Source organism: Tripterygium wilfordii, chromosome 17 (genome assembly GCF_013401445.1).
Source record: "Tripterygium wilfordii isolate XIE 37 chromosome 17, ASM1340144v1, whole genome shotgun sequence".
Taxonomy (NCBI): domain Eukaryota; kingdom Viridiplantae; phylum Streptophyta; class Magnoliopsida; order Celastrales; family Celastraceae; genus Tripterygium; species Tripterygium wilfordii.
This window is the reverse complement of record NC_052248.1, coordinates 10,747,377-10,816,664: the sequence shown is the minus strand read 5'-3', so window position 1 is coordinate 10,816,664 and position 69,288 is coordinate 10,747,377. Positions and strand designations below refer to the sequence as shown.

The following is a 69,288-nucleotide window of genomic DNA, read 5'->3' as shown; positions in this document are numbered from 1 at the left end:
AAGGTACCATTACCACACCGGAAGCCCTTGGAAACTGCTTCTTCCAAGCAATCTACAAATGCATTCTCCTCAAGGTTAGTCCAAGTCCTTCGCTCCCTCTTGGTCCTCCCCTTCCGTTGCATGCTACTTCCCTTATCCATGCCTAACAATTCCAAATCAGTTGATACAACATGTTTATCTAGCCCAAGAAACTTTTTTTGCATATATTTAACCGAATCCACCAAATTCTATACATAAACCCAAACTGCACTTTTTGGGCAATTCCACAAGCACTTAAATATATATGGCTTGACATAGGGGCAGTAAGAAACATAAGTTCAGTAGTAACATGTTACTGGCAAGTGGTACCAAGTAAAAAAACAACAATTATGTGAGTACATTGTCCCTGAAATATAAAACCAATGAACTTATTAAAACCACAACAGAGGAATGTCCATGACAAGCAGCAGACACAAGCAAGTGTCGCAAAAAAGAGAGATAAAATAACAAGGTTCCCAGGTTTTTAATTGAAGGCAACCGTAGGCAAGATTCTCCTAAGATATGCCTTTTTAACAACATTAACTATCAAGGATAAGATAGTGAAGCAGTTAATTCCACTAACCACGGATAAAAAATACAAAACAATTAACGAGGCTTTTCACATGAGGACTCCCTCATGCATGTTACATGAGAACTTTTAATCTCAACCCTTAAATGAATTCAAGGGTTGAAATTAAAAGTCATTTTAAAATCATTTTACCAAAATGCCCATGCCCCCAAGAGTTTGACAGGATCCAAAATGCCCATCACCTCGCATCTTCCCGATCTCCACCATCCCTGCACAGACGCCGACCTAGCCACGAAAATCGGAGAACACTAGTAGTTGGAGGGAAACGCCTTCTCTCTTTGCCGGATCTGCGTGTGGGAGAAGAGATAGTAGCGGCAGGCAAGACTATGATGCGTGGTTTGTTGTTTGTTGGAGTTAGTTAAGATGGCGATGTTGATGGTCTTCTAGTAAGTATCGAACCCAAAACAACAATTTCAACAATCCTCACTGGCATTGCCTTTTTGCTTTCTCAGATTTCTCACTTCTCCTTGATCCAATCGTCACCTCTACAAACTCGTTCTCACCAATCCCCCCAAAACCCATAAAATCTCTTCTAGTTTTCAGCTATTTTAGATTGAACTGTACATTGTTAGCTTTGAAATCGGAGAATCCCCGAAAGATATACAAAAAAACTACTGCGGGAGTCAAAAGCCTGAAGACTTGCGGGAGAAGAGAGAGAAAAGGGATAGAGAAGATAGAGAGGAGTGAGAAAGACAGAAGAAGAAAATATGGGCAGTTTGGTAAAATCATTTAAAATTTTGATTTTAATCTCAACCATTGAATGACTCTAATGGTTGAGATTAAAAGTTCTTATATAAAGTTATATGAGGGAGTCCTCATGTGATCAGCCTACAACAATTAACTTCATAATTATGCATATCTAAAGACAATAATGAGAAACTCAATTGAAGACAAGAACCCAACTTTTCACATGTGAAAAAACTTTCATAAAAACAAACATATAATCATTTCCCGCTACATAAATGGAATTACTCAAGAAAGTTTTCTTTTATGAGAATTGTAAAATTTTTCAGTAATACACATACAATCAGTCAGAACATCAACAGAGAAAATAAATCAAATACTCCACACATTATCAATATCATCAACATGGCAAATATACCTTTAGCAGAGGTGCCTTCGAGTAATTACAAGTCAATTCTACGAAGAAATATTAAGCAGGCATGTAAGCAGAATTCACTTGCATAAATAAACTTGACAATGCTAGATATCAAAACAAGGTTTATGAAAGATGGTCAAGAACAAAATTAGAAATTTAAAGGAGTCAATTTTCAATAGAAATCAACTAGCAAACAACAGACATCCAAGAAAAGGAAACTTACAACGGTTGAAATGGAGCAGAAAACATTACATTGGATACAATCAACCCATCAAAGTTGAACCAAGACACATCCAATTAACTCTAAGGAAGCAAACCAATTCACCATGAACTAGTGTTGATTCAAAAATAAACATCTAAGAAACAAAGCACATCCCACTAATTGTTCCCCCAAAATCAGGCTAAGTCTCTACTACAAGCTTCTCAAAGGGTTTAAACCTCCTCCTCATCCCACTAGTGACTGATCATAACTTACTACTCATCCAAATAGGCACTCAAAATCTGAGCTTAAATTTTCATAACGTCACCAACCCAAAACAGCTCTCATTAAATCATATCTTTTCCATACAGCAAAAAACAAAAAAGAAGGCGCACAATTGAAAAAAAAAAACAAAAAATAAAAGTAAGCACAAGTACATCTGTCTATCCAAACAATAACTGATATGGAAAATACCAACTGCATTGAACAGAAAAAATCACCCATTAGCACACATATCACCCATTTGAACATTCCAGACTGAACCCCTGAATAGAATTGCGGCAATAGGTACCTCCAAATTCACAGCAGGCACAAGGTCTAGACTGAAAGGCAACCCATTATTTTAACTAAACAAGTTAATTTGTCAAAATTCACCTCAAAAGTACCAAGGATTTGTAACTCATAATTCAGTGACAAAGGCCTGCTTCCATAAGCATCTCATGAATTAAGTACATAATACATCACTGTAATTATAAATTTAAACTCTACTTCGAGAACTCTATGATGCTTGCAGTCTCCATTTCTACACCTAATAAAAAATACCAAAAATTGGCAAAGTAGTAGTGTTTTGGGCGATTACAATACCTTTTTTTTCCAGAATCAATTCCCAACAAAGGCTGCTTAGGTAGCCCCAGGTCGATTATGAAGCCCTAAATCACACCAACATATCAGAAAGCAAACCAAATACAACACAGTCAACTACACTGCCAAGAAACGACATTGATCTTTCAATCTCCTCTCAATTTTACAAAGTTTTTCAAGAAAACTAGAAGGAAGAAGAGAGAAACAGACAAATCATAAAGAATCTACGCGAGGATGGAAGGCTGTGGCATTTAACCCTAAGTCCAAGCAAGACAGAACATACCTTGCCGGAGACTTCGTTAAGGTACTACGTCGAAGCCGCCGGTGGCTCGTAAGCGGCCGGATTTTTTTAACCTACCTTATCTATGCGTATCTGGCTGAGGAAGATAAAGTTCTATGCGGTCGAATCGCGTAAGATTTCCGACCGAATATGTTATCGTCACGGATAGCTTTAGTGCTTTACAAAACAAATCGGATAAGTGCATTATCCTGTCCAGTGCGATAAAGGTTCATTTTCATCTTATCTTTTCCCTTTAACCCAACATTTTGAGATTATATCTTTCCCAATTTCATGAGCCTGTTTGGTTTCATTTGGATGTAATAATTTAATCTGGTCCGTCCATAGGTTTTGCTTTGAGACCAGACAAGTAGTTTTGGTCGTTTCTTAAGTGCCACACTTAGGTGGTGGGTCTGAAATCGTGTTTGGGAGCTGGTGAAGCTAAAGGTGGGTTGGGTTTTGTGAGCCGAGGAGGGTCAAAAGCACACAATAGGTAAGAAAGCCCGGTTTCCGCATCCAAATATCATATAATCAATTAATCACAATATCAAGGGGAGCTTTAGTCATAATATTTTTAGTAAAAATCGGGATATGACTAAAGCTCTCCCAATATCAATGGAGACAAAACTTGATGCATTAAACTCAATGGGAGGCCCAAAAAAAAGGCTCAATGCGGAAAAGGGTTGCCACAAAAACACAAATGGGGAAGTTAAGAGACAGGGAAGATCACCTAATAAAAGTTTAGGATTTAGGGTTCATCCCACAATGAGTAGGAATTTAAAATAAAATTCCAGAACATTAATTGAGATATATGTTAAACAACAAGAAGATATGCTAAAATTTCAGCTCTTATAGTACAATAACAAGATTAGTGACAGAAAGTATGCGTGCCTTGCCAAGTGCGAGTCTAAAGGGGTTAGCTCGTGCCCAGACAAAAAGCTCTTCATTGCTTCTAGCCCAGTGCTTTGATCTCCAGTAGTATCTTAGTCATTGTTACCAGTTCCACGTATTATTGAGGAAGCTGTAACCCAACTAAGACATCAGTTTAAACTTTAAACTGCAACAGTGCCCGTCTGCATGGGATGAAAATCTTTGATGCCAATCTTTTCATACTTCATATATTCAAGTCTTCCCTTTTGTAATAATGCAGTTATTCAAGTTTTGTGTTTTGGTCGCACACTCTTCTTTTAGAGTGAACAATCAACTTGCAGGCTGTGAACCAGTCCACACACGGGGGTCATCATCAAGATCAATAATCTTAAGGTTGCGGATTTCTTGTAGATAGGTCAAGCCAGACCATATCCCTCTTACAAGTAATATGCTCAAGAACACTGCAGTTCCAAGGGTGCAAACAACCTAGATTTCACAAAATAGTAAATTGCATACCATTAGATAACATCCAAATGATATTCATGTTGAACTTTGTAGGCGTCAAACTTCCATTACAACATTAACGGAAAAAATCAGCATTGGCACAAGCCCAAAGCTCCTAATTCCATGTTCATAAAATTTAGGAGATACTGTATTACTATATTCGTGAATTAATAACACACATAAGCTCAACGCATTGCCTAGATAAATATCTAAGTTTGCCCAACCAGCTGTACGATACAGTAACATAGCTCTATAGTTGATAAACTTTATTCCGAAAGCAGTGGTGTGTCTAGCCCTAACGCTTGCAAGTTCTCGGCAATTTGAAGAAACCAGGGTTGATTTTCTAGAAAAGGTACCATCAAATGATTAAACAAGAAAAACTTGACTAACTATTCCTTCCTAAATTTCAACTTTAAATGTCAGAGTACAACTTCACTTTATACATGCATTTTCATGCCCTGTTGTGGCCAGAGCGCACATCTCAGTTATTTCCAAGTAACATCTCCACTAGATGCTATATTTTCCACTAGCAATAACAATTCCATTCACTTGGATTGTTCTTACTCGTCTCCATTTCCAGTGACTTGCGTCCATTTACATGAATCAATATGACTAGGGAATCCCCAGTAATGCTATTCTCTCCATAACCAAGCCATTACCCACTATTCCCAATCTAACTTTTCAAGCCTGCTGGAATTTAACTATTCACGGAATTCAAATCCATATCTAACTCAAAAAAACAGGAAAGAAGGATTACTTGGAAACAATATGAAATTAATTACAATATACTTTCCCCATACAGATACTTAAGGTTAAGGTTTGGATCAAGTGATTTTTTCATATACTCGAAAAAAAAAATATAGGTTTTGGCTCTCCATCATAATCTTAAAGTCAATTAGTATGTATTTGTATGATTTTGATGGCCTCTTCAAGACCACATTTTCAAGGCTCCATGACTGTCGAGGATCCTAATTGTTAGAATGGGCAAAAGACAGCAAGACTAGAATTTGCAAAACATAATGACAATGCAAAGTTCAACATACCTGAGCAGGATCATCCCGCATCTCATCATAGTTATATTAGGCCAAAGTAAATAGACGAAACTAACGTAAAGATGAATCCACGGGAATAAACTAAAATCTGGCCATTATGAAAGAGATAATACCCTAGTTCCCAGTTTCAGTTGGAACAAGCCAACAAAGAACCAATACAAAGGACACTAATAGCAATAGCCAATAGTAATACGTACTTTACAAAAATAAGTCAAGGGAACGGCAGTCAAGCTCACAAATCTCAAAAGAAGAAAACTACCCAAGGCTGATGCAGATAATTGACAGGAAAAGAAAATATATACTTTGATAAGTCAGAAGAGCCACATGTTGTGAAACTTGGGAACAGAAATTTTTTTAGTCATACACCACCAGTACATGACCAATGCACTTGAGAAGCAAAAAGACTAGAATACATTTGGGTAGGATCAGAAAAATGGCAAAAATGATTTATTACTATCCCCAGGAATAGCTAGCTAAGACAATGCCGTTACAGGTGCATGCTAATTGGAGATGCTTTGAACTATCTCAAGATGCACTTTGTCGGAACATACCAACCGTACAAACTTGTGTTCTATCAAGTCTCCTTGATGGGTTAATTGCCTCAGCCAACAAAAACTAAGATACTTTCTCAATTAACTAAGTTTTCCTGAACATACTTTAAATTATCTCAGAACACATTCACAGCTGTCTACCATCATAGATACAAACAGATTTGGTGGGCAATTCATTCATATCCAAAGATAATAACCCAATTAACTTGACAGATGATAGTAATGGAAAAATATTAAGCAAGGATGTATCAGTATTCAGTAGCCTCCCTAAGAAATGATAGTACCTCAAGAAATGCCTTCATAATCCACAAGGACGCCAGCACCAGAACTCCGTTGACAGAAAATCTCACCTACATCATAATTAAATAATAAAATTCAATTTCTATCAAATAAAACCAAATATATAACGAAATCAATGCGTCTTGGAAAATACAAATTACCAGTTTTGTAGAGATTGACAATGGCAGAACCGATCTAAGGGCTTTCCTTGCTTTCCTAGATATCTTCTTGAACATATTTTGAACGAACTTAACTAAGAGATCCAAACTCCTATCCTCTTCATCATCTTCGTCATCTTCTTCGACCTCATCGTCGTTATAATCAAACTCTGACGAGATCGAACGGCTCCAATTGCGCGGATCATTCAGGAGACTGTCCCCGCCGGAGATCCTTCCAGAAGCTCGGAGAGGAATGATACGGGACCTGATGATCTGGTCAGAGTGAGATTGAAGGACGAATCTTTGACGGGAACTGATATAGCCAGGGAAGGACAACGGAGGGGTAGGGGAGAGAGTGACAGTAAAGGACATGGCGGCGACCAGCAGACTGGTGGAGGAAGAGAGGGCCACGGAGTTCTTCAGGAACTTAACAAACAAGACGTCAAAACAAATGAGTTGGATGACTCGAAGCCTCTGGGTCCGGTGAAGACAGGCGGGGAAGTGATAGCAAAACGGACCAACGATGCCTTGATGGCATTACTCATGCCACGTCTATCAAGTTTCAATTAATAATTAGGGGTTAGTATCGCAAAAATCCCTCCACTTTACAAAACAATTTGATTGAGCTCTTCTATTATTTTTGGGTTATCCAAACCCCTCTACTATGAAGAATGAGACATGTTAGCCCTAATTTTTGCTGATGTGATGTGACAGTTAAGTATTGAGTTGTAATATTTGAAAGATGAGAACTATTTACACTCATCATTTAACTAAACACACATCATTCTAAATAACCCTCAATCAAAAACATAACCCTCAATAAAAAAAAAAACATAATATTTATGAGTACACCCCAGATTATGTTTTTTCTCAAAAAAATATAATTTGCATCCCATAATTTCAGCTATTGGATCTCATCAACGGTTGAGATTAGAGAAAATTAAAAAAACAAGAAAGTTAAAAAGATGATGTTGTTCATCTTCTTCACAGTAACCCTTGCCGGAAAAATTTGTGAACCATTGTTGTGTCCAATATCTTCATGGCTTCTCTTATTTGGAACTGGAACTGGAACATCACAAGAAGTAAAACTACGTTGGGTAATACCACTTTCAACCTGCACGAATACTAGGTGAAGCCCAAACTTCTTTACAATAAACCCGTTGCTTTCGTCCCTCCAAAGTGTTCATCAAAACGACCTACCAAAACCCACAGAATTCTCAAGAAGAAAGCGCTATGCCTGAGGATCTGTGATAAGTGTAAGAGCAAATTCTAATGGATTGTCGTCTCCGACGGAGGTGCAGTTGCTCGTCTCCTTCTACTGGTCCGCTGGATTCCGGTCATTGGAGAGTTTTAGGGTTTAGAAGAGGGCTTTGTGAACGTTTTGGGGAATTTGGGGCATAATGAGTAGGGTCAAGTAGGGGTGTCAATAGATAACAGTTTTTTTTTTTTTTTTTATGTTTGGGATAAGTATGAAAATGACCCATGTACTTTACTTTTTAGTTCAAAAAAGTCCCTGGATCAAAAAACTCCTCATACTTACAAGAATGATAAACGTTAATCCTTCTGTCAAGAATCAGTTAAAAAATGTTGATGTGGACTTTAATATCTTATGTGACTTTGATTTTTTTTTAAAAAAAAAATTATGTGTAAATGACACGTCACTTAAATCAAAATAGCTATTAAAATTAAAAGACCTTAAATTAAAAATCAAAAAAATCATTTCAAATTAAAAAACCCTAAATATTTTCTCTCACCCTCTCTCTCTTCTTCCTCCTCCAATCCTCCTCCCTCCATTCCCTGTGTCGCCCGCGAAATAAAACATCAACCTCAAATCTGCTACTAAATTTTACTTCACCAACACATTTTATACTTGATTCTTCCTTCCTCTTGTTTGAAGCTAATTCTAAACATCAACTTCAAATCCAAACCTCTAACCAATACCAAACAAAGATCATGAAATGCCAAGGTCTGTGAGGGAAGAGTGTAGAATCTCTTTCAAAATATTGCAGGCAGTAATTGAAGACCCCAAAATCTTCTGGGAGTTTAGATTTGATTTTGGGGGTTTCAATTTGGTGGATTTTAAGAACCATTTGATTTTGGGATTTTGATTTTATTTTGGGGGTTCAATTTGTGATGGTTTGGATAGAGGACTCATTTATTACTGTCTCATGACCTCGCGTAGCTATGTCGATTTGGGTTTCGATCTCTATGTTAACGTCTCCAGCGAGTTGAATCCCAGTAAGCTCGTGGTTGAGGACCATATTAGAGTCGATGGTGAGGACCATATCAACGCCATCACCTAGATTCGCCATAACGAGATTTCAAATTGGATCTTAAACCATGGACGGAGATGGAGCTTTTAGCTAAAGAAGATGAAATCTTATTTTCAGATTTTTTAATTAGTAATTCTCTAATATCTTTCAAAATCATAAGCTAAAATGACATCTGTCATGATGTAATTTTATTTTAGCCACATGTCATCATTTGATAGGTTATGTCCACATGTACACTATGTCATAAATAAAAAAAAAAATTACACTTTAACTGCCAAATCAACAAATTTTAACGGATTCTTAACAGAAGGGATAACGTTTATCATTCTTGTAAGTACGAGGACTTTTCTGTTCCAAAACAAAGTTGAGGGGCTTTTTTGAATCAGAAGGCAAAATACAGGGGTCATTTTCATACTTATCCCTTGATGTTTAATGGGGTATACTTTTAATTAAGTGTGAGGTGCAATTAGCGCTAATTTATTTGAATAATTTGTTATTTGCTGACTCGACAACCATGTATCTATGTCGCACCAGCAGTCTGTTGCAAGATCAGATATCCAAGCCTAGAAGAAAAAGTAATTTCATTTACACTGCCAGTCATAGTTTGCTCACTTTCTCATAATAATAAAGAAAACACTTTTAGGGCTTGCAACAACACGTCAAGATTTCATCCAGAACCAGTTTAAAACTGTAGAACGAGTAACTGGCTAATTGCCCCTATTCGAGTAAATTAAAAGAAGCAATTTTCTTGCCATTCTAATAAATGCTATGTTGTCTTGCTAGAATGGCCAGAAAGGAGATCAGTAAATTAAGAGTGTGTTTGGATTGAGGGATTTGGGGGGAAGGGAAGAGAAGGGAGGGGAGGGGGAGAGAAGGGAAGGGAGGGGAAGGGAGATTATTTTTCCCTCTCCCATGTTTGGATAGATAAAAAAAAGAAGGAAGGAAAATTTGTTTAATTTACTAATTTATCCTTATTTTTATGTTAAAATATTATGTACAAGGGTAAAATAGATATTTAACTTACAAATGACTTAATTAGTAATCCCTTCCCTCCAAATGACTCCATTTTGGAGAGAAAGAATTTTAACAAAAATTTAATGAAATCTTCCTTCCAAATCCCCTCAAATCCCTCCCCTTAATTTTTAATAAACTATCCAAACAAGGGAATTGGAAGGAAACTCTATTTCCCTTCTTTTCCCTTCCCTCCAAATCCCTCAATCCAAACACACTCTAAAAGATGATTAAAATAAGTTCATCATAGAATGGGGAGGAAAAAGGGGAGTTACGGTGCAGAACTGAACTAGAAAATGGAGCAATATCCCAGCATTTGAGTATCAGCATCAACCATATACACAAACAGCAAAAACCAGCTCCTGTGTGTGCTTTTCAAATGCAACCAAGTGGCTAATATTGAAAAGGAGCGGCCAAAGACGATGCAGTGCAAAATGAACACATCATAAATAGGGTTGTGGGATAATTGTGGAGGAAAGTAACAATTTGCAGACAATTCCCTCCCTTAGCTGTATAAAGTTATAAACAGTTCATGAGATCAAGGATTCAATATCACAAATTCAAGTTTGCAACTTGTTAAGTCGGCTTTCAAATGAAACAAGCATCCAGTGGTAAATGCTGCTCACTATTATGAACGACCAATAGAACGAATTTCATTCAAAATAAAATTCAAATGGCAAGCAATTAAAACAAAAGTTCTGTATGTTCAAATTAAACCACGTACGTGTATGATCTAATCAAACCAGGAGAAACTACACAAGTAAAGGCACTCAGCTCCAACTCTTGTTCAAAAAGGTAATGAATGTTAGTAACAATGGAAACAACATAAGAAAAAGGGAAGGAAAGAGCTAGACTTCATTAAGCTTGTTTTATGGAGATCCAACAACACCACTTTATACATGGCATGAATATTATAACTTGCTCAAATGATCATAAGAGGGGAGCAGGGCGAGGGATCACATTTCATTGCAGGAGCAGATTGATTCATTGCAATTAAAAGATTCTAAAACACAAAACTTCGAAGTTCTAACAAGTTCATATTTTATGCAAGCAAATAAAATTACAATATTGCTAATAATGCATGGTTCCCACGGTAGTGAGTTTGTAATTGAGAGTTCTCAAACATTCTTCTATTTTCCTTTTTGAGCATTTCACCAACAAAGCCTCCTGGCAGCATACTTACTCCTTACAGAATGAGCTTGCGGAGAAAATCTCAGATTACGACAATCGCACATCAATTAAAATACTAAAAATAATATATCACAACTGTTACACAACATATAACAATTGCAAAATAAACACACCTTAATGTCTTGGGGGGGGAAAAACACATCTTCATGAATGTAGGACATCAAAATTTTCCAGTGTCTACTAGAAGCTACTAATCATGGCAGTCGTAGGTTTAATTACTAGTCCACCCGTCCGATAGTCGCTCATTCAAAGTGGTGAAATCTTCCAAACTTGAATTCTGCTCAAAGGTACCTCTAACAAGACTGAAATTTTCACAATTCTATTATTATCCTCAGGAAAAACATCAGTCCAAAACTGCATTACAAGGTACTCAAGGGAGGGAAGGAAGCTATACATTCCCTCATAATGCACAAAAAGGAAACCAAAAGTGGCTTCCTTTTGCTTGTCTCAGTTGACAACTTTAAAAAGAAAAAAGGATTGCGGGAGGTGGTAGAGCTGCGAGAATCCTTGGGTTAGAGATACAAGAATCCTTGGGTTCCTGCTGCAACCATAAGAGAGGGATTTTGAGCATGGAAAAGTTTAAGCAAAATCCAAGAAGAGAGAATAAGTGGAAGACTCGATAGCATCCATAAATAGTTGGCCTATTGGAAAGGAGCGTAATAGATGAGATTTAGAAAGGGAAGAGACCTCCATTGTTATCTCACAAAAAGCTGGCGAAACACTCTCAAGTTCTTGAAATAATGATGAGACTCTGTAAATTACTATTTGTAGGTCTCTGTTTGATTTCAGTTGCTGTGTTGTTGTCCTAAGTTATATAAAAGGTCGTACTTCATAAGTTCTATTATATTATCACAGAAACAAAAAAAATGCATCTGGATTTTAGTTTTCCACTGGAAAAAAAAGACAAAAGGAAAAGAAAAGAAAGGAAAAGAACCCTGCATTTACACCTCTTTCCCCTTCACAACCCAATAAACATCTAACTACACCTGCAAACTCTCATAAAAAGGATTTAATTGCTGCAGCAGTCTAAGTTAAAAGGAAGAATAAATTCGAACCTGCTGCTCAAAACCAGTAAAATAAAATTCTGTACAACAAGTATGCCACCAACAAGAGGAGCTGGAACTTACACAAACAACATAAGCATCATAACAACTATTTACAAACTATGTTTAGGGGGGAAGAAAGCAACTGTAGAGATCAAAATCCATACGGCCATACCTATTATATATATGCACACTATGTGGGAACCATTTCAAGATGCCTCCCAAATCGTCTGCCTTTAGCACTCAAAGCTAGTTAAAAGGACCACCACCCATATTACAATCTGGTAAGAAATTCCACCTTCCTTGGGTTCTTGAAAAGAGCCAACCCAGTCATCCCCCATCACAGGAGGAAAATTGAAATCCCCTACACTGGAGGAAAATTGAGATCCCTCAACTCTGGAGGAAAATTGACAAAAGGATCAGTGTGCCTCCAGATTATTCGGTGAATAATGGGTCTGTATAAAGGATGATCGAGGATATGTTTCTTCTTTTGCTGCTTCTTTCTATCCACCCAAGCGGAAGCAAACTTCTCTTTCCAGTCACACGGGCATATTGGCACCAATGTCTCCTTTCCAAACTCTTCCTCAAACTTTTGCTTCCATAAATCATTGTTTGAGGACAGATAATGCATCTCAGGGGAAACACAGCCCATTCTCACAGTATCAACTACAGAAAGGAGTTCCAAAATCCTGAGCTTCAGCTCTGCCGGTAGGCGCATCAAGCATGCTGGAAGAACCAAATCATTCTGATCACAGAGACATATCAACAATGGCAACGCAAGCCCGTCTTTCACAATCTTCCAAAAATCAAATACTTCTTTTTCAGGATATAGATCATTCATATCCTTATCCAGATGTGTATGGACCAAACTTAGAATCGGTGCAAATTTTTCTTCATTCAAACACACACGACACGACATTGATCCACTGCCTTTAGCCATAGACCCATAAACATTCATAAAATGTCCCATACTCTGGAACTTTAATACAACAAATTCAGGCATGCTGTTAGACTCGTTAGGTAAAAATTCAGGTAAAGTATACCAAAGGGACAAAGAGTAAGTATTAGAAAGCTGCCCTTCCGAAAAACGAAACCCATCAACTCGCATCCCAGACACTGGATCAAAGCCAACAAAACCAGCCTCCATGAAAACTGCATGTACCGCAACTACCAACAGTTTATGATGGCTACCATCATTTCCTAACTCCTCCCTCAACACCCTCCTCAAATAGTATGGTTCGGATAACCTCTTACCAGCATCAGATATTTCCTCCATTTTACTGATCTCTTGATTTTGGACAGTCACACCTTCAGAACTAACTGTTTTTTTCTCTGGCATAGTTTGACCTAAAGTGTTAAGATCATGCAAATTCTCAGATTCTATGGACATATGTACTTCAGAATGGACAGTATTGATAGCACCTTGTAGTACGAAGGAGCTGGAACTCGAAGCAACGCCTAAGGTTTGCGATGAGAAAGCGGTCGTATCGAGAATACATAAGGTCACCGGATGTGATACCAAGGGACTGTAGCGTGTCCTGAGGAGATGAAGGGAGAAGCTCGTCCTTCCTGTCGAGAGAAAGATGGAGTGTCGATGCCGCAGAAGAAGATACGGAGAGAAACCTTTTGTTTCAGATCCTGTAGGAACCCGAATTGGGGAATTCTACAATGGTTTAATTGGATTCAAAGAGATCGAATTCTTATAAGTTTCATGGTGACTGACAAACTCAGATTTCAAGAGTTCGTGTTGGAATCAGAAATGCTACTAGTCGCAGCAAAAGTCGTCCCAGCAATCCCAGTGCTGAGGTGGCTCATGATATGGATAAAATATGTGGGTCCCACTTTAACTTAACTTAACCTCATCTCTCAACCATGGTTTTGTTTTAACCTAGCCCCTTAACCAGATCAATTCTCAAACCAACGTGATCTGCCTCTGCCGATGCTGATATCGATGCCGATGACCCCCCTCAACTGGCTGCAATGGTTTTCATTCACAGATTAACCTAGCCCCTTCTCCTCTCCTCTCTCCCAACGTCGATAGCCACGATCTCCTCACCTCATCATATCTCTCAATCCATACGCCAATCTCCTCATCTCTCTCAAACTAGAATTTTCGCTCTACACAGAAGAATGAGCTCATGGAGTCTGATAGCAAGGGTGGCGCAAAATGAGCTCACGGAGTCTGATAGCAAGGGTGGCGCAGGCAATTATTTTGAGAAGATTACAAGTTCTGATTGTTCAACCAAAAACCAATAGAAATGCATACATGTCACTCAGAATATTGTGGTGTTGGTGCAAGCCAATAGAATAGAGGGTAAAATTACTTATTTTGTGTTGGTTCAACTAGTGCCATCTGAGTAGATGAAAGGTGTTGTATGTGAAGCAGGTTGTGCAATTGCAGGTTGGGCAGTATAGCAGGTTGTCTTCCTTTATGGAGAATGACAGTCAATGAGTATAATTTTTTTTGAATGAGCCAATTTGCCCCCTATGTTCTGTAGATTGTTCCTAATTGAAAAACAATACACTTAATGAGTATGATTTCTTTTGAATGAGCCAATTTGCTCCCTATGTTCTGTAGATTGTTCCTAATTGAAGAGCAATACACTTAATGAGTATGATTTCTTTTGAATGAGCTAATTTGCTCCGTTTGTTCTGTATATTGTCTTCCTTTATTTTGAGCTTAACCAATTCATTCCAACCATTCCAGAAAGACACATCATAAATAAACAAAATCTTTTCCAATTCATTCCAATCCTTCCTGGAATAGGCATTTGCTACACATCAACTTAGCAAGTCACTTTGCAAATTCAATCATATTCAATATAAACCCCCACTGAACTAAAAAAATACAACTCAAAAAAGCTACATGTCTTCATCAAGGTAGCTGATAAACAAGCTACTCAAAAAAGCTACATGTCTTCATCAAGGTAACTGATAAACAAGTTACTGCTCAAAAAATACAAAGGTAGTTGATAAACAAGCTACATATCTTCATCAATTCCATCCACAAGTGACTGATACCCTCCACTTCCTAAAGTTTCACCAACCTGAAAAATAAACAATCTGATATTAAGCAAAATAGCTCACATTCAAGATAATTCGTACCACTAAAATGAGCTTTTTAAGAAAATTTACCTCTGATGCATTTCTAAGTAAAGATAGAAAACCACCATCTCGTCCTTGATTAGAATAACCTACGTGACTCCCTTGTGTTCCCCTTACCTCTGTTAGAATGTCTGTTGTTTGTCTTTGTGAAGATTGAGTATTAACATCCTGTCAAAGAACATTCCCCACCAAATCAGATTGTTAAATAACACGCAATAAGAGATAATAATCTTAATTTAACAATTTCATAAGGGTATACCATCAAGTTGTTGACATCCTGATTTGCTATCCTTTTTCCTCTCCTTCTCATTATCGGTTTCTTCCTTGTACAAGGGGGACGTCCTTTTTCTCTTTTGATGATGGGATCATTGGTGAATGGTACATTTTTAGTTACAAAATGAGGAGATACTTGCAATGACATATTCCTGTTTGCTCCTTCAATCCAAGTCATGACATTTTTATCTTTATTCAATGATCTCCGCTTCACCGAAAAACCCTTTTGCTTCCCAAATTTTCTGTAAAAATTCAGCATCTCATCTATAGTGCTAAAGACCATGCCAATCTGCGGTTCTCGAACTAGTTCATCAAGTTGTGCCATTTTATCGTTTCTGCTTTCATCCCCACCTTCTGAACTTTCAACAAAATGATCACCCATGGAGCCAATTTCTCATTCAACAGTGACAAACATATGTACCTAAGCAGATGACAAATAATTTGATAGAAAACATTGACAAATAATTTGGCATCCACATATTCCAAAATCAAATAAATCATCTGCATTTGATCACTATAATAATGTGAGATTACTAAGCAAAGTTTTTTGTGAGGATATATTAGTGAAGACATTAGATTCCCCAACAAGAGCACTAGTTGCAACATCAGAAGCAATTCCAGCACTGTGAAATGCAGAAGTACAATAATATACCACGACATTTATATACAACATATTTCACACATATGTGCAGCACTTTTCAGTCAAGACTTACCTTGTATTAGGAAGGAGAAGTGCATCGAGTTGCAGCCTGTTGGGGGGTCGACGTCGGGGTTACGAGAGCGTGCCTGGGTCAAGAGCAAGCACCTTTTGTGTAGAATGAGACAGAGATAAGGGGGGTCGTTGGCGTCAATCAGGGTTGAGAGAGGCACGCTTGGTTTGAGAGAGATGAGGAGATTGGCGTCTGGATTGAGAGAGATGATGAGGTGAAGAGATCGTCGCTATCAACGTTGGGAGAGAGGAGAGGAGAAGGGGCTAGGTTAATCTGTGAATGAAAACCATTGCAGCCAGTTGAGGGGGTCATCGGCATCGACATCGGCAGAGGCAGATCGCGCTGGTTAAGGGGCTAGGTTAAAACAAAACCATGGTTGAGAGATGAGGTTAACTTAAGTTAAAATGAGACCCACATGTTTTATCCATGTCATGAGCCACCTCAGCACTGGGATTGTTGGGACGACTTTTGCTGGGACTAGTAGCATTTCTGTGTTGGAATTGTCTTTTCTTTGCGGACAATTCACCATTGGAAAATGACAAACATCCCAAATTTTTAATGGTCCAAAAAACTCAAATCTATGTGATTCCTAACGGCATTATCATGTCACATGACATGTCATTATCCAAGATGAAAAGTCTTTAAAATTTGAAATTTAAAAACCTCTCACAAATATCCATTTTCTTTCGTCTCACCCTCATAGTCACGTTCTCTCTCCTCTCTATTTTTTATCTTTTTCTCCTCCATTGTCGGAAACGAAGGTCCACCATCCGACAACCGATGAGGGCGGCCGACCTACCGATTTGAAGCGTAGGAGTACCATGACTCATCCCTAGTCGTCATTTGCTGCCAACAGCCACCTATTTTGCCAGAATCTTGCCTTAAAATAGTGGCCAATGAAACTTTTGGAGCCCGATCCGGCCATCATTTGCAACCCCTCCGCTAATCACCACCACCGTTGAACTTGTCTTGTCGAACTCTACATGTTTCAGCCCTTGGACGACTTGAATGGTCGAAGAAAAGTGAAACCCATTTGTGACCCGATTGTAACCAATTTTTGGAGCCATTGACCTGTATATTTTTTGTTTTGTCTTCATGTTATCAATGTAGAGTGGATTTTAGTTTAGAATTTATTAATTTTAATGTCATTCAGCTACTTTTAATCTCATATAGATTATTATTCCATTTTTTTATGATTATTCCACTATTTTTAATTATCAAGCAGATTGTTATTCCATTGTTTTTAATATCAAATAGATCATTATTCCATTGATTTTGATGTCATTACACTGATTTTGATCCTTGAATACAAACCTCATCTCAACAGCTATTGTATGCTCTTACCGTTTTGTTCTTTGTTCCATGATTTCTTAACTTGAGAATTGCTAATTCCATTGATTAAATCAATGGAACTTAGTTATTCCATTCATTAAATTAGTGGAACTTAGTTGTTTCATTGATTAAATCAGTAGAATTTAACTAATTCAATTGTTGGTATACTTTGTGAGGATATATTGTAATCCTTTACCTCTGAAGCTAATTTCTTCATCTAAGATTCCTCATCTTTTTAGGGCTTTTCAAATCTAATTTAGATTAGTGTTGGGCTTTTCAATTCTAGGTGCAGTTTGTGAGGCTCCTTACCTTTACACTTTGGTGGCTATTTGCTTGTAATTTTCTTTCTTTCATACTTAATAAAATTCAAATAGATCTATCAAAAAAATGTTTCACAACTTCGTAGTTTGTATATCAATTGAATTGTTGAAAATGCAATTATTTCAAAAGAATTTGAAAAAAGTTGGTTGTTGGCTTACTTGAATTGATGGAATAATCAAGGGCTAAACCGCATCAGGAATGCCAAAAGAGAACATCGTTGTAAGGCTTGGTGGCCACTTGTTGCACCGCGCGGGGTGAATGCTGGTATCATTGTGGGAAGACCTTTGGCATCCATTAGTGTAGGCCAAGAACATTTCACATTCTCTGGCATCTTGTAGACTGGAATACAGTCATTGAAACGGTTTAGTAGGCTCATTGCATCTCAACACATGCATTTGTTTGTGGTTCTCTTGCTCCCTACATGGTTGTTACTTCTTGGGGCGTGCAGCGTGTTCAATTTTTTTAATGTGGTGGAATAGGATGATAATGATATGATAAATCAAGGAAGCAAATCCATTGATAAAATCTATGGAATAGGCCAAATCCACTAATAAAATCAATGGAATAGCCCAAATCTACATATAAAAATTAGTGAAAGTTTCTTCAAGAGATATATTCTATCGATTTTTAACAATAGATTTAGTTGTTTCACTAGTTCAAAACAATTAATTTAGTTGTTCCACTGGTTCAAAACAATAAATTTAGTTGTTCCATTAATTGATAAAAATTAATGGAATATTCGAAATCCACTAATAAAATCAATGGAATAGTCCAAATCCACAAATAAAATCAATGGAATAGCTCAAATCCATTGATATATAGTTTTTGTTCAATAACTATATTTCTTACAATAAAATCATTGGGATGACATTCAAATTAGTGAAATGAGTAAATATATTAAATTATATCGATTGAATAACCATGTCTCAAAAAAAAGTAACTGAACAACATACAAAATCAATGGAATAACTATTACGGTCGTCCAATGGCTGAAACCTATAGAGCTCAACAAGACGAGTCCAACGGTGGTGGTGATTCGCCAAGAGGCGGCCTATGGTGGTCAGATCGAGCTTCAAAAGTTTCGTTTGGCCGCGACTTCAAACTCAGATTCTGGTGAAATAGACGGTTGTTGGCGACAAACAAAGGCTGAGGGTGAGTCATAATGCTCCGACGCTTCAGTTTGATGGGTCGGCGTCTCAGATCGGTGGCCGGACGGTAGACTTTGGGTTCAGGCAATGAGGGAGAAAAGAGAGAGAAAAAGAGAGAAAGAGAGAAGAAGAGAAAGAACGTGAGAGTGTATGGGAGATGTGTGAGAGTGTGGGTATTTGTTTGAAATTTTTAAAATTTTCTCTCATTAGCCTAGTCATCAGTCCAGTCACCATGCCACCTAGATTTGGACAATTTTGGGCTCCTATATTTTGAGCTACCTAGCATTGTTGTTCACCATTTCTCTTTTATGGAATCAATTGTTGGGATCTTTTTTAAAGACCAACCTTATTTACACCCTCATTTTACTAAGGACACCTCATTAATCTGTAAAAAACTTAATCTATCAATCCCACTTAACCCTACCATTCACCTCATTAATCTGTAAAAAAAACATAATCTATTAACCCCCACCTAACCCTACCATTCTACCCCAAATTCTTTCCCTCCTCCCCTTTCCCTTCTCGTCGACGAGAGTGAGTGTTCCTAATCTCCTTCTCCTTCTCTCCCTCCTTCTCTCATTCTCCTTCTTTCCTTACCTGACGGCGGCGGCAACGTTGATTCAGTGCCGACTTACTTGAAGGAAACCTTTATCACTTTATGAGGATCGAGTTTGATGGGCTTCGATTTACTTGCTGCACGGCCAGGTGAGACCTGCTTCCATTTTTTGATAAGTATGCGCACAAACAGACTCCACTGGAGGAACTTATTGATAAGTATGAATTAGCTCTACAAAAGAAGCACAAGTGAGAGACCTTTGTTGATATTGATTCAAGAAGCTACAGCCACACACGGAAAACTGGATGTCCGTTTGAGAGGGATTGATTGAGTGTTGTGTGTGAATGGAAGGAAAGCTTCTTTTGCCTACAAGATCTGTAAGAAAGGCTAGTGGTGGTGGAGCAAAGTGGCTGGGGTGTAGTTGAAAGAAAAACAAAAAAACACAAAATGGAGTGTATTCATAATTATTATGTTTTTCATTGGGGTTGGTTTAGAGTGGGGTGTTCATAGCAAATATTGAGGTGCAAATAAGGTTTATCTTTTCTAAATTGCATAAGTCATGAGCCTTTATATTACACAAATAGTAAGTTTAGTACGGTATGTTTGTTGTTAAAGAATGAGGTCAGGTTGGGCCCATACACATACTTGATGGACCTAGGCGTACACAAGAGAGGGGGTGAATTGTGTCCCCAAATTTCAAGTTAGGAATCCCCTTTAAAAATTCAATCAAATTAATGTCAATTTAACAAATAGCACACAATTTGCACTCTAATGATTATCCTAATCAAGATTCAATCCAATGCACAATGTGATGCAATATTGTGAATGATTGAATATCAAATAATCAAGAATTCCAAAAACCAGATTTTTTTTATTTTTAAACAACACCTTGCGCACAAATTTTGCAACACAGATTTCACTTATCAAACGATGTCGAAATGCAACGAAATTTTATGTGAAATATCACAACACCTTGATAAATACTATATCAAAAATTCAGATTAAAATTCAAAGTCTAGCTATGTGAACAATGTACGGACAGATTTGTGATCCAGAAAATTCTACAATCAAAACACTTAACCTAATGGTTTAGAGAAACCTTAACTACTGCAATTTACAACCTTAAACAAATTATCACCACACAAGGACAGAAAATCAGTTTTAATGTAAGGTCTTGCAATGACCAAAAATAGTTCAGAAAGCAATTAAACACTTAATCAATCAACAAGCAAGCAAGACAATCAAGAAAGTCGACACAACAATTTATAGTAGTTCGGAGATCCTTCTCCTACTTCTACTACCTAGGTTCACCAACCTAGGATTTTCCAACTTCCACTAAAAATGTGGCTTTCACAAGCTCACCACAAGAGCTTACACAAGGGCTTCAAGGTTACCCCCAACCTAGGAATTTCAAGCTAATTCCCAAACTTCCACACTAAGGTTTTAAGAAAACCCAAAAACTTTCACACGGAAAGGATAAGTGGTTAAGCTCTAGGTTCTCTTAAGAAAGTGTTTAGAATCACACAATAAGAGAACTCTTAAGGATTTTTCAACAATGAGTGTTCACTGGTAAGGATTTAGGTGAAAAATAGTGCTCTCAAACTTTTTCAGTAGATTTTCAAGTCAGAGGGCTTGAAGAATGAATGATCAAATCTATAGCTAAATTCAGCACATCATTTTGAGTAGAGGCTTGAAGATTTTATGATGATCACTCTCGATTAAAATGGATTTCACACCTTTTGATTGAAGAAAAAATTTCACCTTAATGATTGCTTCTACCAACCGGAGAAGAAAAGGAATCCCTTTTTGATGCACTTTTCTCTTACTAGCTCAGCCTTTGGATTAGTCTTAATCTTCAATCTCAGCCTTCAATTTCACATGCTAATATGAATCATTGAAACAAATATATCATAAAATTATGACCTTCCATAAGATAGCCGTTGGGAGCATGCTTAGACTTCAAAATGATTCTTCCATTCATGTGTTGTCACAAGCTCATCCTTTAGATCATAATCATTTCTTTAATCTGGACTCTCCAACTTAGCTTTAATCATAGACCGTAAGATGTAAAAACTTATCAAATCTGATCCTTCAAATATATAACCGTTTGTCTCGAAATAAGCTCCAAAATATCTCCTCTTCAAGGACTTTACTGATGGTGTTGGCACATTTATATAGATGGCATTGCTGTCAGCTCTATTTTAGTCAATGTCAATGTAGGTTATACCTTTACAGCTGATGTTGGCACAATTATAGAGATGGCGTTGATGACAGCTCTTTCTCCAAGAGATTTTAGCTCCATTCTCTTTGCATTTGAATTTAAGACAAATTTGAACTTCAACCAATATTGTAAATTCCAGGTCTGAAATCTTGCCTTTATAGCTGAATGTGCAGCTCCAGAATGTCCTAGGACCAAGTCCATTCTTGGGTAGCTGGATTACATTTCTCCTTAGAACCAAGTCCTGGACATGACTGAACTCCCAACTCATTGTACCTACTAAGAGTTTGGTGTATAGACACCTCATTTGGCTTGTAAGCTTGTAAAAGTTTCATGCCTTGCACTTAGGTAAATCAATAGAAATTGGATTCAATAAATTTTAATTTATGTATGATAAATCATAATAAGTACATTAGAATGTCCATGTCAAATTTCAAAGTAATATTCCTTCATATGATCATTCAATATAGAAGAGAAAGCTCAACTAGCACAGTTTCGGGTTTTTCACAGATACAGCAACTTCGAACATAAGATTGAAAAGTAAGGAGGTGAAATTTGATCATTTACTCTGCATAAGATGTGTTCATTTATGTATTAATTAAATCCTAGTTCAAGAAACACATTAATCAGAATTCATATGACTAAGTTATGGCATTTGGAAGTTAGCTTGCGCAGACTAACTTTTCAGCAGTTTTACATGCACAATACATATCAGGTTCCAAGTCACTCAAGTCACGTAAAATATGATGAATCATGATTATAACTGTATACTATGATGTTCAAATATGATTTCATGATTATCTTGATCAAATAGTATATTCTTAAAAATTAAGCATGATTATCAATACATATCAATTCACTTGCTTGACATATTTACAAATTCATTAAATAATCAAATAGCATGAGATGGTGAATCATCAAAATTATACATGTAGAACCTATGGTCCAACAATACTTAGCAGGTTCATACATTCCTTAATCAACTATACAAGCCTAAACATTATCCACACATGATTTGGTTGTAACTAACAAACCCAATAGACGACTATCTAGATAACTTGTTGTCTGATTGAGGAAGACATTGTTCTCCTTATCAATCGATTACAATTCCCCTATCTAAACAATGTGAAATATTCGTATCATTTGTGAGTCGTGGTGTAGATATGCTCGACAGACTCGATGTTGTCGGAGAATTTTTCTGAAAATTTTCCACAATTGTTTTATTATCAATTTCATCAAAAAAAATCATCAACCAAACTATCACTCAACCATTCTTCACTCATTCAATTGGAACCAACCAACCTTGGTTATCACCTTTGTTGTCCAATCTTTATCAGTGAAAAATCGTGATGAACAGGTTGACAAGAACCCATTTGCAAATATGCTCTACAAACTCGATCTTGATAATTAGGATAATAATCCAAAATTCGACTTAGTAGTTCTGAAAGAAGATTCTCCAAGTTGATTTTCTGGATCCGAAAACCCCCAGTAATCAAACATTTTGGTTACAGCTTTCATGAGCCATTTGCGAGATAAGAACAAATACAAATCATATCTTTGCCCCAACTGACAATTAAAGATAAGTCAAGTCAATTATGCATGACAAATATGACCAAAGAGACCATTTTGTCTGGGAAAAACACATAGACTACCAGAAAGGGATGTACACAACTTATCAATATAAGCCAGACTTTCCAGAGAAGATAATACACACTTGATTCCTCTGTAAACAACGGAGTGGAAGAATAGACATGCATTTACATGTATATAAAAGATATGCATAAAATAGAAAGATGCTAGTCTGAACTGATAGATTATATACCGTATCTCGACGCAGAATTGCGCTGTAAGATCACGGATGTAAGTACAAAAATAGGCAAAAGCTGAAAGTAAATGATGATTTCGACACGGTAATACCAAATGATTATATTAATAGATTACTGGGATATCACACACACACACACACACACACATATATATATCAGTAATCTGTTAAGATGAATCTTAGCGCTCCGTAGAACCCAGAAGGATAAGAAGGAAGAAAATACTAGCACTATTCACATATTCTTTTCCTTTTCTTCTTCTATTCAAAGTATTTACATATTCCCCCTGAAAAATGGGTCACTGAAGAAGGAACTGGAGAAAGTCCCTCCACCATTGGGGAAAAGAGTGAGGAAACAGATTATGCCTAAAACAATGCCCCAAGCAAACCTGTCATCTCCTAAATCAGTGATCTCATCTTTCGCTGGCAATTCTTCCCCACCTCGGAAGAAGGTTGCAAACAATCCCCATGCTAAACAAAGCACACTTCCACTCAGACCACCAATACCAAGTAAAAGTGAAGTAGCAAAGGATAGCAAAGTAGCAGTGCTTCTTCCAAACATAGCTTGCGCGATGCGCCCTCCCTCCAGTCTACCACAAGGCAACAAGTTCAAAGAAGTTACCACCATTCCTGCAGAAGCATGAAGTTGACAGGAATTGAGACTATTAAGCGCATCCATGAATAATAGGTTAGATACGAATTTCCATTTCACTACTGCATCCACTCGGAAGGAACCCATTCCGCCACATCTTCCACTAATTTTGAAATATGAAGTTTAATTAAATTAACGAAGACAATTGTAAGTGGTGTATAAGAGGACCACATTATTGAATACTTTTCAGCTTGGAAAATGTCTGAAAACAATGGTGTCAATTATCTAAACCAAAACTTATAGGCTCTACAGGGTATACGCTCTATGGGGTCATCATAAGAAAAATTCTGGATTCAAGGCTCTGACAACCTTCTAAAAGGTGGTTCCCAGCTTCCATCATTAATTCTACTTCAATCTCGTGACCAAAATCTGATAAAATAAGGGAAAGCACAATGCTGCTCTTAAATTATTGAAATTATGTATATCCTTATCAATAAGATTCCCAATTTCCTTGCATCAGATGAACGTTTGGGAAATAAAAATATGAAGGAAGAGTCCATGAAGCTTACCTAAAAGTCCAGCAAAAGCAAGAGGGTCAACAGGAACTCCCACACCCTCCACCGCATAAGGCAATACATTCCCAAGGTCATCTGTGTAAGGTCCAATGACAAATTGGATGAAAGAAAGCAATGGATTGCTATAGAAGAACTGTGGCCTTATGAACCTGCAGAGTGACAATGGAATGTGCTATTTTACTCAAATTAAATAAAAGGGGGGCTTTCGTCCTGTCCAGTATTTCAAATACATTAACACTAAAATGTATAATAGAGCTATCCAATGCTCTAATAAAAGGAAAAAAGAGTTGTAGATTGGTAACCACAACTACAGAACTACCTATATTATGTCAAATAAATCCTAACAGAAAGTAGAGCATAAACTGGATAGCATAAAATGAACTGTAGAATACTTACAATGCATTGTCGCCACCATTAAAGCTGCCATCAGCCACAAAAGCAGAAACTGCCAGCACTAGTGATGTGAGATAAGCACTAGCAGTTCGCGCGACTGGAATATCAAAAAGAGCCTTCTTATTAGGAAGCAAAGACTCGTAGTTATTCATCACACCCAAGCACCCTGTCCAGTTGGATGGCACAAGAAATGATGGGCTAAGCTTAACACCATAACCAGCTGCTGTTAACCGGGTGGCTATCTGGCAAATAGTAACAATGAGTCATTCATTATGTTGCAAAAGCATCATTCACAATATCTGTGAATACACTAACATGCATAAAGCCATAAACACATAAGAAAAGGAAGCATTTATAGAGGAGTTTTGCAGACTCTCCAAGATCATTTTCTAGACTTGCATTCAACTCTTACAACAGGCAAGCAAAATAATCCAAGCCAATTTATGTGATAATTATTCATGAACATTGACAAATCTTACAATTCAATCTGCCACATTTTGATATGGCTTAAGGTAATTCAAAGCACATAGTATTCCCTTTGTACCATGTGGAGGTTGTTTGATTTTCCACTTCTCCTCCACCTTTCCTCTCTCAGCATTCACGGGGCTGTAGAAACTTGTTTCACACTGTTTGAGTATTTTTATTATGCTTGTGATAAAACCCAGCATCTTTCCAAAAACAATTGGTTTTCAACAATTAAACTATTTCATTCTGAAGTACATCTGTCAGCATGCAATAAAAAGATGCAAAAAATGTCCTACATAGAATAATTGAAGCCTTGAAGGTGTGAAATTCAAAGTTCCAACCTTGATCCTGGTCCAGTTTTACATGCCAATCTAAAATTCGGTTTAAAAGGAAGTAAGATGTGAACATAACATTATGATGGATCAACATAAGGCATTCATTTTTATCGTCAATCAGCTTACAGAAGTTTCTATCTACAAGATAGCACCTTTTATCTCTGTTTTTATATTCTTTTGTTTTTTTTTCCTTTCATCATTTCCTGCAAGACTGCGAAATCCAAAATCATACTTCTGAAGTTCAGGAAGCAAAAGTGTGAGCATTTAATAGTAAACGAATTTTGTGCAAACAAAATTTTGTCTGGGTCCAACATGAAACTTACAAAAATGCGGCATAAACCCAGTGGTCGTAAGAGAATTGATTCTGCTAGACTGATTTATCTGATATCATGTTTTTTTAGGATGTGTGTCTGTGTGTAGAAGGCAGATAGATATAGAGATGAAACGCTTAAGACTGGGTTTGCATTTTCCAGAATCTATATGCAAGCACTGTCAAACACTCCAAACTGGCACAACCATCTTGCCTTAACTAGTAAGACAAAGCCAAACAACTCATTAAAGTCCCATGAATGATGAAGCCTTGCAGTAACATGTGACAAAACATAGAGTTCAATTAGCAAAAGGAGAACAACCTACCTCAGATACCCCCAAAATAGAGAGAAAGCCACCAAAAAGTGGAACAACATCAGCTATGTAGTCATCAAAAGTTGCTCCAGGTTTAAGGAAGAAACCACTCATCAGAGCTATTGTCCCAAAAGTTGTGACACATAAGACTACAGCACTAAAATATCCCCATGGAGTGCTCAGCTTAGTGAACTCAAACTGGAGATCCATCTCTGACTTTGGTTGCACTACACAAGCCTTCATCAGAAAAGTGGAAAAAAAGAGAGGACATTAGACACAGGCCATGGTTTGAAATGCAACAGAACGCAACAAATGATATGTTGGTTGCAATATCCAGGATGTAGCCCAGAATTTGTAATGGCATGGAATAAACCAGCAAGTTCTCTTCTATTTCACAGGTCAACCAAGAATTCATAAGGCATAATTCATTTAAATAGTACGGACTGAAGTTGTAATGCAGAATTGAAGATCAGTTGCATAAATATGTCAACAAGGCATACAATGAGGGCCAATCAGTCAGACAGAATAACTGAGATCAGCCCATATGTAAGTACCTGCTTTGTAATGTCATCATTCTTTTCTTCCATGAACCAAACAACCACCTCTCTCCCTGCAGCTTCAGATAGCTTTGCCTCTAGCTTAGGAATGACCTCTTCAATAGGTCTCCTCAAATTGCCAATGAAAATTCCACCATCACCAAACCTTCTAACATCAGTTGCAAAAAAGGTGTCAAACCCGAAACAGTTCTTCAGCTGCATTGTCCACATTAACCCAATAGAGATAACATTACATTAATGTTTTTTTCTTGATACAATAAAATGAATTCTAAGCGATGATTATGGTGACAATTAACTCATGACACCCAAGCTGAAATCTACTAGCTCAAACTATAAGAGCAAGGATTTTATACTTGGTTTCTTATAATTGGTTAGCGAATTGTTGTTTAAAGTTCAAATCACCTTCTAGTTGACACAATTTGGCAACCAAACGATTATAAACTTCAACTTGTTTCACATAAAAGATATAGGCCAAAAGAAAAAAGCAATAGTTGAAACCAATCAGTGATCCACCTTGTTAAGATCAAGAGCCTTGAAAGCCTCCTCAGCTTTCTCCAACCTCTCTTTTTCCCTGGTTAGACTATCACGTATTAATCTATTAAACAACCCAACAATTGGGTTATCGCTGCTGTCTCTGTCAAGCTCCCTCAGCTTCCTATCTGCCCTCTTCTTCTCAAGCTTAATTGCCGCCTCAATTGATGGATTGCCCATGAAGTTCTTGAACTCTTCGTCTGTCTTCCAGTCCATCTCTTGCTGTTTCTCTTTCTCCTCCAAGTCGCCTTCTTTGCCCACCTCAACTTCGGAATCATCCTTGGGCTTCTCAGTGACAGCTAACGGCGAAGATGAAGAGGTGGGTCCAGTTTCTTCCTCATCTTTAACAGAGGACTTGAGATGATCTCTTCTGTCGCCTTTGGTGTAGATTGAAATTGATAGGCGACTCGTTCGGCCAAATGTGTGTCCGCTTTGAACTTTGGATTCTCTTCCTCGTTCATTGTTTATGCAAAATCTGCGGGCTTTTATTGATCTGTGGGTGTTTCGGCCAAATGGGTTCTTGGTGTTCAGATTGAATGAAGGGCGTGTAATGGCGAAGAGGGGGGTTGATGCCATTAGAGAAGCAGTGAAACCGTGGAGAGTGAGAATAACAAGAATCCATCATGATGTGTGAATTTAGCAGAGAAAGTGCTTCGAATGGTGACACAGAACAGACCACTCTAGAAGTTTGCAGAAGTGCAATGGATTGAGAATGAGAGACTGACAGAGACGATGAGACCCACATTAACCGTATGAATCGAGACGACGACGTATTGTGAACCATTGCATTGCTTGTGCCACGTGTGATTTAGAAGTAGCGTTACTAGCCTATGCGTTTTGTATGCAGTTGACCCAGCTTTCATCTTTTTGACTCCCACGAACTGTTAAGTGTTAACCATGATCTCCACTAAGACTAACCATGGTCAGTTTTACTACGCGAAACATCCCCAAATCGCCTGAGTAGGTCGAACCCAAATACGGAGACACGAAGAAGACGAACGGCAAGACCCAGCAGAGGCGGAGCTACTGAGAAAGAACGGCGGAGATACAACAAAGCTTCTAACTCCTCCAACGTTGTCTCCACCACAGCCGTGTCCAGAAGAATTTTATCGGAACGGAGACAGATCCCATACCAGCACCAGAGTCGTGTCGTGTCGACACCGGTACGGCAAGGTAAAGTGAAGAGTCCGGGTAACGTGGAATTGTCGAACATGAATATCTCAATTCTTCTTGTTGCTGCACTACATGCCCTATACCATCCGAAATGGTTTTCTTTACATCTTATATTCGATTGGCTGTCTCATACCTTAGATCTAATATTCTTGTTTCTTAACAAAAAAAAAATTGTAGTGCCAGTATATTAATAGTATGTGCTTGCTATGGTAAATGCTGAAGCGAGATTGAAGCGAGATTGTGATGTTATATATTTTGAGTCTTAAATTATCTGTGCTTGTGCTTTTATTGTTTTGACTTGTGGCATTTATTTCAATTGCTTCAGATTAATGTTGCTGTGCTTGATGTTGCTGTGAAGGAGGAGAAAAGGTATTAAAGTTCTAACATTTTCTAAGTGCTGTTGTTCTGGTTGCCTTTGTTCTTCATACTTTAGCCCTCTTCAGAATTCAGGTTTATTTAATTGGCCGTAAGTATTGAGGTGTTATTGTCTTCAAGGGGTACCGATTCTTGGAAAGTTTATTATAGGTTTAAAATTAAATACATTCTTTGCGAACATCAGGCGTTCAGTCTATCTTCCCGCAGGGAGTAATTGGTTCAAACAAACTAGTGTACACTTCTTGTATTAGATGCATCAAGGAGACACGTCTTCATAGATTTTCAGTTTTCACATCACTTGGTAAAATCAAGCCTGAACCTGGTGGAAGTTCAGCTATGTATCTCTTTGTTTCATACTTTGAGGATTGTTTTGAAATATACTTGATTCAGTCGCACATGTCAGTGGTGTTAATTTTGTTCCCTTTCTGCATAAATTTATTTAATGTTTTCGTGGGGCTTAGGGAACCCTTTTTTACTTTTAGGGTACTATGCAATCAGAAGCCCTGAAGTTTGGTCTGATTGCATATTGCCCTTTATTTTTATGGCATGCTCATATTTGCGGTTAGCAGTTGCTGGTCATGTGGTTTATATTTTTGTGATTAACAAAGTTTCTTCCCACCTTCAACGAGTTCCATACGATACTTTATCTGTCAGAATCATGTCTTCCATTTCAGTGAAACTATTGCTCATAATTGGTGGTTATTTATTGTGATTATGCCACTTCCATTTTTATCTTAGTTTGGGATACCTCTAATGAATTCTGTTGTGGGAATAAATAATGAAAAAAGGGTTTGTTTTGCAGCATGTTTAAGGTGCAATGTAGTTTGTGTTAGGTTAGGGTGTGGGCTTTTTGTCCAAAATCACTAGTGACATTCTTATCTTAATTACAGATTATTATACTCTGCATCCACTGTCCTTAACTGAGTATATTAGTCAGCGTTTTGTCTCCAGCTAATTTTTGTGCTCTTTTTGTTGGGAAAGCCCATTCAGCCTTCTATAGGTGTTTCTATGGATCCTTCTCGAAGTTTTATGCCTCCCATGTCTAATCAAGTAATGTTTCTATTTATCTATGAATTTGTGGGACATTTAGTTCTATCAATTAATTCAATTTTAATAGAATGTTTTTTGAACTATTATTGCTGCAGTTTCGACCTGTAGTTCCAGGACAGCAATCACAGCAGTTCATTCAAGCTGCTCCTCCACATTTTCAGTCTGTTGGGCGCGGCGTCTCTGCTATAAACAATGGGTTGCCTTCTCCTCAAGTTCAGCAACCCCAGTTTCCTCAGTTAATGCAGCAGTTACCAGCAAGACCTGGCCAGGGCCTGGGACCACCACCATCACAGGCAACATCATTGCCTAATGCTCCCCCAAGCATGCATGTTGCATCTGGGTCACCATTGCCTATGCCCAATGTTCAAGCACCCAACAACTACATGCCTGGCTTTGGTGGCCCAGGAACACCTCTTCTTTCATCATATACTGTAAGACAATCTGTCTCGCATAGTTAATTGTTAAGGTTTATTTATATGGTCTATACCTCATGGAAATCATCTCTTGCAGTTTGCGCCGTCTTCTTATGGTCAAAGACCTGTGACTTTCAATGCTATGACTCACTATCAGCCTATATCTCAAATGCATGCCCCAACAATTCCTGCTGGTGGACAGCCTGGGTTATCTCCAGTAAATCAAATTGCTGCTTCTGTTATACCCCTCCATCAGAGTGTTCAACAATCTGCAGTTTCCTCCATTAGTGTTCGAGTAAGAGCATTTGTCCTTTTCTTTGCCATTGCTATATTTTGTTTTCTTGCTTCTTCATTATGTAAAGAGCTAAGGGTGAACCCACGCCTAGTGGTAAAGTTGCTGCACTGCAAACTCGAGGTCATGGGTTCAATTTCTTGAAATAGACTCTCTCAGTATGCGCATATATCTTGCTTGTCCTTCCTTGATTCCGTCTCCAATATGGGAGATCTTACATGGGAGTTGACCTTTTTGCATGTAAAGGGCTATTCGAACAAGATTTCTGATACTGTTTCGCAATGTATAATTTCAGGAAACAAATCTTCAAACTAAACTTACTGAACAGGCCCCTACTGATTGGATAGAACATACTTCAGCTAATGGAAAAAGGTATGCAATTCTGATTTTTTTGGCAGACGTAGTAGTTGATGCTTATATTTGTTTGGTTTTATTGTAATGTTGTTTTGAATGTAACATACTAGTTTGAGACAAATGTAAACATGGACTGGTTGGCTTGAAACGTCCATGAAGGGAAAAGAAAATTGTATGGATAAACTAGGAAACCTTTGTATTTACAGGTAAGGAATGGAAGTTGGCTGTACTCTTATTGGACCTTCAAGGTCCATTTTAGGGATATAGCCACCAAACAGAAATAGGCATTAGATGCATAGCTGTTCCCTGACCTGGAAGGAAATAGATAGAAGAGTAAGGTCCATTTTAGGGATATAGCCACCAAACAGAAATAAGCATTAGATGCATAGCTGTTCCCTGATCTGGAAGGAAAAAAGCTAGAAGAGTCTTTGAATGTACTTTTACTCCAATTAGAGTTTTTAAGCAAATTTGATTTTCTTTTTCGGACTAAGTCGGTTTCAATGTAAATATTAGCGCCCTCAATCATGTTCTAGAAGTCTTTTCTTCTTTCCCTTCATTGTGTGCCTTTCTTAAAAAAGTTTCTTCATTTGAAAATAAAAGCACAAATGGTGGACAGTTATCTTTTTCCCTCTTATTTGGGGAACTTTTTGAAGCTCATTGCTAAAGTGACATCTATGGGCGAACATTCTACTTTCATTGTTTGCTATCTCAAAGGAGCTCGATAATTGATATTCGGGATTCGTTCGTCTTATAAATGATATGTCAGATATCAATATTTCTCTCACATTTTGCTAAATCAAGTCCACTTTTTTTTTGCTCAGATATTATCATAATAAGAGGACCAGACAATCAAGTTGGGTGAAGCCCGTAGAATTAATGACTCCTGTTGAGGTGAGTCACTCTTCTAAAATTGTGGTTTTTCTTATTCTTATCATAGTCGATCATGTGGCCAAGTGGTAGAGTGGCAGCGAGCCTTGTGCATGAGAGTTGTTTACCTTGATATGTATCAAATGGCTTTAAGATATAGCTAGTTTCTCAATATTAATGTTTAAATGATAGGAGTTTCTTTTTCTTCTTTCCATGTAATTTATTGGCAAATTTGGTGATATAGTATGTGCTTCTCTTTAGCTCACTGGTCAATGCGAGATTTTTCACAATAGAATGTACTGATAGCCTCTGACTTTGCTCATCTTCTCATAGAGAAAAGATATGATGTTAGGGTTTCACTTAGAGATTGTAGTTTCTGTGTGCTTTAGGATACTCGAGAAAATTCATGTTTCATACTGTGTGATTGAAGCTTTGTCTTGAAATGAGAGACAAGAGTTGTTAATGGAGTGGTTTTTGCTATCCTCACCATCAATGCCAACCTACATGTTGACATCTTGTAATAAATGGGGATACCCAATTTATGTTTTGACCTTTTTATGTAACAATGCACTTATTTTTTTTGTTCCATTAAAAATTTGAAAAGATAATATTTCTGTGGCTTATATTCTTTATTGTTTTTTTCAAAGAACAACCAATCCTTGCCTCTGTGTGTTTGTGTTTTGGTACAAGAGATTGCATGCTTGCTGATGTCTTTTGTTATTTTTTTTGGCATTGATAGCTGTAATCTGATTTTGTCAATGATCTCTATCGTTGAGACTACAATTTGAATCATTGTATGATTTTTGATTTATAATATCACGATTGACTGGTATCCCTACTTATAAGATTATGGCTTGAAGTAGGACGAAAGGATATGGATTCAATAGGAATTGATGAAAAGTATGATCCAAAAAGAAATGAGTGGCGGAAACGAATACGCGTAGTGGATTCCATTGATTTTCTCGTACTCGTATCCAAACCCAAACTTTTGGGATAAAAGCTGGGATGATGATAAATATCATGATTGACTGGTGGTTCATTGACCATTTAGTTTCAGTGTGACATGTAATTTTAATTTAATGAGTTTTATTTGATGTCTTGCATTTGTTTGTGTTTTATTATTTACCAATTTTTTACTTCCAAGATATAGTCATAACTCATAAGTGCTTCGACAGCAATGCAAAATCTGTGCTCTGCTTATATCTATTCACATTAAAGTAACAAAAGTTACGTGGTATATTGACTCCTTCTGAAGTTCAATTTTCAAATATGTTGTTTTTTTTTTTCATTTATTCATTGCGTGACTTCCATAGCTTCAAAAAAGCTTACAGGTAGAGGCTGTGGACTCTATTGAGAGGTAGGATATTATGCTTTGGGTCATGGTTGCTTGCTCTACCTACTGTATTTCTGGAATGTTAGTAGTTCTTTCATATGTGTTATTTGTTTGATGTTACGTTGTATTCATGTCTAAGTTTTCCTACCAATGCTGTAGTAGGTACAAATGAAGTATTTCCTTTCACATTTGACATAAAAAGAACTCCTGTGCATAGGGCTCCCGCAATGGGCAGGTCGGGGACATACATGATATATGCATACTTTACCCACACATAATATGTGGGGTGACAATTTCCGGGTTGCATCACTGCAACTCTATCATTGGGTTACATTTTCGCTTGTAAAGATGTTAATAGCTGCAAAAGTAGAAACGAATTTTAAATATTTTTTCTTGGACCATCCTGTAATAGTCTAATGAACTCTTATGGTTCTAAACCTTGGATTTCTTGCTGCTTTTAGTGCAATGTCCATTTCCTCAATTTCTTACTGGATTTTACAAAGCATATGTGTTGCACACACATACTAGAAGATTATGCATAATGTGATTCATTGAAATGGGGATGCAAAGGTGGGCAAGCGATTTCATCGGTGTGCAAAGATGGACAAGCAATGTGTTGTTTACAGTTGTTTCATTATTATATCTTAAGTATTTTAAAATTGGCTCCTACTCCTTGTTCTTGATCTAAGAATTTTGAGATTGTTTAGGATAAGTTGGTAAAGACGAGTGCTTTTTTTCTTAATTTACAATTAATTTTATTTAGCAGCAGATCCAAGCGGGTACTACCCAAGTACATGAAGGAGTGGGATTAATGAGCTTATTTTTGCATGTTAAGATATCTAGAATACAAGCAACCGAGCTCCAAAAGCTTAGCTTATGGTGCCAAAACAGTTGTGAATGACCTTACCTGATTATCTGAATTGCTTTTCATCTCTATCAAAAGATCTGTTATTTCTTGCTTCAGATGTTCCAGCTAATAGCGCTATAGGAATCCCTTCCAGCTCTTTCTGCATAGTGCTGGCAGTGAATTTGATTACAAGTCTTTCCCTGGACTTGAATTCAATGGTTATTTATCCCTTAAGAATTCAATAGGTTTGGTGGGTGCAAATCTTGGGTAGGAGGACAAAGATGTCTCTATCTTTTCTGTTGGCCCTCCTTCATTGAAATATAAAAGCCTTGACTGTCTTTAATAAGAATTTTTTGTGGGAAATAATAACGTCAATTCTTGGAAAGATGCTTGGTGTGGGTACTTTCACATGAGACAATTCCTTGTATGATATGGCTAGAAGAAAGGGTATGAAAGTCACAGAAAGCTGCTTAAAGCAGAAAATGGTGTGGTGACTTGGAGCAGGCATTTCAATTGGAATGCTATGGTTTGGGAGTTGGAAACCTTTACTGGTTCTTTTGAAGACCATATATGAATGAAAAAGCAACATTTGGGTGATCTTCAACTGTAATGGTTGCACCCACAAGGTTGAAAATTTCTCCTCAGTCCTCGAGGCTGAAGTGGTAGAATGAATCATTTCCCATTAAAGAAGATTTGGAACTTGAGAGTGCTAGCTAAAATGCTTTCTTTGCTTGGAAAATCCTTTGGGAAATAGTCTTTGACAACCTTTAAAAATCGGAACACTGTCTAATATATACTTCCTTTGCGTGATGAAAGGTGGAACATTGAGAGACAATGTTCTCCACTGTAAATGGGTTGCCAAACTAAGAGAGGTAGCTTTACAATTAATGGTTATGTTCAGGGTTGTAGCTGCCTTGGTTGGGAACGAGTTAAAGGCCTGGAAGTTTTGCAAAGAAGTGAACAGGAGAAAAGGCTAGGGTCCTCAATCCCTTCATTCATCTCTTGATTCTTGGGAGGAGAGGAACAAAGAAATCATGAAGGAAAAGGTGTCTAACTCTTTTGTTCTTTTTAGGGTAGAAATTGCATCGTGATGAAAACATTGCGCTTGCCATAATACATCTTTTGTTCCATTTAGAGAATATCTTTGATTCATGAAGCCTTTTAACTGTTTGTGAAAACAAAATTGGCTCTATTAGTTGCTTTGCTTACTCATTAAAGTGCGCGAAGCTGCGAATACTTGCATTGTATTTTCTATTGCGTTAAAACTATTGAATTTTATGGTGTTAATTGTTTAATGTATGACTGGTTCTACGTTAAGTAGAATCCATTTCTTCAGTAGTATCCATTTGACTATTATGACCTCAATTAGCACTTTATTGTTTAAAAGTGTTACATCTGCTGAATTGCTTCAACTCATTTATTTACTTATGATGATTTTACTGTGGCAGAGGGCAGATGCATCGACTGACTGGAAAGAATTTACGAGCCCTGATGGAAGAAAGTGTGTGGTCTAACATAGTTTAATGTTATTTATTTAAGCATGCTAATTGCTCAATCAATTCTCACGCTCCAGTTCTATCCTGTTTATGAATGTTCTTCAGGTATTACTACAATAAGGTTACCAAGCAATCGAAATGGGAGATACCTGAAGAACTGAAGGTTTGTTTCCATGGAAACTCATTTGATTTTTTTAAAATAAATTATTATTATAATTTTTTGATCAATTTCCTTTGCTTATTCTTTTCTTTTGTTGCTTCCAAATTTATGCTTCAAGTTGGCTCGTGAACGGGTGGGAATGAGATCCGAAAAGGAAACACAACAGGAAACATCTGCAAATCCTCATGGCCTAGCTTCTGTTACTCCTTTAGATGAGGCTCCATCTACAATGGATGTTTCAGCTGCCACAGCTCAAGGGGCAACATCAAGCCCAGTTGCCATTTCTCCTGTAGGCACTTCTGATAATATACAATCTGGGATGATTGCTGAATCTTCTGCCCTGCCCGTTGAAGCTTCTCCTGTAATTGACCGTGCTGATGGAGCTCAGGGAACTTTAAATACTGTTCCACCATCAGCTGGCACTTCAGGAAGTTCTGAGGCTGCTGTTACCATGGTGGACGTATTTACTGCTCCAATGTATTGGATTCGTCAGCTTGTGTAGTTTTCTTATCGTTATTCTGGAGTTGGCAGTTAGTTTGAATACCATATTGCTCTCAAAATTTTCAGGAATGATTCTTGCAACATCGCTGCTGAAGATGTTCCTAATTCTGCAGATGGTTTTCCTGCAGAAGATAAAGAGGTATGGTTCTGTTGCACTTGTAGCTGATGATCTGGCTGCCTGGTAGCTGTCAGTGGATATGCTTTACGAGGGAATTGATGATGTTATTGTCTTATAGGAAGCCAGCACAGATGTGATGGCTAGTGAAAAAGCTGAATTGGAAGATAAAGTAGTCGATCAGGAACATACAGGTTATGTGGATAAGCTGGTAGGTTTTAGTACTATCGTCTTTGAAGCCTCCTTCATTGTTGCTTGATGCTATCTCTGGCATTGACGCTCTTTACTCTCTTTTGTTTCAAGGAGGCTAAAAGTTCATTTAAATCTCTTCTTGAGTCAGCAAACGTTGGTTCTGACTGGACATGGGAGCAGGTTTAATCACATTGCATTAAATTTTGTGTTTTCCCCCCTCTTGTGGGAGTACATTGATGTTGTTTTTTTTTATATATCAGGCCATGAGAGTCATAATTAATGACAAAAGATATGGTGCATTGAGGACACTTGGAGAGAGAAAGCAAGCTTTTAATGAGGTCAACTCTTAAATAATTGCATTTCCCCTAGTCTGTGATCAGTGTGGTCTTTTAGCTCGCTCAGTTTACCATGGAATTCTCTTCTACACTTTTCAAATTGTATTTACCTATGCATAATTGTTCTTGTTCTTGAAAACACTTTTAACTTTGTGTTTCAGTTCCTTGGTCAAAAGAAAAAACGGGAGGTTGAGGAAAGGCGAATTAAACAGAAAAAAGCAAGGGAAGAGTTTACGAAAATGTTAGAAGTAAGTCATGTGCCACTTGAAACTTGTTTTGCCTCCATTAAAATACAATATGTTTACTTCTAATTTACTTTAATATTATTCTTAAGAAGAGTTTATACCTTTTAATTTGTCTTGCTGTTTCGTAGGAATCTACAGAGCTGACATCATCTACTAGATGGAGGTTTGTACATGATGTCGAAATTTTCTTCTTCAATTGGATTGTTAATTTCAAAAAAATGTCTTATTTATTGGTCTTGGTTGTTCATTATCTGGCCAGTTTAGTAACACATTTTTTTCCTGATACTTGAATGCATGAACTTTTATTAGCAAAGCTATGGTTATTTTCGAAAATGATGAGCGATTTAAAGGGGTTGAACGAGAAAGAGATCGCAGGGATTTGTTTGAAAGCTACTTAGAGGAGCTTGGGAAAAAGGTATATACCTAGTGCCTCTCATCTTGTGTAGCAAGGGGCATCTATTCATTTTGTTTATATGGAAGTTAAACAAGAATTTATTGATGACTAAATGGCATTGAGGGTGTCACCTAAATATAGCTGTCTACTGGAAATAAGATCAATTGCATCCGGAAACAAAATCGTACTAGGCTGGTTTGGATAACTTTGGAAATTCATGTGGTGGACTCTAAGTTTCATTATTGATTCATGCAGATGAAGCCAAATAATTGTGATAAGGCTTAGAAGATGATTATTTCCAAAACCAAATGTTCACACCAAACACCTTGTTCATTATGCCTATCGAAAAGTTGGATAACCATCTTATCCTTGAAAGTCCTCGTGGAAGCTTCTTCTTCCGTGGGAACTCTCTTGTTTATCCTTCCAAACTGAAAAAAAATATCGCCAGTGATGTAGATGGAAGTATTCCTCAATATCCTCTAGCTCGTTTATGATTGTTACGACCACTAAGCTCTTTTTTCACTGTTCCAACCAGCATCCAAGCCAACCATAATTCCAACCATCCAAAAACTTGACTATATGTAACTATTGTATGAAGAGCTGGTAGATATGATTGGCTCTTAGTCCTCACCATCCCGAGCTCATTTATAATTGTTATGATCACTAAGCTGAAGTAAGCTCTATTTTCACTGTTCCAACCAGTACCCAAGCCAACCATAATTCCAACCATCCAAAAACTTGAATATATGTAACTGTTTTATGAAGAGAGATATGATTGGCTCTTAGTGTTCTTGAATCTTGACTTTGTTAGGAACGAGTAAAGGCCCAGGAGGAGCGGAAATCGAATATCATGGAATATAGGGAATATCTGGAATCTTGCGACTTCATTAAGGTAATGCCCTGGCGAGAATTTTAATTCATCATTGGGTTTGTTTCTTTTGGCCCAAACTTATGCATTATTCTCTTCTGAAGGCAAGCACCCAGTGGCGAAAGGTGCAAGATCGCTTAGAGGCTGATGAAAGATGTTCACGTCTTGAAAAAATTGATCGCCTGGAAATATTTCAGGTAGTTCATTATTATCGACTATAGACCCTTTTTTTCCTTCCTTTTCTCTAAATTCAAGTTCTTCACAGGATTATGTACGTGACTTAGAGAAGGAAGAGGAGGAACAGAGGAGGAAACAAAAGGTGATGTAATGATTGGTTAATGTTCTTACAACCATTGTACCTTTCATTGAATTGATGTTCTCACACTGGAAGTTTAATTTAAACAGGAAGATCTGCGGAAGGCGGAACGCAAAAAACGCGATGAGTTCCGTAAGTTGATGGAAGAACATCTTTCTGCTGGGGCACTTACAGCAAAAACTCATTGGCGTGATTATTATCTGAAGGTTAGCAGCTTGGGATTTTTTTGAGAGGACTTGCATAGCTTATGCCAAATCAGAATACAGTTATGCACTTATGCTGCTTGGTTCTTGCTATATGATGCCTTCTCTTAATTTGGAATATTTAGGTAAAAGATTTGCCTGCATATTTGGATGTTGCATCAAACACTTCAGGTCCAACCCCGAAGGATTTGTTTGAAGATGTTGCTGAGGAGCTTGAGAAGCAGGTAAATTTAATCAACTAATTATCTTCGTAATTCTGTCTCACATTTGGTTACGGTATAAGATTCTGTTATTGTGACATCTGTGATGATGTGTTGCCAATTGGATTCAAGGGAAAAGTTCATGTCTTGATTTGTACTTCTCTTGAAATGGCATGTTTGGTGCAGCAGTGACGTTATGGTGAAGAACATAATATGAAAGATGTCAGATAATGTTTAAATTGTACATATGTTTGTGTAAAAGGGATATTAATAGATTTTTAACATTTTAGATTATTAAATAATAATGATGCCTTTGTCCATATTGGAAAGTTTATTTCCTTAATTGCTTATTTATTCTGTCTTTCATTTCAAAAGACCTGAAAACTATACCTAAAACAGCTTCTAACCACATCTCTATAGTCTTAGTTCTAGATTGTAAACAACCTTGAAATAAGATTCTTTTTCATGGTAAAAAAGTGTTACAAACTCACTGCAGTGCTTCCTTTAGGGAAAAAAAGGGAAGAAAAGAACTTACCACAATGCATTATCAAACATGCCCTAAGTGTGGTTTAACTTAACTGTCTTACTCAACTGCCACAATGTACAAATGAAATAGGGTCTCAAGCAAGAGAGAGATTGTTTAAACTAATTCATGAGTGGGTGAGGCGAGCATGTGATGGTAGAGTTTCAGGGGTGCAACTTAGAGGTCACAGTTTCTATTCCTGGAAATAGTATCTCCACATATTATGTGTGGGGTTAAGGTCTGGTTACATCCTGTCAGTCCCCGCCACCACTGATGTCCACTACAAAAGCCTTGTGCATGGGAGATGTTTACTTTTTGATAGGCAAACATGTGGCTCAGTGGTAAGAGTTGTAGGGGTGCAACCCTCTTCACATTATATGTGGAGAGTAAGGTTTGCGTATATCTTGTCTGTGCTCGGCCCTCGGCCACTGTGGGAGCCTTGTGCACAAGGTTTTTTTTTTTTGTTTATGAGTGGGTGAATCCTGTGATGCAAGGGAAAAAAACATCATAGGATTATATATGGATGAAAATTGCATAATCTATTTGCTTAAGCTTTAGGATTGAAGATGGTGCTTATCATTTTTTCTTGCGCGAGTTCTGCATGCACTTACAACTGCCGACCTTTTCCCCAAGAAGAAAGCCTATACTTGTGGAAGAATGAGAAACATGATTAGTTGTAATAGGCTAACCGACAATCATGGGCAAGAATTCGTTACATCTTTTATTTCTTATTAGTTGTTAAATATAGTGATGATACTGGTTTACCTTCGTTTTGTATGATATCTTTTAAGCTTCATCAGTTTCTTATCCATTGTGCTCGGGATTATGTGTCGTCTGACTGGTGCACTGACAGGATTTTGCCCTCATGACTCTGTTTTGATTGTTGATTTCACAGTAGTTACTTGTATATAAATTAATTCTTATAATGATAATTGCTGTGGCTTACGAATTTTCGTTCTCCTGCTTGCATATTTTGCTCAGTATCATGATGATAAAACTCGAATTAAGGATGCTGTGAAGTTGAAAAAGGTATGATTTATCTTTTTTCTTCTCTCTTCTTAAACATTTAGAGTTTCCTAGGAGCCTAATGCTTTTGTAAATTTTCAGGTTGCTTTATCATCAAGCTGGACACTTGAAGAATTTAGGGCTTCTATTGCCGAGGAAATAGGCTCTCCACCTATATCAGATGTCAACTTAAAGGTATGTATTTGCACACAATCTCTGTTTATTCTTTAATAGTGTATATGTCAATATGCACCAGGTAAAGCTAAATTTTGAAGCAGTCAAATGTTTCAAATATATATGTATACATATGTGTTTGCCTAAGATATTTATAGATTTAGCAATAATCTTGATTTTTCTGATTGTAATTTACTTTGAGATCAAGTTTATCCATCGTCAATTATCAATTCATATATGTTGCTGTATATGTCTTATTATTGTCCGTCCTTTAATTATGTTTTGAACACTTTTTTGTGATTGGCTTGTCATTTCCCATTCAATCAAGTGTTTTGTTTGGAGTGGTTGAAATGTTCTATAAAACAGCACAGTAGGAAATATTCGTTTCAGTTTTAGCTATTGTTAGCCTTATCAATTGAATACTCTTTTAGCTGCTTCGATTTTGCTCTTTGTTAAAATCTTGTGAATTAAAATTGCTTAATTTTGTTGCAGCTAATACTTGATGAATTGCTAGAAAGAGTCAGGGAGAAGGAGGAGAAGGAAGCTAAAAAGCGTAAACGGCTTGCAGATGATTTTCGTGATCTACTGCACTCCATCAAGGTATGGAAATGCCAATATCTCATTTGTAAGAGTATTAATTGTCTATCTTGCTATTATTTAGTGGTTAAGGAACAATACCCGACTATTGTCTGTTCACTTCTTTTTTAAAAGGAAATTAATGCTTCTTCGAGGTGGGAGAACAGCAAAGAGCTTTTTCAAGGTAGTAGAGAGTACAGGTATGTTCGTTATTCTTGAAATCACGTTCACTTTAGGTCTTAAGCGGAGATTACTTTCATCACATGAATGGGCTTTGCATCTGTTCAATGCGTAACAGTTATGGTTACTTTTGGTTTCATTGTGTTATCTATAGAATTTAAGATTTTTGTTTTTGGATTATTTTCCAAGATTCTACATGATCCTATATGATCTAGTGGTGAAGATTTCAGATGGCATTTGTCCATGGGTGCACTTGCACATATCTAGCAGCCTTACTAATTTGAGCCTCTGCTTTATATGTTAGGCTGTGGTTTGGATCGTTTTCTAATTGTGTATCTTTAGTTGGCGTGCAATCTTTTTCATCATTTATTTCATGATGATGATTGTGGTTTGTGGACACTTTGTATTGTTTGAATTCTTAAAGTATAGGTTGAACTATCTATTTTTTGAAATGCTTGTGTTAAGAACCAGGCCAGGCGCGCGCCCATACACGCACCCAGTAGGCCCATACCTTCCTCAACCAACCACACAAGCCCAACCATTACCCACACATGGGTTGGTTGTAAGTTGTAACCAATAGGCCCAATAGGCTACTACCTAGAAAATCTGTTGGCTGATTAAGGAAGGCATTTGCCCTCCTTATCAATAGATTACAACTCCCACATCTAAGCGATGTGGGAGGTTCGTTTCAGGTTGATAGGAAAAATTGCCTTTTTGTTGGTGAGATGCGCTCTTCTTAGCTTGAGTATACTCTTGTATCCCTTTTTGAGTGAGAACTGCTTAACTGAAACTGTCATGTAATTCGTTGATGTTGATAGTTCCATTGGAGTGGAGAATTTCTGCAGAGAAATATTTGAGGAATATATCACCGAGCTGCAAGAACAGGCAATGGAGGATGACCGAAAGCGAAAAGAAAAGGTATTAAGTGGTCATCACATATTTGAATTATTTTGTGTGCATACTGTTGAATATTTGAGCTTTTACTTTTGACCAATATCTCTTATCAAATATCTGGCTATGTGTTGCAATACACCTTAGCGGTTTTTCTTTGACTAAGAACTTAACAAGAGATTAGATTAACAGGCGCTACCAAGGGAGTGCCAACCCATAACAAACCTACTGACTTTATCTAGAAGAGATAGAATGCCTGGAAAGCATAATGTCACCTGTTACAAGTTACCATGAACCAATTACAAAGGCTGTCCACGATTTCAAAAGAAGATTCCACGATTTCAAAAGAAGATTCAATTCCCTTTAGGCTCTATTGCTCCTCTCTTTAAGGCAATCCAAAAAACATGCTAGGTGTGTCGAAGACTAAATTCTTATTACTGCTCGTACTCTTACAGAAGCTCCGCCGCTCTCACTTCCTACTCTACCACATTGGCAGCAACTCAATTCTTACTCATAAAAGAAAGTACAACTCCTGAAAATTCGTGAACCTATTTGCAATGGAGCGTGATATGATTGATCGGTTTACCATATTTCTTTGTAAAATAGCATCTATATAATATTTTTGTAACCACTCTACTGGAGATTTTGTTTTTGGGAGTAGAGAAGAAATTAAGAAAGTGAAACCAAGAACTCAAAGATTCAGGGTAGAGTGCAGGACTACAACGTAATACAAAAGACCAAGCCCAAGGACAAGACATGACAGAGAGTGAAACAAACGATTGACTCTTGTCTAGATTGAAGATGTCTATGGAGTTGTTAGCATGTCTAGAGAGCCAGAACTTATGTAAGCTTCACTTCTCAATTTGGTGATCCAACATCCTTCTTCAATTTCGCCTTTCACATCGACAATTTCTTTCCAGAGGCTTCCATCTTCTCTAAAGAATATCCATAGCCATTCGTACAAAAGAGCTTTATCGAATATGGGAGTCGATTTTGTACAAAGACCACCTAAATACTCCACACTATATGAATTTACCAAATGGAGCTTTATAGTTTCTCTCTGCCCTCCCCATAAGAAACAATTTTTGCTGTCTTCCAAGCTCTTTGCCACAGGAGCCTGCATAGGAAATAGAGACGTATAATCACCAGTAGGCTAGAAAAGTTGCTTGATCATCATTTTGCTAAAGACTCCCATTACCAAACTATGACGAAAGGGAAAGCTGATCTTTATCTTAAGCTCATAGAAGATCTAAATAACTTCGTTTCTCTTCCATTGATTGATATGATAAAAGAAGAGATGACATGCATCTTTTTATCCACGAACACCAATGATGTGCAAAACCATCCTATGCAAGACTCAGGGAAGGAGATTCTAGTTGACATGGTCAAAAGCCTTTTCCATGTCGAGCTTGCAAATTATTCCCCACTCCCTCCATTTGTTTTGAGTGTCAGATGCCTCATTGGCAATCAAAGAAGCATCCCAGACTTTCCTTTCTTCAAAAGAGGTGTAAGTGTGCAAACAGAAGTCAATGTTAAGTATGTTATCTCTTGCTGAATGCGTTGATACATCCTTTACCTTTATGGGAGAGACCCTGCACTTCATCTTTCTGGTAATTTTTTTTCTTACCGATATTCAACCTTGATTGTTGAATGGTTTGATTTGGTTCTGGGCAGTCCAATAATGTGCTTGTGAAGAAGGTTCTGTTTTTCAAATAGGTGTAGGACAGGGTAAACTAATTTGCTGGAAGGAAAGGGACATACAGTTTTAGCAAATGAATTACCCTAGTTGTAATTAACCTTTGCTGAAGGATCATGTTAACTTACAGCAGACTCCAACAGGTTTAGACCATCGGTTTCGTTAGTTAAATGATGTGCATAATAGTATGTCCTGTAATCATGTTGCTTTTGGTTGTGATGGATAGAGATCTTTGTGTATCAGATGTTTGTCTGATGTTTGAACATGTGATAATCAATCTACTCACTTACTGCCTTACCACATGGATCTTATTCATGTTTTGAACATTGAAGTTGTAAACTACCTTTACATTTCTGCTTTTTTATTGGCTGCACAGGTAAAGAAAGAAAAAGATAGGGAGGGAAGAGATAGGAAAAAGTCTAAGCACAGAAGAGAAAAAGATCGAGGACATGATAGGGAAAAGGAGCAGCACTTGAGTAAGGATGGAGGAGACATCGAAATTGCTGATACAACTGAGGTCCGTGGTTTCAATGAGGACAAAAGATCAGAAAGTGACAATAGTAAGAAACAACGGAACAGGCATGAGATCGCAGATAATTCCAATGATGGAGAGAAAGATCGGTCGAAGAATTCCAATAAACATAACAGTGACCACAAAAAGTCGAGAAGGGTAAGCTTATTTTGCAAGTCTGGAAATGAATTTGAATTGCCTCCACTTGTGTTGGCTTTTCTTTCAACTGACCCACTGAAATAGGCTCTTCAATTTTATTATGTTTTGGGTGATTGGAGCAGCATGTATCAACTCCTGAATCAGATGGTGAAAGCAAGCGCAAGAGGCATAAAAGAGACCACCGGAATGGTTCTCGTAATGGTCATCGCGAGGATCTTGAAGATGGGGAATATGGCAATGATGGTCAAAGTCGGTAGCCTACACCTCCCAAACATAAAACATGTTGCTTTCCTGTTTTTCTATTTGTCAGTCTCTTTGGTGGGAAGATGGTAGTAACTCATAAATACACCTGAGTAGAATTTCGGCTTAGTGCACTCTCTGTGATTGGCTTCTGGTTTATTTAGCTACCTTGTCATTACATGAAGGATTTTGGGATTTTGAATATTGTTTTTTGGGACTTCAAGTAGAATAAAGGATTTTGGGATTTTGGGATTTTGAATTTTTTATTTAAACTTAAGTACAATTTATTGTAGTTTGCTGCAACTTCATAAACATAATTCAAATTAAAAATTGCATCAATTAATTAAAACTCTTTTGTTAAGGATAAAGGCAATATAAAGTTATGACCCTCGATTTGATGATAATTTTTCATCTGTGGTTGGGCAAAACATAGTTGTCTGTGGAAAGTATATCTGCATGGAGTTAAATTTTCAATAGAATCATATGATGTTTCAAGTATATGAAATTTAAGTCAGATGGGCTGGGTGGATGCTATGGACTAACCTCCCTACAGACACTGTTAGCAGAGGTAAAGACAGTGAACTCGTGAACTAGTAGAACTGCAGCACTAGAGGTAAAGACAGTGAACTCGTGAACTAGTAGAACTGCAGAAGTGCTGATAATTGCGGGTTCTTGCGACAGATGAAAAGCTCTATTTTCTTGATGGATAAAGAGGTTATGTTGTTCCTCATAGATAAGAGTGACCTTGGCAACTACTGACTACTTGGAAGTTCTGTCATCGCTGCTGTAAGTTACCAATGCATTTGTAGTTTTTCTGTCCATTCATGACTGATAATGATATTTTATAAATTCTATAACCATTTTGACTTAAAGTTTCACTATAACCTTAAAGTACTACCTTTAATTCATTGTCATTATCAACCATTGATCATAGAGTCATAGATGATAGACCACCTTGTTGCCCCTCTATTCTAGTTTTATCAGAGCCCGTAGATGATAGATCATAGCTTTAATTCTCTCTCTCTCTCTCTCTCTCTCTCTCTCTCTCGATCAACCAACGTTGCTTTATAGAGTGTGAAATTGGTTTGGAACTCCTGGATCTGGGAAGAAATCAGTTACCGGACGGAATTTATGTTGCTTTTTAGTTGATCGTTACTTTTTACTTTTTACTTTTTAGTTGATTGTTGCTCATTAGTTGATGATGTATTTCACAGAGTAGAAGCGCAGGAGTATTTTTCTTTGATGATTTCATTCATGATAACGTGCATAAAAATGGCTGAATGTTTCTTGAAGTCGGTTGTAATATTAGGTACAGACACACCGTCATAAGAACCGGTTGGGATAAGTATGGAATCCTAATTGCTGTTGTTGTTTCTATTGGGCACACTCACAATTTTGACACCAGGTTGAGTCACTTATTGTGGTGTTCCATTATGTGTTTCCTGTGAGGTCTGAAAATTCATCCAGCTTTGTGATTTAACTTGCTTAGCTACTAACATAGAGACATGCATATACAAGAATGCCATATATCATTGCATCACTTCCATGTTTGAGTTGGTATTCTGGTGTTCTGTTAGGCCAGGATGCACAAGCTCCAGAAGAAGCCATTTTCACTGTAGCCGTTGTTCGGTTATTACCGACAAACGCTTTGCTAGAAGACTTACCTACCGGGTATGGAAGTTGAATCAGGTATGAAATGGGACTAATGAGGTTGATCCAAGATGATCATATTGATTTGTTTTACTGGATTATATTGCAGGGAAACTCATGCGTTTTATTTGTTGTTAATTATGTTCATGATTAGTTAAAAACATCGCTTTGAGATTTGTACTACCACTAAAAGTTGAAGAATTTAGATTTTACCTTGTGATTCGCCGCCCTAATTGATAAATTTATTTATTAAAAAAATATTTGGAAGTAAAAAAAAATGTAAGACTCGAGTCCCGTGTCACAAAATTTAAAAAAAAAAAAACACACTTTTAAGTAATTTAATTAGAAATCTATTACTTTAAATATAATAATACAATATAAGTTTAATTATCAACAAACTGCTCTTGTAAAAGCTTTATAAATCAATAGGAACTTTATTAAAAGTATTATACAATTAAGGCAATAAGTGTGGGGGGGAAATTTTAACAATCATGAATTTAGGATAGAAGGTCACAACAATCCTCAAAATCCATAAGCGATCAAGAGATGTTAGAGGTTCTTTGATCAAAGGAGTTCTGGCTAAGTAAGATTTGATGATCAAGTCAATTATGTGTTTTCTCTCGGGTGAAAGCATGGTATTTAGTATAAGAGTAAGTAAGCTCGCTCTTTGCCTGATGTCGAAGACTTCCTTCTATAATGGAAGATGGTTCGTAAAGCCTAGGATAAGGATCTTGGGAATTGATTGGATTCAGAGGATTTAAGCGTGTGTCAGATTAAATTCATGGGATTTGGCCTTTTTCTAGAGAGAGGTTGGCTATTTCGGATCTATTGTCATAAATAGAGGATGTCTCAAGATGATTACGAGGTGATTGATGAGACATGAGCTTTAAAGGGTATTGATAAAGTAAAACGATGATGTTTGAGAGACAGGTTAGGTGTATAGGTCGAAGTCGAAGGCGGTACGGCTATGTTCGAGAGGATTGAGGTTTGGTATGGTATTGTAGGTATGGTGCTAAATTTCATAGACATGAGGGTATAATGTCGTTGACACTGGTCATATGTTGATCTGTAATTGCGGGTTTTAAGGCTTTAGGCTTCATGGGCCACGTCAAAGTACAAGGTACAAGGAATTAATAGCAGTTAAATGATAAATTAATTATGGTTAGTTCATACATGCTGTTGATTTAAGATGGATCATGATTTTGGGTCACAATAAATACATAGACTGAATGTTAAAATTTCATTAAGTACGATGTCATGCTGACATTATTATCTTCTTCTTTTTTTTAAACAAACTGCAAAATATTCTCTCTTTTGAAATATATGTTAGATTAAAAAAATTATATATCTAGAATCAGTATGAAAAGTTATTTTTAATGAGACCAACTATCAATATTTTTTAGAATAAAAAAAACGAATCAAAAAATTAGGAACTTGTCCAAAAACAGTAAAACACTAATTTGAAGACCTAACATCAAAATTTGACAAAAATAATGTGGGGCTAGTCACATAGCTACTAGTCTTGACGACAAGATCGAGTCTAGTTATCCTACCAAGTCTCATTGTTTGGGCCAAATCTCATTGTTTTTTAAAGAGACTCATGTAGCTGGACGCTGGTCACAAAATTTTGAAATAAAGGATCAACACAGTAAAATAGATTCTCGATGATATTCTCATAGACTCATGTAGCTGGTCACAAAATTTTGAAATAAAAGCTCGGTTGATGATTATGATCTCTAAACTTTGAAAACAATGAAAGTTTCATAAACTTTAAAAAAAGAGAAATTAGGTCAAATCTCATCGCTCTTTGTTAATTATTTGCATTTAATGGTAACTACGTGTCTTGCAATCGTTGGTCCCCCTGCGCAAATTTTCAAAAGACAAAATAAAATTTGTTTAATGGTCAACCTGTCATATCAGTAGGTTGACTAACTAAAATTGAAAAAATTTATCAGGTGATCAAATTGGAACAAATTAAACTTTTGGTGATTAAATTGGCACAAATTGGCTTTCAGTGATCAATTTGGAACAAATTAAACTTTTGGTGATTAAATTGGCACAAATTGGCTTTCAGTGATCAATTTGGAACACAGACAATTGTTTAGGTACCACAAGTTATATTAATCCTTTATTAACTTGAAGAACAAAAATTATGAAGGAAACTTCTTGGGGTAATGTAACTTTGGTTACTAAAAAATATGACCTAGTTCAATTTGGTCACCGAATTTTCAAACGTTCCAACTTAGGAATCGAGAGTAGAAAATTGTTCCAATTTACACACATGGGGCAGATTTTTCACTGTTCGGACAGTAATCTCGTTTATGTGGCATAAAAAAATCAAGTTAAGAAATTTACCTGAACTGTGAGAAATCTGTTCGTGTGTGCATATTGGAACAATTTTTAATTTTTTGGGTTTTGAAATTGGAATCTTTGAAAATTCAATGACTGAGTTGAATTGAATAATATTTTTCAATGACCAAAAGTTATATTACCTTGAAACTTGTCTGACCAGAGGAGCTCTAATGGATAATATTTTTCTCCTTCTTAGCTGAACTAATTTAACCTATCTAAATTAGATAATTCTAGAAGCAGTTATAGTATTAAGTTACCCTTGTAATGACATTGAGCTAAATATTAATCGATTGGAATTCCGAAAATTGGTTGGTGGAAAATGCACCGAGACAGACAGATGGTGATAAGGTTTTGTTCAAATTCAATGAGAGATTTTGACGAGCCTATGCTGATGGGTGTGTGTGTGGATACCAATACATGCAATGTGCACAGACTGTGAGAGAGAGAGAGAGGAGTTGACCATTTCCTTCATCAATTAGATATTCCAACTTTTCACCCTCCAACAACCATTGATCAATGTGAAAAGAACCTGCCTGCTATACTTTGCTTTCAATTCCATATTTATTTATTTATTTTTATTTTCTAGTATTTTGTTGTATTGTGTTTGTAGCTTTGATGGGTAAAGAAAGACTACCTCGAGAGGGCAGGCTTCCTTAATTCTTCATTTTTATTTGGACTTAATTAATGTAAACCCATGTCCAAGTCCAACCAAAGTTCAAGCACTATGAACCAAACAAAAGAGGAGTTCCATATGTTTAAAGTTAATCAACACCGCTCGTATAAAAGAACAAATAATTAAAAAAAAAAAGTCTATTACCTGCATTAGATTCATATATATATATATATATACACAATATATATTATGTATCAAACACACAATGAGAAGTGATTTGGTTGACAATCGACTGGATTAGACATATGTATGCCCAAAATTCGATTCCAATGAGAAATATATTGCTCAACGCTATTTCAAAAAAATGATAAGCTCGCTCTTTAAGTGTTTGGTGCTATTTTTAGAGTTGGTAGAGCTTATATTTTGAGAAAAATATGAAGAGAAATTTGCGTGCTGACATAAATATAGAAATAAGCTCAATTTAAGAGTTTCTAATTTTGGAAGAGCGTATGGTGGAATTTTGAAGGTAGCATAATCGCTCCACTCATATCTGAACATGCATGGAATGGGGAATATATCCATGTGAAAGCACTTATCATTCGGGCTTGTGTTTGGCAATGACTTTGATTTTAAAACTCATTGACAATGCCTGCCATTGGAACATGAAATTTCTCGGCAACTTCCTTAATTTGCTGCCAAATGCTAGCTTTAATCCGGCGCAGATGATAATTAAATTCAAAAATGTTATGGATCATAGTAAAAAACAGCACAGTTATCCCAGTATTGAATTTTATCCCTTGATTAATGTAAGTGTAGGGGCCTACAAAACCTTGTGATTGAACCAGAGAGTGACATATCCACTACTGAAATGACTGTGATGCTTTTTATTGAGATCTCTATCACTTTTGAATTAAATTTATTATTGTTACATGCAAATTTTGGTCACCTACCATAAGGACATAGAATAGAAGAGAGTTTTTATTTTCTACTATTTAAAGTTATTAATCCCTACAATTGGCATAGAAAATATTCATCGCACATGACATAATGTAATATGATATAGTCATTCCTTAACAAGTGTCCTTATGACACCCATTATCAATATCCATAAATAAATAAATGGTTAATATACTTATCAGTACCAAAGATGGGGCGTGTTACGAATTGTCACCGTAGATCTATTTATTTTAGCGGTATACCATCAAATTGTTTAAAATAAGACAAAATAGTCACTTGGGCATTTTTCATATAATTTCAATGAGCGGAACTGTATGAAATCTGCCCGGGTGACTATGATATTACTAGAACAAGTGGATCTATAGTGACTTTTTCATAACACGCTCTATATGTATCTGTTGTTGTTGATAAGTATAATTAACCCAATAAATAAAACAATACAACCGGGAGCACACTATTAAATCTACTACTCTCTAGAACTTCAACACCTGAATAATTTTCCACCAATTTTCTTTTCACTTAATTAAATGTCATTTGCTATATATGTAGCATAATTCCAAATTTGCCCCTTCAGTATTCTATAAAAGTCATCTCCTATACAATTCTATTCATGTCTTGAAGCATCTATATTGACACACTTAGGAAAAATGTCTTCCATTAAGGTGAGCTCCCTCTGCATGATAGCTCTCCTCCTCTTCTTCTTCGGCATAACCAGTACAGCGGGTCGGCCGGAGCCCGAATTCACTGACGTTACGCCGATGAAAATCCAACACGAGGTACTGTACATCAAACAATCTGGAATTTAATCCTCTTTTTTTTTTCCCCCCAAATTATTTTCCATGATCATGTGTTGTTGATATGTATCCGTTCTTTCTTCCTGTTTTTTCACAGGAGAATATAGATGTGGAGAAAGTAGAAGTAGAAGAGAGTTGTGAAGGAATTGGAGAAGAGGAGTGCCTAATGAGAAGAACACTTGCAGCTCACATTGATTACATCTACACCCAGAAACACAAGCCATGAGAATCTTGCACCTATATATATATATATATATATATATATTATATATTTTATCTCTTTTGGCCAATTCATTTATATTTATCTGTGTTGAATTGAGGTCTTCTACATACATATGAAAGGTATCCTTACCACATCTTATGTTGTTTTTATAGTCAATTATATTTTTATCTTGTTTTGTAAGAGAGATATTGTAACATTAATTAGTTCCTATTAATTTCTTGCAGAAGATATATGTATAATGTGGGTGGAATTTTAGACACAATTTATTTATATATGTGTACTGTGTCATATAGAATTTTCCAATTTTCATGTTCTTCTCAACCCAGATTGAATAAATTGTTTGACGTGCATGGAGTTCAATTCAATCAATCAAACAATAAATTAATTAATCCCTGCAGGTCTTAGTCCATTAGCTGACTGCACCTAATAATAATTAAAATAAAACAATTTTGATTTGAAATTATCTGAATCAAGTTTAGAGATATTGTTTCTAGTTTCAGAGACAGACATATCATCAACGATAAATTGCCCTTCCATATATCTGCGTGACATCATCAGTTCTATGAGATTTTCTGTGTTTGTAACTTGAAAGATTTCACAAGATTTACATTTAAAAATCAACTAGAGGTGACTTAGTTTACAATCGATTGGGTTAGACATATGTGTTCAAAGTTTGATTCCAATGAAAAACATATTTCTCAACGGTATTTAAAAAAAAAATTACATTTCAAAGCATACATATACATACATGTGAAAGCATTGAGTCTTCACACCAAATTATCCAACAAATTAAAGACAATATACTAAAATACTTGATTGCTTATATGCACATGCAAGAATCATATCAGACGTCCGTCTTTGACTGTGCATTTGATGTGAAATAATAATCAATTGAATTTTCCCTAATGGAATAATATTAGTATAATATTTAAAAAATAATCTAGAAATGGAAGATTATGGTTATTCAAAGAGATATATATATATATATATATATATATATATATATATATATATACACACATATAACTGAGTTTGTTTAATGATTTTGTTTAATGTAACTGAGTTTTGTGCAAGGTGATGCCCTATTCTTGCTAATATGAGCACTTAAGGGAGTATTACGCATAAATTCAACCACTTTGCAGTTCGTGTCTAGAAGGTACGTAGTGGTCCACTTATGCATATTGAAGAATGGTCATTTTGTCAACCTAGTTATCATGTTCAAACCCCAAGGACCAGATAAGATAGTGACAATACAAGTAATGGCAATCGAAAATGATAAAGAAATCAACATTTTCATATTTCGGTTATCTCAAAATTGGACGCACATGATTTCAATAAATTTATGGAGTTTACATGTCTCATATAAAATTCTATGTATATAACTATTAAAATAATTGGGATACTAATTATTCTATGTCTATCATTACTATTGAGTTGCAATATGGCATCATTATCTCTCATGAATGCCAAAGAATAGCACTCAAATTTTGACCATCTTGATGACTAGACATACATAAATTGGACGGCTCCATGTGGAGCTTTTTAAGTTTTGCGTGTTTTTGGGTTTGGAAGTTTGTGGTGGTCATTATCATTCCACTGTGTCTCTGACCCGGTCACTAAGGCCTATTTATATATATATATATATATATATCATCACTTAATTAGCTTTTGTCTCTTAATTTGGTTGGATAAAATGGTGTGAATGGGTATAAGAAATTCTACAAATGCTTCTAGGTTGGTTTGACATTAGAGGCTTGTACAGTATCCGGTGTACCGTACAAGTCGGGCCATCAGGTGTCCAAAGTCCCACTAGTGATTAACTAACTATTGAAGGATGGAAGACTTGGTTGAGGATAAAATTTTTAATTGGAAGATCCAAATTCCACTCTTTAGGACTTTTCAAAAATCTCGAAGAGAGAAGAATAGTCGACATATATAGAGTTTAAGAATAATGCTTAATATGATCCTCATTTTACCCCCAATCAATGTGAAGGGTTGAATGTCAAATTAGTGTTTATCATGAATCGGTTTTATCGATCATTACTAGTCTATCGATCCATTACTAGCCGACCGATAATCAATCATCAACCGACCCACACAATCAAGCCGATATTTTCATCAGACCCATGTAAAGATGGGTTGATGGTGGTTGTCAATATACTCAAAAGGCGGTTGGTCGATAATTTCTTAGAGTTAGCCTAGTTTGGGTTCGAGTCTCCTTTGGATTTTGGGATGGGTAAATCTAATTAACTTAATATTTAATTATGAAACCAAAACTCAAACTACGCTCAAGCGAAGGCAAGAGTGTTGTCTCCGTCTAGGCCCTATACTAAATCATTGAACTCGATGAACGACACCAATTCTCCTGCTGGTTGTTGCAGTTCTACAAGACTCGGCAACTCCAACTCGGCAACTCCAACTCTCCTGTAGTCACACTCAGTTCGTCACAATCACAGTCACTGACTCACGCGGTGTCGCGACTCACTTCGTTTCTTGATATCTTCGAATCTTCGAAAGCCACACTCAGGTACTAACTTAGATACTCTCTCGGTCTCTTATCTCATTATTTAGAAGTGTTTATCTCTATTTTGTTAATTAATTATAGATTTCAAGTAGTTTTATAGTTGTATTTCTCTGCCTCTCTGGTACAATGGTACTGCCACTCTAGTAGTCTGGTAATTGGTAACTAATAATCGCAGAGTTGATTACTGATAAGTGATAACTGGTGTACATTCTGAAGAATTTCATAAGTCATAACTTATAGTCTGGTACAGTGTTGTGATTATTGATAATTTTGTTTGCTGATTTCTTAATAACTAGTAGATGGAACACTATGTACAATGTACATGGTTGAATACCTGAATTCTAAAATCTATATTTTGTTAGCAGATTTCTGAAATTCTGAGTATCTAATATTCTAATGATAATTTTGGTTGTGTTATGAATTTTAGAATGACGAAGCAACAATCACAATCTCAACCTCAAATTAGTGTATGTGTGACTCAACCATCAAATTTTAGTCAAGTTTTTGTCCTACATTTTGTACCTTACGTGTTACAAATTTGCTAGAGACCACCATGTGTTACACAAAGACAGGGTAATCCCTAATCTATTAAACAAAAGAGGTCAAGTGTACCCATCACCCGACCCATCAACCAATCGATAATGTCGATTGACAATAATTATCCGACCCACAAAATTCTGATAAGGAAATGGTCTTGAATTTCAGTCAAGGTCGGTTGGATTATCGGCCGATAATCAACCAACTCGATCTATGGTAAACCCTATGTCAAAGAGCCTTACATGTGTGTTTATATATAATCAATAACTATTTCACATGCCACATAGGTACGTGATCAAAATGGAAGTCATATTTTGACGGTTTGTAGCATTATTTAGAATTAGAATTTAAATGAGCATTGGACACATAATTTCTCATGATTTTTTTTAAGTGCATTTTTATCAATGAATTTGGGCCACAAGATTTATAAGAAGAACTTAAGGCAAAAATGATTTGTGAGCTTGAGCCTAGCTTTTCTTACCTACAAAAAAAAAGAAGAAGAGAGAAATAAAGAGGAAAAAAAAAAAGATCCATTCATAGTGTTCTGATAGAAGAGAAAAACAGCGTTGTGTAAGCAACGCTAATGAGTTTATTTGGCGCGAAACTATTATCATTTCCCGCCACTAATGCCAACAAATTTTTTTAACATATAAAAGAAAAGGTAGAATAAAAAAAATGGCACCAACAGAAGTCGCAAAATTACCAGGCGTAAGAAAAAATGGGGAAGGAAAGAAGATACTGGCTTTTGAAAACAGAGCCGGGAGAGTGGTCTTGGGACGACCAGGAAGCCAATGGAGGCATAAGCAAGTGGGACGGCGTCAAGAACAAGCAGGCCCAGAAGCACCTCAAGGCAATGTCACTCAACGACCTCTGCCTCTTCTACCACTCTGGCTCCGGCGCCTCCGCCCGCCGTGTCGTAGGCGTGGTCACCGTCATTCTTGAGTGCTACGAGGAGGTGGATGGCGTGGCGGTGGATGTGAAGGCGGTTGGGGAGATGAGGAGGCCGGTGGACTTGAAGGAGATGAAGGGCGATGAGAGGATGAAAGGTTTTGTGCTCTTTAGGCAGCCCAGGCTGTCGGTGGTGCCTGTTCCGACGGAGATCTGGGAGAGGATATGCGAATTAGGCGGTGGGTTTGCAGGGGATGGTAACGATTACGTTGAAGAAGGGGAAGATCAAGATTAAGAACTGTCTAGCAGAAAACAATGTTTTTACGCTCGTGATTTTCGCAATAGAACCATGAATCATAAATCTAAAGAATAGCCTTATTATGTGCTAGTGTTTCAACAACGAGAACTAACGTCTTTCAGGCATTTTATCAAACATATTGTGGTTAAATAAGTATGCATGCTTTAAATGTCCCTAATCTCAAATTTTCCATTTTTTAGAAGAATAAATTGGTAGATGGGTTGTATGATTTCAAATGCACACTCAAAATATGATTCAACTGCATTAGGCATGTGAAGCCATGAACATCTGCACATTCCTTGACTGGAACATTCAAGCTTTTTAAGGCTTTATTTGGTATTTGAGGCTCTATTTTTTGACCATACACAGATTGAAGGCATTTGTTCTTGAATTGGATTTAAATTTTCTGATGTCTACTTGTAGAGTTGCAATATCAAATGTGCCATCTCTGGATACGCCCCTGTACTGGCGCATTCAAATATAAATTAGATAACTTTTCTGGTGTCCTTATTTTGAAATTTTCGCGGTCGGAAGTAGTTGTATCATGATTTTTTTTTTTTTGATAAATTACATATTTCCTTCCATCTTTTGACATAGCTTCAAACACCTGGTAATTGAAGCCACGTATTTTGGTTGGGAAATGAAAATTTACGTTGGTGTTCGATGCAGACTTCACAAAGAAAGAGGTGAATATGATGATGGAAGCAGGAGCTATACCGGCCGGGCATGGGTTGGGATATCTGCTAACATGGAAAGGAAATGTATCCTCAATAGCGGTAGCAATCGGAGTGATTAGGACTGCATACTTTGTTAGGGGATTGATTAGTGTCGTACATATTGCTATTTTTGTGCTAATTCTTCTAATGGGTAGGTTTAAGGTCACTTGGGACTTAAGAAACTCTCCATACATAAGATATCCTAGTATGGCCATTGATCCATAAGTGATGGTGCTAGTGATTAAGCAGACAAGTAAAACCTGCAATAAGAGACAAAATACGTCATGCGTTAAGAAATGGAACTGAAATTTTACTAGACAAATAAGGTCAACAACTTGGAATGAATAAATATCTGCATAATTATCAAGTCACTTACTTTAGAGAATTGGCTTCTATTGTTCATGGAATTGCAGTGTGTGGGAAACATTGCATGACCATAATAGCAGAAGGTGAACAGGCTAATGGCCGTAGGTATTCCTGTCAAATTGAAGAGCGTATCTCCTTCATGAAACCCCACAACTTCAACTGTCCCAGCCCAAAAAACACAAGCAACAACGATAATAGAAGCCAAAACCCTACCAGCAGAAACATAGGCCAGGACACCTAGATTTCTTAGCCACGTTGTTGGCAAGATTATAAGAGAAGTAAGCATAACAAACCCTTGCTTTCCTCCAATTTTCACGTCGGAAATTGTGAAATTCGTGTTTGGAAACAACTTAAATAGATTGTCCCCTTCTAGTATCAGGAACTCCATAGCTACTAAATATAGCTCAAGACACATGAAGACGGATACTAGAGTCCTCCCTACATACCCAAAAGCTTGCTCGCCTATGTCAGGATATGTTCTGATGAGGGGATCCGTATTCATACAACGTTGAAGAAGTAATCCTGTGCACCAACTGAGAATTGTCACCAGAAAGAGAAGCACCAAGCCCAGCCACCCACCTTGACTAAGTGCAAATGGAATTGACGGTATCCCCACACCTGCAGAAAAAGTGTCAAGAGAGCCAAAATTTGTGTCACGGAGGAGATCAGGTAAATTTATTGTAGCAGATATGTGGTGGTTGCTGCTATATTATTGTTGACCTCATTGTTAGTTCTTGTTAGTTAGTTTGTTCTATGTTTATCTACGAAATGAATTAGATGAAGAGTTTAGAGTTTATCGTGTGTCAAATAAACTGTTATTGAACAATCTATTCCCTACAGTGGTATCGGAGCAGGTCGAAGCTTGGAACCTGAAGAATATTTGTTACAGCCGTGGTTTCATCTTTCTCCAGTGATAGAATGTCTTTCTTCATTCCAGTGTTCAACGGACAAGACTATCCAACATGGATGGTGAAGATGAGAACATTTCTCATGTCGGAAGGGTTATGGCATATTGTAGTGCATGGGTACAAGGAACCCATTGATGACAGCACTTTGGATGCTGCAGAGAAGAAGGTACTTGACAGTACTAGGATTTTGAATGCTAAAGCCTTGTCTAGGCTGCAGAATGGAGTTGGAGCTACCATCTTTCTGAGAATCATTAGAACCTCACAAGCTAAAGAAGCTTGGGATGTTCTCAACAAGGAGTTTGAGGGAGATGGCTGGACAATAGTTATAAAATTACAGAACTTACGACACGAGTTCGAAAATCTGCCTATGCAAGATACAGAGATGGTGAAAGAGTTCTACAACAAAGTCATAGACATTGTTAATCAAATGAGAAACTTGGGTGAAAAGGTCATAGATGAGAAAGTTGTTCAAAAAATGTTAATCATCCTCCCAGAGAGGTATGATGTGGTAGTGGTTGCAATAGAAGAATTGAAAGATCTCACTGCCTTGAAGCCTGAGCAGCTTGTGGGATCTCTGGAAGCACATGAGCAACGGAGGTTGAGACGTGGGGAGCAAACTCAGTCAATTTAGTCTGCCTTTCAGGCTAAATTCACTCTCAGGGATGAAGTGATATAGAGAAAGCAATCAAACTGGAAAGGTGATGAGACTACTTCAAATTGGAGGGGAATAGGAAAAGGTATGAATTCTGAATCCTACTCTAGAAGATCCTGTGAATTATGTAAGAGGTTGGGTCATGTCTGTAGATTCTTGGTTTAAAGATAAACCACAATGTTATCGCTGTGGAAAATTTGGGCATATTCAGAGAAACTGTCGTCTCGAACCAGAAAATAGGGCAAACTTTGTTGAGTTTTCCCCAGAAGAAAATCTTTTTTATGCAACTCAGGTGGTCTCAATAAGTAGCCCTAATGTATGGCATTTAGACAGTGGTTGCAGTAATCACAAGTCTGAAAACAAGGCACTGTTTGATGTTATAGATTACACAAAAATAACAAGAATTCGTTTGGGGAATGACTCTGTGATGGAGGCAAAAGGAAAGGGTAGAATAAAAATTTGTACTAATGAAGGTCTAAAATTTATTTGTAATGTGTTTTATGTTCCTGCTCTTGGTCAAAATTTATTGAGTGTAGGACAAATGATTGAAAACGGCTATAAGTTGGTTTTTGGAGATGGTGGATGTATGATTTTTGATAAGAAGAATAGAGATAAGGAATTAATGTTTATAAAAATGGGGAGCCACAGAAATTTTCATATTGATTTTAAGCTTGGAGGGGATTCAACTCTTAAATCTAGTCAGGAGGAAAGTGAGTTTGAAACTTGTAATTTTGCTCCGTGAGTGAGTTAGAAAAATTTAATGAAGTGAAAAAGGATCCTGTGTGGAGGAAAGCTATGGAGGAAGATATTAATATGCTAAACAAGGAAGAAGAAGTGGAAGGAGATGGGGAAATCTTTGTTGATAAAGATTATGGAAGGTTTTTGAGTGATTTAGAACATTATGATTGGGGGGCAATGTCTATAGTGGTAGTGATTCAGAAGACAAGGCAGTGAAAAGGCAGGAAAATGGTGTTGATTATTCTGATCCTCATTATGAAATGTTCTTGGAAATGTTGAGAGTAGATGGGAATTCATATGCGCTTCAGATACCTTTGAGTGGTGAAATGTTGTTAGTCATGAAGTATGAGGAGGAAGTTGGGTTCTCTAATGGTCACAGATTACAAAATCTTGATGCTCTACAACATTTACTTGGTGGAGGAAACATGAAAGATGACAAAAATTTGTGGGATTCTTCAAAAAGAGATAGGGTCGATGAAAGCTGCCAAGCCTTTTTTAATATTGTCGAGCACTGTGAGGGGTATATTAGAAATGGGACTGGGTGTTCACATTATCATCCTATTCGAACGAGACAGGTAGTTGGTAACACGCTGGTTGGGGGTGTTCATGAGAAGCCTACTAGGATCAAAAGAATAATGGAGGATTTTGGAGCTGTCCAAAAGGAGCCTACTGTGGGAATAAAACATCAGTCTGATCGATTTATGAATAAAGGGGGAGTTGTAGAGTTGATCTTCTCTGTTACAGATATGGTGAATATTATTGAGACTCTGTCATGCCATTGGAGCTCCCAGATTCCTACTGTTGATTATCCCACTGCAGGCAGAGCTGGCAAATTGGAGAATTTGTTCAATTTTAGTGGAGTGGCGGTGGAGGCAAGGCCAATGGGCTTGAGAAATGAATCTCTGCCAGGCAATGAAGATCGAGAAAGAAATGTTGAAAAATGGATATGTTTCTGGCAATGTTGATGGTGGCTTGGGTGTAGATGAATATGATAGGCACCTGCAGAAGGTGAGGAACAACTTACTGATGATGATGGGATTACTTATAGGTGGGATAAAGGTATAAGAGCATGGGTTCCTCAGGAAAAAGCATCAAACAGAAGGGAGTATGGTCTAGAAGACATGACTAGTTTGCAAGATGAGGAAGCCTTTGCAACTTCAAATACTAGTGATGCCTTTGAAAAGAATCAAGTAAATGGGAACAAAGAACTGATGAAAGAAATGCTGAATGGCAAGAGAAAGTTGCCGGAGAAACAATATGACAAGAAGGAAGCTAATAAACCTCCAGATAATTCGTTTGAGTTGAAAGTCAATACTAACTGGGCCGCCCAACAATGTTTCTTCTTAGGAGCTGACTTGACCTGGAGTTAAACCAAAGTGCAATCCAGGGGGAGTGTTGGTGGAATTGCACTTTGCCATCTATGCTGTTTGTTATTGTTGTCCTCTTTAGTAATTTCCCTTTACGTTATAATTGTATTTTCCAATGTAATGTGTCTCTTAGGGTTGTGAGTGTGGGGATAGTAGCCGCACAAGAGAAAGTGAAAGGTGAAGTTCTCTGAGTCTGTAAAATGAATTAGATGAAGAGTTTAGAGTTTATCGTGTGTCAAATAAACTGTTATTGAACAATCTATTCCCTACACTCATTTGTACGTGTGTAGTTTATGTTTAGGCAATAATTACAGTACTGCATGAAATAAAAAGCTTTCTTTCCTCTTTATAGTGAGTTTGAAGCCCAATTGTGTATCTGAGTGGGTGAGAGAAGTGACCTGATAATGCATTGATTCCATTGAAACAGGTTCTGAGGAAGGTGGTTCCTTGGGCTGCAGGTTGCTGTGATGATTGTGAGAGATGGTTTTGGCTTCTCCATTCCCTCTCTACTCTTTTCTTTTGATCTGCCCATCAGAAATCACAGAAATGTTGGTGCATTGAAGGTGTCAAATATATCAGAAGAGATTTTATTTTTCAAAAATATCAAAGATTTGATTTGTCAAAGTTATTTTCTTATTTTCCCTTTTTTTTTCGTTAATTTGTTACAACAAGTACACATTCTTTTTTAAAACAAAAAATCCATACATCGTACATCAATCAATAAGATCTAATCACAGTGATAGGAGTCTAAATTGAACATTGTGAAGGAGAAACGGGAATCGGTCGATTGTTAATGTAGAACAACTGTTACGAGGAAAATAGGAAATGAAAATGCTGTAGTTCAAATTTAAAACTAAGGAAACTCGATCTCCCACCCACATTTTCCAAGAGGAAACACTGGACATTCAACCAAGTTCGACCCAAATATATTCAGAACTTGAGGTATGCTGTCAGCTAAAATTTCCTTTCCCCAGCATTTGTTTATGACCTCTATTTCGACAAATGTTTTCTCAGCTGATGGTGTTATAAAAGTCCATCGCATCTCTTTTACATTGTCAAATTGAAGCAATTTGATAACAGTACCGACTTTGACTAATTCAGCCACTGATAACTCTTGTTTCCTGCTTTACTCAGCTTAAATCAATGTTATCAGAATTATATTTAAAGGCACCTAGAAGCATTCAAATTTTACGACTCAAGACGGTTCATCACTGTAATGTGGGGAAGCTTATTAATAAATCATATTTTTCTCTCATGCAGCTTTAGTGTCAGTAGATTTATTGGAGTGAGGTTAGAATCCAGGAAAATATATATATGATGTGGAGAAAATCTACAAAATTTGTCTTGTATTCAAATTGCTATTTATGATTTTTAATGGCTTGCTTTGCGAGTTCACGTGGAAGTAAGAGTTTTGTTCAATTTTTCATCTTTGGCAGGGCCAGGGTTCATTTTCTTAATGGTCACGTGTTTTTTCTCTGTCCGGGCAGTTGCCCAAGGCTTTTTGTCTTCTACTTTCGTATATCAATCTTTCTCGTTATGAAACTGCAGGTTACGAAGAAATCTGTGCAGTCAGATCTCAGGCATCAGGTTTCCTTACCTGTTCGTCCAATGCAGCAAGTACGGTTGAGTTTATATTGGTTTCTAAACCAACCAACCTGAACCAAGCCAAGTAAGTTCAGTATGATTGTTTAAGAATGTTTGTTTTAGGAATGAGTAGCAGAGAGATTTATTGAAGGTGAAGTACAATTTTCCCTTCATGTCTTTTTTGTGTTTTTTTTCCCCTTCCAGTCTCCAATCTCCCCAACCGCCACACGTTAAGCCATGTCAAGCCATGTCCAAAGGGTATGAAGATCACCATCTCCCCAACTACTGCATTTTCTGTTTTTTTGAAAGGTCCATTGGCCACACACACGTTAAGCCATATCCGAAGGGTATGAAGATCACCACAGTGGATGAAAACTACCCAAATCACAACCTCTGATGAGAATGGAACCCTGGACCTCAAAGTCCTGGACAGACAACCTAACCAATTAGGTTACCTCCCATTCTCGCTGCACTTGCTCTCACGGCAGAGTTACAGGTTATGGGGAATTTTATGGTGGCAAGAGGCAGACTTTGACTTTGGAGATTCCCAAAGTCTTGCGGTGCATTGTTTGTGTATGTGAGACCACTATTGGACGGTCTATCCGTCTATGTATTTGTTCCATTCCACATGCTCTCTTGAGTCTTGTCTCAATGAACGCCAAGTGGGAAAAAAAAAAACACCATCAAGGAGATTCTTTCCACATGCACTTCAGATTTTGTTCAATGGTTTTCGTTGTTTCAGTTTATAATTTGTTAGTCAAGACTTCTTTTTCATGCATTTAACTAATCTTATTACGATTAATTAAATACTACAATAATTGTGGACGGCCAGATTATAAGATTTGGATATGAGTCATAATTTTACTTTATAAAATTTCCAAAATTTTCTTTATCCAATTATGTATTTATGTTTGGCTTTATCTAAGTCTTATTTGTTTGTACCCTCCAAAATTCAAACCGACAGTTCCAATTGTTTTTAAATTTTAGGCTCATCTTTTTATCTCTCTCAAGTCTCATCTGTTTGGATGATGGAAAAACCAGTACACTCTTTTTTTTTTTTTTAAATACCATTGAGAAGTTTGTTTCTCATTGGAATCGAACCTTAAACACACATATGTCTAATCAGATTCAAAATGACAGTTTGATTTTGAGAGAGGGAAAGTACAAACAGGAGAGAAACCGAAACCTAAACCTAAACAAAGAAGGAAAATTTATCCTAACTTGAGATTGAGGAAGAATATCATCTTCAACTTATAAACTATGGATTTTGAATCAAACCCTTTTGAATTTTGAAAGAGAGAAGGTGCAAGCAAATAGGAAAGAGACCTAAACCTAAGGAGGGAGAGAAACTTGAAATATTCTTATGAAGAGACTTAGAATGAGACAGAAAGAAGAAGTGAAGAAGAGAAGAGAAGAGAAGTCAAAATGTTTAATAACATTCAAACTTCTTACAGAGAAGAAGGAATAACAGAGTACATAAAGAAGATGAGCAACGATCAACTTAGTTTGAAATAACAATAAACTAATGTGATTGATGTAACCAGCAACGGTTACAAAAGAGAAGATACGAAGTCGTTCAGAATACAAGAAACGACAGCGTACAAGTAGAAATAATAAAATGAAGTAAAACGGTGCGTTTCTCTAACAAAACTTTTATTCTATTTTTTAGGTTAAGTTAAATAACGATTGTCAAATATAAATATGAACATTTGACGGTCCACAAAATGAACACGTTAAAAATCAATAAATACGTTAATAACCGGTGCACTAGGTATTCTCTCAAATCCAAATGAGATGACACATTTACTTGATTCATTATTGAAATAAGTGGATGTCTCATTCTGAGAATTAAATTCAGAGTCAAAATTTTGAAAGATGATCTCATTTCTCTCTCCCTCCCCTTCGTTTTCCGTTTACTGGTGGTAGGATTTCTAAGCCGCAAGTAAGTGGAAATGCCGTGTAGTCTATTCTTTCCATTATTTTGATAAGATTTCATTTGATTGCTATTAATTATTATCATATTTTATTTGTAAATTACGTTTATTAGGACATATTCATTGACTAATGACTCTGGCTGGTGTGGAATGAAATATCAAAGTATAAAAGGGAAGTTTTTAAGTTAGCACCCAAATTTGGTTTTATTTATTTGCTTTCAACTGCCTACCAATGTTGATAAAAAAGTGTGCCACACAATAAATGTTTTGACAAATCTCACGTTATCTTGATTACTCAAAATGCCCTGCTGATATATAATTATATATACAAAGGTTGTTGTTAACGGTTTAGGTACCATTCAAAAATTTATTTCTCATTAGAATTAAACTTTGAACAAACATATGTCTAACCTAATTGATTGTTAATTGAACCGTCTTTCATTGGTTACTCTAACAACACTTGTTAAGAATTGACTACAATGCATTAGAATATGCCATGAGAGATGAACACTCTCTCAACTAATCTTTTAAACTTAAAATATATATACCTTTTTCAGTTTTCAATTCATATTTTTCATCTTTATCTATCTAGTATCTAAGAGCACTCCTTATGATTTCCCATAAATAAATACACATTTCATTTAGTGCTAATTTAGCCTCTTTACCTTGTCTCTTCTGTTGACAAACTCATCTTCATACAGTTAAAAGCACCCCCCATTTTCTCGCATCTGACTTGACTGAGTACTCTAACAAAATTGGCTTGTGATCGTCTGCTTCAAGGTCCAGCACCAACATTTTTGGTGTCCTTTTCTTCGAAGATCTACTGACTAAAGCAAAGAAGACCAAAAAATATCTTTCCAGCACATAAACACGTGATAAATTATACTAATATTTGATAATTTTGATTAATACAGCAAGATGATATTGTTGGAGAATTTTCGACAATATAAAATGTTGAAGAATTTTCAGCAATTTAGATGTTACTTCAAGACACGGATTAATATTTTCCTTAAAGTGTTATTTGTCTCCATCAATTGGTGTGCACAGGATAGCAACAAATACACTTCCAAAATACAATGAAGCACCACGTATTTAACGTTTTGATGTTCTGCCTTTGCACAAAGGAAGAACACCCAAGAATGACCAAGAAAAACAGAACTTTAACAAGTGTTTGGAATTCTATTTTGTAAGTATAGAATTCAAGTTTGAGAGTTTTTGAGATGATTTTTAGATATAATTGAATGTCTTGGAATGATGTATTTATAGAGAATAACATACCTTTTGGTGAAAGGCTATGTCCAAAAAGAAACACACCTTTTTGGTGAAGGGTTGTGTCTAAAAAGAAAGACATCTCTTGTGAAGGATCGTGTCCAAAAGAAGTTGTAAGAGAAGAGTTGTGTTCATTGATAGAAAATATTTCAACAAATACTAATATTAACAGAGAGGCTATTCCCACTAACAAGAATGAACGAAGGCCCCGACAATAGAAGTTATTACAGTGGCCATCACAGATGTTCAGTAGTCTGTTTATCAAATTCAAAAATCATCCTGTGAAGTCCATATTGATAAACAGACTGAACGTATGTGATTAAAACTGGATCAAAATTAGAATGATTTTTATTACAAGAGTCTGAATCGCACTTGTGGATCATATTCGTGATTGGAAATATGTGTTGGGTCAACGTTGAATTCTTAATAGTTGCAGGGAAGGATACTATGTATTCAATCACACTATATCACCACTACATCACAAAAGTCAAAACTAAACAGCTGAATGGCAAACCCCGTAAATATATTGAATAACCCAGCCTCATTTATTAACTTCAATGTCAATAAAAATCCATAAATTCTGTTACACAACAGAAAGCAAAAACAGAGCAAGAACTTGAAGTTCAAAAATCTCGTTCTCTCTCTAAAAAATGGCGATTCAGCTGGAGAACCTCGTGGAGTCGATAAAATCGAAGGTGCGTTCGCTGAAAAAGTCGAACAAGAAGAAGCCGTACGTAAAGATGGACAAGAGCGCGAGCGTGAGGGTGGAAATCCGTAGCAGAAAAGCGAGAAAGCTCATCGATAAGACCTTGAAGGTCGCCGATAAACCTGGCAAGCACAGCATCTCTTGATCTTTCTCCGTCGTCTCTAATTTTGTCATTTCTAGATACTCCACGGCTGCTGATCCTGTGTTCTCTGTTTCATTGTTATATAAATAGAACCGCTTCGGCTTCGTTTTTATTAGTAATGAATTTTTCAGTGTAAAATGGTTGAATCACAAAATTCTAGTTTCAACTTTCTTGCTCTGTAAAATTATGGAAAAATAATAAATACAGATTTCAGATATTTATAGAGATGAGTAATTTTTGTTTTATTAAAATATTTGTGGTGTTTGTTTTGATTGTATCAATTTTGGCTTATGGCAATTTCAAAGTTAAAACAAAAGGCGTGCGTTGCATAGGTGTGGACAATGATACCTTACATGTCTGCCTCAAGGATATCATGCTCCGATACTAATTGATGGGATTCAACAATGGACTCCCAAGCCCCATCGTGACATAGAATTCAGATTTTGATACAGATGAGAACTTTTGTTTTATTAAAATATTTGTTGACACTGGTAATTGATTGTGTGGTTGAGTTGTTGGAGATGGGACGATTAGTGTTTGATCTAAGAAAACCACAAGAAACAGATGATGGTGATGGATCTCTGAATTTGGTTTCTTTCACACCGAACTTGTGGTATAGCGTTCAGAGCAGATGAGTTTCAGTTACTGCGAGATAGTGGGTGCGCTTTTAAAGGACTTATTGAAATAGGGAAAATTAAGAAAATGATAAAAATTACAAACTAAAGTACGCCGATTATCTCAACTGTTGAGTTAGATATACAATATATCCAAATAAATTTATGGACTCCACATGTATCACATGATGTACATGAAATCATATGCGTACAACTTAGTAGCTGTATAACTCGAATTCCAGCTACTATGATCTTTATTATTACGATATTGAGAATGGTGCTCCTACCTATACATGTGCTGATTAAGAAATCATTTCTATGTATTTAATTAACGATATTTGATTTCATACAAAATTGATAAAAAGATGTATATTCAAATAATCAATGTTGTAAAATCGTATCGAATTGTGATAAAAAATAATTTTGAATTTTGAATCGTCCATAATAAGATTCATTTAATATATTATAAAATATATGTATATTCATTCATATAAAATAAATGTATGGTATTGGAAAATGTGGGGGAATATTCTCCCAATGACGCGTGGCGTAAGTCTATTGGTCATTCCAATAGGTAAATCAAGTCATTAACTGAGGGTCTACAATATCAGGAATTGTTTTTCAATTAAGTTAAACAACTTATTGATTGGAGGAAAGCTCCAAAAATTACTCTGATAAAATTATATACGAAGTGAATCTCTTCCACTAAGGTAAATTGTTAAGTATTTTTTCCTTAAGCTCTAATTGTGATTATATTGGTTGGAGATTATGTTGGAAGCTAAATTGTTAAGTATTTTTTCCTTAAGCTCTAATTATGATTATATTGGTTAGAGATTATCTTGGAAGTTAACTTGAGCGTTGGAGTGCCTACAATCAAACAACGACCGTCGGACCCACTGACAATCTTTGTTTTTAGGACATGTGCAGCCATATCACGGAGGGGGCCCATTGACAATCTTTGTTTTCAGGACATGTGCGGCCATATCATGGAGGAGCATTCGGTGAACGTGGTGATCAGATTTTATTCACTACAGAAAAGATATATATAACGATTTGTCTTAATTTTCATTGATAGCTACATTGTACAAGAGGAGCAGCAGAGAGTAAATACTAAGTGGACAAAAAATAATATATTTGACTAAAATAAGTCTCGGTATAAACTTGGGCTTAAAAGGAGAGGCCCAAAAGAAAGACAAGCCCAACATCTTCCATACACACCAAAAGACAGTAAGACACCGAAGGCAGGGAACACTAGAAAATAAAAAACCAGGAAAAATTAGAACAACTCTACATCCTCTTCATCTCATGGTTGTCTCCTTTTTCAATCCTTCTCCAAATCACTGCTGAAAACAAAATTTCTAAATTCAAACCCAATCTTTAGGTCAAATGCAGACGTCTACTGAAAACAATGTAATTGCATACAAAAAAAATGGAATTGTTGGTTGGGATACAAAAAACAAAGGATTTTCTATATGAAATTTCAAAAATAATAGAATTACATATAAAAACAATGGAATTACTCTCTAGAATACAAAAACTAATGGAATTACTGTCTGTAGTACAAAAACAATGGAATTAATGTATGGAATACCAAAAACAATAACATTAATGTCTGAAATACAGTAAATAATGGAAAATTACCTTCAAAAATAATGGGATTATTGTTTGGAATACAAAAATTAATGGAATTATCGCCTGAAATACCAAAAACAATAGAATTATTGTCTGGAATACAAAAAATAATGAAATTACATTAAAAAAAATAATGGAATTATTGTCTAGTATGCAAAAAATAATGGAATTACATCCAAAATCATGTTAACGTCACTTCTATCTTCAACATTCCTCAATTGTATGTCCCGATCTCCATTACTAGATATAAACAATAACTCACAACTTACATTTTACGGTCGATCCTAGCAGTGTATTTGAGAACCTCTTTGATGTCGTATTGAATCAACATTGATGAGGCAATCCCCACTGTTGTCACTCAAAACCTACAGATCTGGATAATCAGAAATTCTCCATCAACCATCAGTCCAAAGAGAAAGAAATGGGAAAAAAATTTCTTAGCAATAATAATGACTCGTAACATACTCTTTGCTCAATACCAAAATTAGGTAATAAAATAATGGGCTTACTTCAAAAGAAATCAATAATGGACATTGAACAGTAAATGATCATAGTGCTCACCATACAGTAGGCTTTGCTCGGGATATTTGTGGTAGGTATGCACAAGG

At 36.6% G+C, this 69,288-nt stretch overlaps 10 protein-coding genes and 1 pseudogene across 21 annotated transcripts in view; 5 read left to right on the top strand and 6 right to left on the bottom strand.

Moving 5' to 3' along the window:
* The window catches only part of LOC119983016, a 4,333-nt gene extending 1,098 nt beyond the window's left edge, over positions 1-3,235 (bottom strand). Inside the window, exons 1-3 of one of the 2 annotated variants that reach the window (XM_038826657.1) lie at positions 3,050-3,235; positions 2,770-2,834; positions 1-385 (exon numbers count right to left, since the gene is read on the bottom strand). The exon at positions 1-385 is cut by the window's left edge and continues 217 nt beyond it. In XM_038826657.1, the coding sequence (XP_038682585.1) occupies positions 1-203 (203 nt within the window). In that variant the 5' untranslated portion in view covers positions 204-385; positions 2,770-2,834; positions 3,050-3,235. The remainder of the gene's footprint in view (positions 386-2,769; positions 2,835-3,049) is intronic. The other variant, XM_038826658.1, reaches the window with a different exon arrangement.
* A 522-nt stretch (positions 3,236-3,757) lies between these two features.
* On the bottom strand, positions 3,758-7,024 carry LOC119982065 (protein SHORT HYPOCOTYL IN WHITE LIGHT 1). The gene is made up of 3 exons (XM_038825245.1): positions 6,461-7,024; positions 6,305-6,370; positions 3,758-4,399 (listed from the first exon to the last, which is right to left on the bottom strand). The coding sequence occupies exons 1-3, from the start codon at positions 6,827-6,829 to the stop codon at positions 4,244-4,246; spliced, it is 591 nt and encodes a 196-aa protein (XP_038681173.1). The 5' UTR covers positions 6,830-7,024; the 3' UTR covers positions 3,758-4,243.
* A 4,902-nt stretch (positions 7,025-11,926) lies between these two features.
* Positions 11,927-14,069, bottom strand: LOC119981906 (annotated as a pseudogene).
* A 627-nt stretch (positions 14,070-14,696) lies between these two features.
* On the bottom strand, positions 14,697-16,405 carry LOC119982873. 2 transcript variants are annotated; one of them, XM_038826462.1, is made up of 4 exons: positions 16,067-16,405; positions 15,340-15,774; positions 15,111-15,248; positions 14,697-15,022 (listed from the first exon to the last, which is right to left on the bottom strand). In XM_038826462.1, exons 2-4 carry the CDS (start codon positions 15,733-15,735, stop codon positions 14,957-14,959), a joined length of 600 nt encoding a protein of 199 aa, XP_038682390.1. In that variant the 5' UTR covers positions 15,736-15,774; positions 16,067-16,405; the 3' UTR covers positions 14,697-14,956. The 2 variants fall into 2 exon arrangements, with proteins under 2 accessions (XP_038682390.1, XP_038682391.1); XM_038826463.1 differs by having other exon boundaries at positions 15,340-15,707.
* A 7,133-nt stretch (positions 16,406-23,538) lies between these two features.
* LOC119981793 (probable zinc metallopeptidase EGY3, chloroplastic) lies at positions 23,539-28,295 on the bottom strand. Its single transcript, XM_038824935.1, has 6 exons — positions 27,515-28,295; positions 26,999-27,196; positions 26,457-26,681; positions 25,024-25,262; positions 24,622-24,776; positions 23,539-24,090 (listed from the first exon to the last, which is right to left on the bottom strand). The coding sequence occupies exons 1-6, from the start codon at positions 28,106-28,108 to the stop codon at positions 23,735-23,737; spliced, it is 1,767 nt and encodes a 588-aa protein (XP_038680863.1). The 5' UTR covers positions 28,109-28,295; the 3' UTR covers positions 23,539-23,734.
* Positions 28,296-28,443: 148 nt separating this feature from the next.
* On the top strand, positions 28,444-47,083 carry LOC119981792 (pre-mRNA-processing protein 40A-like). Of its 9 annotated transcripts, none has more exons than XM_038824929.1 (32): positions 28,444-28,705; positions 29,031-29,074; positions 30,071-30,130; positions 30,226-30,561; positions 30,641-30,838; positions 31,131-31,207; positions 32,011-32,080; positions 35,685-35,737; positions 35,838-35,895; positions 36,011-36,369; positions 36,460-36,532; positions 36,630-36,719; positions 36,812-36,880; positions 36,961-37,038; positions 37,197-37,283; positions 37,409-37,443; positions 37,590-37,695; positions 38,486-38,566; positions 38,647-38,739; positions 38,808-38,861; positions 38,948-39,064; positions 39,187-39,285; positions 40,766-40,813; positions 40,892-40,984; positions 41,456-41,563; positions 41,675-41,739; positions 42,538-42,637; positions 44,683-44,976; positions 45,096-45,225; positions 45,770-45,784; positions 45,830-46,002; positions 46,794-47,083. In XM_038824929.1, exons 3-31 carry the CDS (start codon positions 30,089-30,091, stop codon positions 45,853-45,855), a joined length of 3,054 nt encoding a protein of 1,017 aa, XP_038680857.1. In that variant the 5' UTR covers positions 28,444-28,705; positions 29,031-29,074; positions 30,071-30,088; the 3' UTR covers positions 45,856-46,002; positions 46,794-47,083. The 9 variants fall into 9 exon arrangements, with proteins under 9 accessions (XP_038680857.1, XP_038680854.1, XP_038680853.1 ...); XM_038824926.1 differs by having other exon boundaries at positions 30,062-30,130; positions 46,799-47,083; XM_038824925.1 differs by having other exon boundaries at positions 30,062-30,130.
* Positions 47,084-51,392: 4,309 nt separating this feature from the next.
* On the top strand, positions 51,393-52,153 carry LOC119982913 (phytosulfokines-like). Its single transcript, XM_038826515.1, has 2 exons — positions 51,393-51,564; positions 51,680-52,153. Exons 1-2 carry the CDS (start codon positions 51,436-51,438, stop codon positions 51,806-51,808), a joined length of 258 nt encoding a protein of 85 aa, XP_038682443.1. The 5' UTR covers positions 51,393-51,435; the 3' UTR covers positions 51,809-52,153.
* Positions 52,154-55,536: 3,383 nt separating this feature from the next.
* On the top strand, positions 55,537-56,151 carry LOC119982194 (thymocyte nuclear protein 1-like). Its single transcript, XM_038825435.1, has one exon. It carries the CDS (start codon positions 55,585-55,587, stop codon positions 56,047-56,049), a length of 465 nt encoding a protein of 154 aa, XP_038681363.1. The 5' UTR covers positions 55,537-55,584; the 3' UTR covers positions 56,050-56,151.
* Positions 56,152-56,427: 276 nt separating this feature from the next.
* On the bottom strand, positions 56,428-58,035 carry LOC119981905 (amino acid transporter AVT1J-like). Its single transcript, XM_038825044.1, has 2 exons — positions 58,022-58,035; positions 56,428-57,835 (listed from the first exon to the last, which is right to left on the bottom strand). The coding sequence occupies exons 1-2, from the start codon at positions 58,033-58,035 to the stop codon at positions 57,082-57,084; spliced, it is 768 nt and encodes a 255-aa protein (XP_038680972.1). The 3' UTR covers positions 56,428-57,081.
* Positions 57,675-61,148, top strand: LOC119982192. Of its 2 annotated transcripts, none has more exons than XM_038825433.1 (2): positions 57,675-57,803; positions 57,975-61,148. In XM_038825433.1, the coding sequence occupies exon 2, from the start codon at positions 59,693-59,695 to the stop codon at positions 60,395-60,397; it is 705 nt and encodes a 234-aa protein (XP_038681361.1). In that variant the 5' UTR covers positions 57,675-57,803; positions 57,975-59,692; the 3' UTR covers positions 60,398-61,148. Both variants share the same exon structure in this region, with proteins under 2 accessions (XP_038681361.1, XP_038681362.1).
* Positions 61,149-66,173: 5,025 nt separating this feature from the next.
* LOC119982879 lies at positions 66,174-66,659 on the top strand. The gene has a single exon (XM_038826468.1). The coding sequence runs from the start codon at positions 66,237-66,239 to the stop codon at positions 66,435-66,437; it is 201 nt and encodes a 66-aa protein (XP_038682396.1). The 5' UTR covers positions 66,174-66,236; the 3' UTR covers positions 66,438-66,659.
* Positions 66,660-69,288: the final 2,629 nt, after the last annotated feature.

Excerpts from the sequence above, each read along its gene's own strand:
- LOC119982065 (XM_038825245.1), bottom strand. The coding sequence starts at position 6,829 with ATGTCCTTTACTGTCACTCTCTCCCCTACCCCTCCGTTGTCCTTCCCT. Across the intron at positions 6,371-6,460 it reads TGTCAATCTCTACAAAACTG|GTGAGATTTTCTGTCAACGG; the intron begins GTAATTTGTATT and ends ATTATGATGTAG. Across the intron at positions 4,400-6,304 it reads TTATGAAGGCATTTCTTGAG|GTTGTTTGCACCCTTGGAAC; the intron begins GTACTATCATTT and ends TGTGAAATCTAG.
- LOC119982873 (XM_038826462.1), bottom strand. The coding sequence starts at position 15,735 with ATGGGTGATCATTTTGTTGAAAGTTCAGAAGGTGGGGATGAAAGCAGA. Across the intron at positions 15,249-15,339 it reads AGGATGTCAACAACTTGATG|GATGTTAATACTCAATCTTC; the intron begins GTATACCCTTAT and ends GTTCTTTGACAG. Across the intron at positions 15,023-15,110 it reads TACTTAGAAATGCATCAGAG|GTTGGTGAAACTTTAGGAAG; the intron begins GTAAATTTTCTT and ends TTTATTTTTCAG.
- LOC119981793 (XM_038824935.1), bottom strand. The coding sequence starts at position 28,108 with ATGGCATCAACCCCCCTCTTCGCCATTACACGCCCTTCATTCAATCTG. Across the intron at positions 26,682-26,998 it reads ATGATGACATTACAAAGCAG|GCTTGTGTAGTGCAACCAAA; the intron begins GTACTTACATAT and ends TTTCTGATGAAG. Across the intron at positions 25,263-26,456 it reads CTATTTTGGGGGTATCTGAG|ATAGCCACCCGGTTAACAGC; the intron begins GTAGGTTGTTCT and ends ACTATTTGCCAG.
- LOC119981792 (XM_038824929.1), top strand. The coding sequence starts at position 30,089 with ATGGATCCTTCTCGAAGTTTTATGCCTCCCATGTCTAATCAA. Across the intron at positions 30,839-31,130 it reads TTTCCTCCATTAGTGTTCGA|GAAACAAATCTTCAAACTAA; the intron begins GTAAGAGCATTT and ends GTATAATTTCAG. Across the intron at positions 37,039-37,196 it reads GAAAGCAAGCTTTTAATGAG|TTCCTTGGTCAAAAGAAAAA; the intron begins GTCAACTCTTAA and ends TTTGTGTTTCAG.
- LOC119982913 (XM_038826515.1), top strand. The coding sequence starts at position 51,436 with ATGTCTTCCATTAAGGTGAGCTCCCTCTGCATGATAGCTCTCCTCCTC. Across the intron at positions 51,565-51,679 it reads CGATGAAAATCCAACACGAG|GAGAATATAGATGTGGAGAA; the intron begins GTACTGTACATC and ends GTTTTTTCACAG.
- LOC119982194 (XM_038825435.1), top strand. The coding sequence starts at position 55,585 with ATGGGGAAGGAAAGAAGATACTGGCTTTTGAAAACAGAGCCGGGAGAG.
- LOC119982192 (XM_038825433.1), top strand. The coding sequence starts at position 59,693 with ATGTTCTTGGAAATGTTGAGAGTAGATGGGAATTCATATGCGCTTCAG.
- LOC119982879 (XM_038826468.1), top strand. The coding sequence starts at position 66,237 with ATGGCGATTCAGCTGGAGAACCTCGTGGAGTCGATAAAATCGAAGGTG.